Genomic DNA, 72089 nt, shown 5'->3' on the forward strand with positions numbered 1-72089 from the left:
CGGCATCCCTCCCTTTACCAATTTCCCCACACCAGTGTTCCCCATTTCAGCATTCCTCCCCACCTCCCTTAATCAAAACAAAAAAAAAACATCCTCCCTCCCCCATTTCCTCCACCTGACAACTCCCCACTTCATTCCTGTTAACTAGCCAACCAGCTAGCGTGGTGGCCTCCAGACACCTCCATCTACCCCCCTTCCCCAAATTCGCCCTTGACCCCGAAACCCCAACATAAAAGAAAGCACACTCACTCTCTCTGCTCCCATTCTCATTAAATTCACCAATCCATCCATCCTGTGAACCCACATTTAACATCTCCAAAGTTCAATGTCCTCACACCTCCCAATCAGCGGTCTCTCATAAACTCACTCGCCTCCTCCGACGTATCAAAATAAAACTCCTGATTCTGATGCATGACCCACAAACAAGCAGTGTACAGCACCCCAGCTTCATCCCCTCCTTGTAGAGGACGGCCTTGATCTGGCTGTAGCCACCCCGTCACTTGGCCAACTCCACATCCAGCTCCTGGAATATTCTCAGCTTGCTCCCCTCCCAGGTGTACTTCTTTGTCTGCCTCACGCATCTCATGATTTAATCCTTATCAAGAAAATGATGCCTCACCACCACCACCCTTGGTAGATCCCACTTTCGGCCTCCTCCTCAGTGCCCTGTCTGCCCACTCCACCTTGAGGAGCAATCAAAGACTCTTCCCCCATCAGCTTTGCCACATATTTAGCGGCCTCCTTCGAACCCCTCAGGTATCCCCACGATCCGTAGATTCTCCTTCTTGGAGCGATTCTCGAGGTCCTCCTCCTTCTCCCTCAAGCTTTTTTGGCTGTTTGCCACCAGCACCATCTCCACCTCCAGCAAGGCAGCTGGAACCCGTGCTCCCACATCACCTCCTCCACCTTCTGGAGTGCCAGACCCTGCACCTCCAGCCTCTGCTCCACTCTCTCCATAGCCACTCTAAGCGGTTCCACCACCTCAGCCAGATACTCTCTGGTCTCCTTCCTCTGCAGTTGGAACTTCTTTAAAACGTTCATGAGCTGCTCTGTGGACGAGGCAGATGATACTCCCGTGCCTTCCGCCATCTTTTTCTTGTCCTACCTCAAATATTCAGGCAGTCAAGCTGCTGCCTCTTATTTGTTAATTCCTCATCTGGTAAGTCATAAATCAACACCACCGGAGGAGTATTGCAATCCTTCAGTGCTTATGCACCATTTGCCAGCAAACAGCCCTCAAATTAGATGGGGAAGGACCAGAAAATTCCACCTCGAGCGGGAGTCACCAAATGTGTGACCATTCATTCCATGGCCACCACCGGAGGTCCAGTTTAACATTACACTTGAAATCAATACATGCAATAATGGCAAACTCCCTCAGATTGAGGTTGAAACAGGAATCTGCAATGAAGTGTGAGCCTTGATTATGTGCTCAAGTTTTTACCACTTTGTCGTTCAAGAACAAGTTAATAATAATCTTTATTGTCACAAATAGGCTTACATTATTAACACTGCAATGAAGTTACTGTGAAAAGCCGTACTGCCAATTTAGCCAAAGTAACTCTTGTTGCTGGTTAAATCTAACATTCATACAAATTCAAGAAGTGAAACTACAATTGGGAAATGAACACTTGGTCTGAGGGAGAAGATGCATTGATTTATCTGCCTGAGCACCTGTAGGAGACTTGCCGCTAATCTATTTTAATGTTTTTAAATAAGAGAGATGCAAGTGCTCCTCGAAAGGAGTAGTTGAAGAGATTTAAGAACTCTGATTTGTACCATGGTAGCAAATGTTATAATTGTTAGTACTCGGGGATGGAATATTTTTTACTCCTTTTGGCTCCTGCTACTAACAGCAAGGAACCTCAGACAGATAAAATACAAATTTAGTCAAAATCTCCATGATTATCCATGACAAAGTGCTTTAAACTCTGCTTCACATCAGCATCGCCAGCTGAATTAGTTTCAAATGCCATTTCCCACACCAGATATCGTTCTATCCTCAATGAATCAGAGGCTCAAAGGAAAGGATTCTGAAACGTGCTAGTTATGAAAAAGCAATAGTTGCAATTATATATTGATGCTTGTTACAAATGAATGTGTAATTGTGACAAGAGGATTTTATATTTAAATGTGCCATTAATACTTTTTAAATGTAATTAGATAAACTTGAACAGCAGTGAGGAAAAATAGCTGTCAGTATGGAAGATGACTGAGAGCAGAATCTCCAGGCAGAAGACAGAGGCAAGTATCCAATTACTGAACAATGTTTGTAATTGACCAGAACTGGTGATTGAGTTGAGACTTTCAGTAGAACTAGCAAAATGCTACAGCTGTATTAGAAGAGAACCAGAAACCAGGCAAATGTGTAGAAGTCAACTAAGTGACCGGGGATAAAATTATGAAAAGAGAAACAGCCTCAAAGATCTTTTGCATCAATATGGCCAACGGGAGTGGAAAAATATAGGGCCAGGCAGGAAAGAATATGCCCTGATAATAAGTCGTATGCCTAGTCCAAATCTATTACATGCAGGATGTCACCTTCTGTCATACATACAAAGGGTCCATGTGGCAGAGAAACATTAAAATCTTGCATTTATGTGTGGCTTTTAATATAGAAAAATTACCCAAGATGATTCACAGACAAAAGTTATCCCAGAGTTTTAGAATAGGTGACCAAAGGTTTGGTCAAAGTGGTGGGTGTGTGTTCAGTCGTTGGTGACAGGAAGAAAGAGAGTTCAAAGCCTCGAACAGCGCTTTGGTTCAAGGCAGCTGAAGGCATGGCTGCTAGTAATGGAGTGATAAAAATTGTAGATCCACAAAATGCCAGAATTGGAGGAGCAGAGATCTTGGAAGGTTGTGGGGCTGGAAAGGGTTTTTACAAGACATAGGCCATAATAATAATCGCTTATTGTCACAAGTAGGCTTCAATGAAGTTACTGTGAAAAGCCCCTATGGAAGGGTTTGAACACAAACTCCTGGACTGGAAGAAAATATATGCCGACATGCAAAGGAGTGATGATCCCAATTAGTTCAATTTAACAAATAACAATTAGCTTGACAATGCAGGTTTGACACCTACAAATGAAAACCAACAAGTGCCACAAACTGACCAATGTGGTCACTCCGATTCAATTTTCAAACTTACTTTGTTGTGCATTTTCTTAGGAAAACAAAAGTAGTTTTACGGGATTTTATATTTTTATTAGTAAACATTGGAAATAGGGTATAGTTTTTAGGTGGGTTTAATTTGATGTTTCTGTGCCTGAAGGGGTCATAAATTTGGGGTTCATGCTGGGAAAAAGCATTAGCGGGGGTTGGTGAAAATGAAATGAAAATCGCTTATTGTCACGAGTAGGCTTCAATGAAGTTACTGTGAAAAGCCCCTAGTCGCCACATTCCGGCGCCTGTCCGGGGAGGCTGGTACGGGAATCGAACCGTGCTGCTGGCCTGCTTGGTCTGCTTGATAAGCCAGCGATTTAGCCTTGTGAGCTAAACCAGCCCCTGAGCTAAACCAGCCCCTACGAGCTAAACCAGCCCCTGGTTTCAGTTCCAACTGGAATTCTATTGTGATAGAGAGAGCTTTGTTGTGAAGAATAAATATTGTCACTTAGCAACTAGAGGTACTTGTAAGGGAAATGTTTTCCTTTGTTCTTTAGTTTGTAGCTGGAAGTTACAGCAGGTTGCAGATAGACAGCTGGAGAGGGAACAGTTCCCACAGCTCTGCTAAAAGCAGTGGTTTTAGAAAGCTAAAGAGGAACATCTCTCTCTTAGTTTTGCTGTAAGAAAATGGTTATCTAAAGAGCAGCTAGTGAAGAAAACTAGAGAAATGAGAAGTAGTTTTCAGGAGGTCGGAGGCTGAGGGTACAAGAACAGAGGGCTAGTCAGTAAATAGACAGGAGTGAGTGCTGAAATGCTGCCGCCATTGCACCAGTATTCCTCTCACTTATTTTGAGCACACACACAGTGGAGTGTTCGGTGGGACAGAGATGTGATCGAACTTCTATTTTCCTAATTCCTGGGGGGAGGGGGGGGGGGGGGGTGCTAAAGTACATCTTGTCCTGTTCAGTGGGAGACAAAGTCGCTTCAGAAATAAAGTTTTCTATTGAAATAAAAAGTGAAGACAGACAGAGCTCAGAGAAAGGCTGAGATGCCAGAAATACATCTGAAGTAATTTTCAGGATTGAGAGATTGTGGAATGTGAATTGAAAAAAACTGTGGAAATTGGTGGCTGGATCTCAAGTGTGTAAAAGCAGTCAAGACAAAGAAATCATAAAAGGGGCTGGTGTAAAACCTGGAGTAGAGTTAATGGCAAAAGTGGAGCAGAAACTATTCAAAAGGCTCTTTTGCAAAACAGGGAGTGGAGTTTGGATGAAATGCACCAATGGAAAGCATGATTATGAGAGAAAGTTTCAAAGCATGTTTTGGGAGTTGTGTTTGGAATCTCCCCAATGGCAATCATCTGGGGGGTATGCTGAGAAACAAATCCACAAATCTTAACTTAGTTTTCAAAGCAGAGAGTGTATTTGACCACAGCCAATCAGTGTACCTATATAAAATAACTTTGTGTGTCAATGAGACCATTGTAACTTTAAATGTGCTTTGTTATCCATGTTAATCTTAAAATCTGTGTGTAATTGTTAACCTAAGGGAGGGAAGTAAAGGAGTATTGCATTTTAATCTATTTTTCATGTTTAATAAACGTTTAATTAGCAGTCATGTGACTGTTCCTCCACGTTTGATTAAAAAATATATATCAAGAAATGTGATTGAAAGCTTGGTGAAAGAGGAGTATTTTATGAACGAAGCAAAGGACAAGTGGCCAAATGATTTAGTGGAAATTCTGGATCTTAGGCCTAAATGGCTGACGAAAGCTTGGTGATTGCAGGTCGCCAGTGTTGGATGCATGCTGAATTATCTGAGGATTGGAGTGGTGTAGGAAGTTGCATGAATAGTGGGGAGGTAAGACCTTTAAGGGGTTTGAACCCGAACTTGAAAATTTTAAAATAGAGACCTTAGGGAGCTGATGTTATGCAAGTGCAGGAGTGACGTTTGAGCAGGATAGGGTACTGCAGTAGTGGTTTTGATCAGTTGAAATTTATAAAGGGTGGGAAATGAGAGGCCATAATAATATTGTATTAGTCAATGTTGGAGGTAACAAAAGTATGAATGTGGTAGCAAATGTAGGTTGAGGCAAGGAGAGGGAGTTTGATATTATACAGGTGAAAGCTTTCGCCATTATACGTAGTCTGACTTATCCCGATGTGCCGGACACGAAAACTTTCCAAGAAGTAACGGAATTGGTGAAAGAGCACTACGACCCAAAACCACCCCTCGTTTTGCGTAGGTACAGATTCTACACAGCGATGTGGAATGGGCAGCGCCGGTGGTACCAATTTTGAAGCCAGACGGTTCGATACGTCTCTGTGGAGATTTCAAACAGACGGTAAACAAATACGCACTGCTGGACAAATACTCAATCCCGAAAATAGACGACCTATATGCCAAATTGGCAGGTGGGCTTTTGTTCACGAAACTGGACATGAGCCACGCCTACCTGCAGTTAAAACTGGACAAGGACTCCCAGAAGTTCGCTACGATCAACACCCTGAAGGGCCTTTTTCGTTATACTAGGCTACCTTTCGGAGTGTCATCAGCCTGCGCTATATTCCAGCGTACGATGGAAAATATTCTGCAGGGACTACCGCAGGTGGCGATTTATTTGGACGATGTCTTAATCACGGGTAGGACAAACAGGGAACAGTTAAGGAACCTGGAGGAAGTACTCAGGCGTTTCGCAAAGGCAGGCGTACGGCTAAAAAGAGAAAAATTAATTTTTCTGGCCCCACAAGTGACGTACCTGGGATATAAAGTAGACGGGTCTGGCTTACACCCATTAGAAGACAGAGTAAGGGCAATAAAAGAAGCCCCAGCTCCCACCACGGTCCAGGAGTTACGATCATTTCTAGGGTTGGTAACCTATTATGGAAAATTAATTGAAAATAGGGCGTCCATCCTAGAACCCCTCCACCAGCTACTAAAAAAGGGGCAAGAATGGAAATGGTCCGCCCGCCAAAACCGAGCATTTAGGCACATTAAGGAACAGCTATCATCCGAAAGTGTCCTAGAGCATTATGACCCAAGGAAGGAGTTGGTGGTCACTTGTGATGCATCCCCCTACGGGGTAGGAGCCGTCTTAGCCCATAGAGGAAGGAATGGGGAAGAATGGCCAATAGCCTATGCTTCGAGGACCTTGGCGATGGCTGAGAGGAAGTACGCCCAAATCGAGAAGGAAGGACTGGCAGTAAAAAAATTTCACCAGTATCTGTACGGGCGGAAATTCACCATAGTGACGGACCATAAGCCGTTATTAGCGTTATTAAAAGAAGACAAGTCAATACCCCCGATTGCATCAGCTAGAATCCAACGCTGGGTGTTGCTACTGGCAGCGTACAGATACATTCTGGAGCACAGACCGGGAACGTGAGTAGCAAATGCAGATGCTTTGAGCAGACTTCCCCTCCCGGACACTCCGCCGCAAATACCAAAAGTAGAGGAGACAGTAATGACTCTAAATTTTTTGGACACCCTACCAGTAGACGCACAACATATTCGGTTGTGGACGCAAAAAGACCCAGTTTTAGCCAAGGTGAAGCATTTACTGCTAACAGGGGAACTGGAAAGACCAGTGGGCCCCAGATGCACCCATACTGGAGCAGAAGGGACCAAATAACCGTAGAAGACGGTGTCCTATTATGGGGAGCCCGGGTAATAGTCCCAGCTCAGGGCCGTCAGGCAATCTTAACTGAGTTACATCACGGACACCCAGGGGTGTCTAAAATGAAGATAAGACCATAAGGCATAGGAGCGGAAGTAAGGCCATTCGGCCCATCGAGTCCACTCCACCATTCAATCATGGTTGATTTCAACTCGATTTACCCGCTCTCTCCCCATAGCCCTTAATTCCTCGAGAAATCAAGAATTTATCAATTTCTGTCTTAAAGACACTCAACGTCCCGGCCTCCACCGCCCTCTGTGGCAATGAATTCCACAGACCTACCACTCTCTGGCTGAAGAAATTTCTCCTCATCTCTGTTCTAAAGTGACTCCCTTTTATTCTAAGGCTGTGCCCCCGCGTCCTAGTCTCCCCTGCTAATGGAAACAACTTCCCTACGTCCATCCTATCCAAGCCATTCATTATCTTGTAAGTTTCTATTAGATCTCCCCTCAACCTCCTAAACTCCAATGAATATAATCCCACGATCCTCAGACGTTCATCGTATGTTAGGCCTACCATTCCTGGGATCATCCGTGTGAATCTCCGCTGGACCCGCTCCAGTGCCAGTATGTCATTCCTGAGGTGTGGGGCCCAAAATTGCTCACAGTATTCTAAATGGGGCCTAACTAGTGCTTTATAAAGCCTCAGAAGTACATCCCTGCTTTTATATTCCAAGCCTCTTGAGATAAATGACAACATTACATTTGCTTTCTTAATTACGGACTCAACCTGCAAGTTTACCTTTAGAGAATCCTGGACTAGGACTCCCAAGTCCCTTTGCACTTTAGCATTATGAATTTTGTCACCGTTTAGAAAATAGTCCATGCCTCTATTCTTTATTCCAAAGTGCAAGACCTCGCATTTGCCCACGTTGAATTTCATCAGCCACTTCTTGGACCATTCTCCTAAACTGTCTAAATCTTTCTGCAGCCTCCCCACCTCCTCAATACTACCTGCCCCTCCACCTATCTTTGTATCATCGGCAAACTTGGCCAGAATGCCCCCAGTCCCGTCATCTAGATCGTTAATATATAAAGAGAACAGCTGTGGCCCCAACACTGAACACTGCGGGACACCACTTGTCACCGGTTGCCATTCCGAAAAAGAACCTTTTATCCCAACTCTCTGCCTTCTGTCTGACAGCCAATCGTCAATCCATGTTAGTGCCTTGCCTCGAATACCATGGGCCCTTATTTTACTCAGCAGTCTACCGTGAGGCACCTTGTCAAAGGCCTTTTGGAAGTCAAGATAGATAACATCCATTGGCTCTCCTTGGTCTAACCTATTTGTTATCTCTTCAAAGAACTCTAACAGGTTTGTCAGGCACGACCTCCCCTTACTAAATCCATGCTGACTTGTCCTAATCCGACCCTGCACTTCCAAGAATTTAGAAATCTCATCCTTAACGATGGATTCTAGAATTTTGCCAACAACCGAGGTTAGGCTAATTGGCCTATAATTTTCCATCTTTTTTCTTGTTCCCTTCTTGAACAGGGGGGTTACAACAGCGATTTTCCAATCCTCTGGGACTTTCCCTGATTCCAGTGACTTTTGAAAGATCATAACTAACGCCTCCACTATTTCTTCAGCTATCTCCTTTAGAACTCTAGGATGTAGCCCATCTGGGCCCGGAGATTTATCAATTTTCAGACCTTTTAGTTTCTCTAGCACTTTCTCCTTTGTGATGGCAACCATATTCAACTCTGCCCCCTGACTTTCCTGAATTGTTGGGATATTACTCATGTCTTCTACTGTGAAGACTGACGCAAAGTACTTATTAAGTTCCTCAGCTATTTCCTTGTCTCCCATCACTAGATTACCAGCGTCATTTTGGAGCGGCCCAATGTCTACTTTTGCCTCCCGTTTGTTTTTAATGTATTTAAAGAAATTTTTACTATCATTCCTAATGTTACTGGCTAGCCTACCTTCATATTTGATCCTCTCCTTCCTTATTTCTCTCTTTGTTATCCTCTGTTTGTTTTTGTAGCCTTCCCAATCTTCTGACTTCCCACTACTCTTTGCCACATTATAGGCTCTCTTTTTTGCCTTGATGCATTCCCTGACTTCCTTTGTCAGCCATGGCTGCCTAATCCTCCCTCTGATAACCTTTCTTTTCTTTGGATGCTAGCTCGAAGCTACGTTTGGTGGCCAGGCAGACCGTGGACCCGCCTGCATATTGACCAAGCCGGCCCTTTCATGGGCTCAATGTTTTTGGTGATAGTGGACGCTCACTCCAAATGGTTGGACGTCCACCGGGTAAATGCGGCAAGCACCGCATCGACAATTGATAAGCTCAGGGCCTCGTTTGCAACACATGGACACACGGTAGAGTCCCAAACAGGGCCCATATCCTATGAGGTTTCGATAGGAGGTAAGGTGCTGAAGAAACACCGAGACCAAATAAGGGCAGCGGAACCACACCTGGAGGCAGGCGAAGCAGGACCGCCTCAAGCTGGGATAGCCCAGACGGAAAGGATACCCATACCCCAGCCCCGAGCAATTTCTCCAGACCCCGTCATCCAGTCGTCAGAGTCGGAGATGGACATGTTCGACGAGGCCGCAGCGACATCTCTCCCCAAGGACGAGGAAGAACAACTTCCAAGGAGGTCGTCAAGGAAAAGACTGGCACCTATAAGGTACACCCCACCCACTTCGGAGAATGACCCGGCGGACGACACAGAGATGACAGACCCAGACATGAGGAGCAGGAAGAAGCTCAGAGTAATGTCAGCTGGCAGGAATTCCTTGGACCTTGGGAGGGGGGGGGGGGGGGGGGGGCGAGAGGAGGGGTGTAATGAACTCCAATTGGCTTTCTTGGTTGGCCAATTGGAGTATGAGCTGCCTCAATGATAGCTCATTGAGGGGGCCCATATAAGCACCTGTATAGGCTTTGTGAGACAGTCTTAAGTTGACTGGATTGCTAGCAGCACTGTTTGTAGCTGCTCCTGTAATATCGTTATTGTAAATAAATATTGGTGTGGTGACGGAACTCCTGCCTCCCGTGGATTACTACAGTAAGTTTGCTTCCATTAACTTCCACCCAACCTTAACTGCTACTCTTAAGTGTAGAAACAATCCCACTTGCAGCCTCAACCTCATTAACATCTCCTTGTGCTGTCCCCATCAGATTCCGTCTCACCCCTGATTTTCCTGCTTCCAGATAACACTTAACATAACCAATGCCATTCCATCTGTTTCAGTTAGGCCAGTGCTGTACAATTAAAATTGCTGACCGGGGATTGGACTTCCGGTTGCGGCGATGCGGAGCTAAGCCGCACGTTCGGTAGCTCCCGCTATTTTTGGACTTTCGGGCTCTTTTAAGGGCCCGCAGCGGTACTGGTTGGACTTTTCCCTGGTGGGAACACATCCACTGTGCTCATCTGCCGGTGGATGGACTGGACCAGGAGCGGGGCTTTGGAGCAGAGAAAGGTGCGAGGCAGGAAAAACAAGATGGCGGCGGGCGGGGAACCGGCTGCAGTGGGCGCAGGAGCTGCTTCAGAGAGCTGAAAGCTGAGATCCTGGAGCCGTTTAAGGCCTCGCTGGACAAGCTCATGGCGACTCAGGCGGCTCAGAGTGCGGAGATCTGGGAGCTGCAGCAAAAGGCCTCGGTGAGCGAGGATGACCTCCTGGGCCTGGCAGTGAAGGTGGAGTCGCACGAGGCGCTTCACAAGAAATGGCTGGCAAGGATGGAGGAGATGGAGAACCGCTCCCGTCGGAAGAACCTGCGGATTTTGAGCCTCCCGGAAGGGTTGGAAGGTTCGGATTTGGGGGCCTACGTGGTTGTGATGCTGAATTTGTTAATGGGCGCGGGGTCGTTCCAAGGACCCTTGGAGCTGGAGTGGGCCATCGAGTGCTGTTGAGGAAGCCTAGGCCGAATGAGCCGCCTAGGGCGGTGCTGGTCCGTTTTCACCATTTCGTTGACCGTGAGTGTGTGCTGAGATGGGCGAAGAAGGAAAGGAGCAGCAAGTGGGAGAATGCAGAGATCAGGATCTATCAGGACTGGAGTGCGGAGGTGGCGAAGAGAAGGGCTGGTTTCAATCGGGCGAAGGGAGTGCTTCACAGGAAGGGGGTGAAGTTTGGCCTGTTACAGCCGGCTCGCCTCTGGGTCACTTACAAGGACTGCCTGCTCTACTTTGACTCTCCAGAGGAGGCCTGGGCCTTTGTCCAGGCAGAGAAGTTGAACTCGAACTGAGGACTGGGGAATGATGTACATAGTCCGGAGGCTCTGTCCTCCTTGGTATCCTTTCGTTTTTATTGGCTGTCTTAGATGTTGTCTTTTCGCTGTTCTGTTTTTTCGCTTTTTGGGGCTGTTATTTATTTATTGGTGTGCTTTTTAGTTTTTTCACTGGTGGAGGGTTGGGGAGCTGTTCGCGGTCCCGCTGGGTCAGGTGCCCATCTTTTTCCCGTGTGTCGGGTCGGGAGGGCGGGGTTTAGGATGGAAGCGCGGGCTTTCTTCCCGTGCTGGAGGAGGAGGGGACGGGGCCGGCACTGGGAGGGGGATTGGTGGTTGTGTTGCATCGGGGGGGGGGGTCGTCGGGATGGCGGGAGCAGCCGGGGTCAGCAGGAGTCGGCTGACATACGGAAGTACAATGGCAGGTTTTACGCAACTGGAGGGGGGCCCTAGCTTGTGGTGGGGGGGGGGGGGGTACTGGGTTGCTGCTGCAGGGGCCGTAGGGAAACAGCTGGTGAAGGGGGAGGCTGGGGGGGTCTGCCACCATGGGGAACGGGCCTGGGGGGTTCTCTGGGCACGTGGTGAGCCGAGGGAGAGCTATGGCTGACCGGCGCAGAGGGAGGGGGAAGACCCCCCAGATTCGGCTGGTCACATGGAACGTGAGGGGCCTGAATGGACCGGTGAAGCAGTCCCGGGTCTTCGCACACCTGAAGGGGCTGGGAGCGGGTGTAGCTATGCTCCAGGAGACGCACCTTAAGGTGGCGGATCAGGTGATGCTGTGAAGAGGCTGGGTGGGGCAGGTGTTTCACTTGGGGCTTGATGCGAAGAATCGAGGGGTGCCGATCTTAGTTGGCAAGAGCTTGTCGAATGTGGTGGCGGACAGTGCAGGTAGATACGTAATGATGAGTGGTAGACTTCAGGGGGACCGGGTGGTTCTGGTCAATGTGTACGCCCCCAACTGGGATGATGCGGGCTTCATGCGGCGAATGTTGAGCCAGATACTGGACCTGGAGATCTTGGGAGGGGACATTAATACGGTGTTGGATCCGGCTCTGGATCGTTCGAAGTCTAGGATGGGTAAGAGGCCGGCGGTGGCCTCGGTGCTGAGGGGGTTCATGGATCAGATGGGAGGGGTAGACCCTTGGAGATTTTTGAAGCTGGAGAGTAGGGAGTTCTCCTTTTTCTCCCATGTCCACAAGGCTTATTCCCGGATTGACTTTTTTGTTCTCCGCAGGGCGCTAATCCTGAGAGTGGTGGGGGCGGAGTATTCGGCGATAGCCATATCTGACCATGCTCCGCATTTGGTGGACCTGGAGCTGGGGGAGGGGAAGGATCAGCGCCCACTGTGGAGGTTAGATGTGGGGCTTCTGGCAGAGGAGGAAGTATGTGGGCGGGTCTGTAGGGGTATAGAGGGGTATTTGGAAGCCAACGATAACTGGGAGGTGCAAGTTGGGGTGGTTTGGGAAGCGCTGAAGGAAGTGGTTAGAGGGGAGCTGTTATCCATTCGGGCGTACAGGGAGAGGGTTGAGAGGGAGAGGCTGGTGGAAGAAATGGTAAGGGTGGACAGGAGGTACGCGGATGTCCCGGAGGAGGGGCTTTTGAGGGAGCGTCGCAGTCTCCAAGCGGAGTTTGATATACTGACCACCCGGAAGGCGGAGGTGCAGTGGGGGAGGGCGCAGGGGGCGGTATATGAGTATGGGGAGAAGGTGAGTATGGGGAGAAGGTAAGTCAGATGCTGGCCCACCAGCTCCGGAAGCGGGAGGCAGCGAGAGAGATAGGAGGAGTCACAGATGCAGGAGGGAACTTGGTGCGAGGTGGCAGGGACATTAATGGGGTGTTCAGATCCTTTTACGAGGGGCTGTACCGGGCGGTGCCCCCTAGGGAGGTGGGCGGGATGGACCGTTTTCTGGATAGGCTGGAGTTCCCAAGAGTAGAGGATGAGCGGGTGGAGGGTCTGGGGGCCCCAATTGAGTTGGGGGAGCTGATGGAGGCGCTGGGGAGCATGCAGACAGGGAAAGCACCGGGACCTGATGGGTTCCCGGTGGAGTTTTACAAGAAGTTTTCAGATCTGCTGGGCCCGCTGCTTGTGAGGACCCTGAATGGTGAGCAATAATTTCACGGATCCTGAAGCGGGATAAGGACCCCCTCCAGTGTGGGTCTTACAGGCCGATTTCGCTTCTCAACTTGGATGCAAAGTTGTTGGTGAAGGTCCTGTCCAGAAGGGTGGAAGATGTGGGCCCGATGGTTATCCATGAGGACCAAACGGGGTTTGTGAAGGGGAGGCAACTGAATGTCAATGTATGGCGGCTTCTTAATGTTATGACGATGGCGTCGGCAGCTGGGGAGGCGGAAATAGTAGCATCGAACAGGGTGGAGTGGAGCTACCTGTGGGAAGTGCTGAGGAGGTTCGGGTTTGGTGAGGGATTCATCAGTTGGGTGAGGTTGCTGTACAGCTCCCCGGTGGCGAGTGTGGTGGAGAATGGGAGGAGGTCGGAGGACTTTCGGCTTTCCCGGGGGACGAGGCAGGGGTGCCCCTTGGCTCCCCTGCTCTTCGCGTTAGCGATTGAGCCCTTGGCCATGGCGCTGAGGGATTCGAAGAACTGGAGGGGGATTGTGCGGGGGGGGGGGGGGGGGGGGGGGGGGGAGCACCGGTTGTCGTTGTACGCAGATGATTTACTGTTGTACATCGCGAATCCGGCAGGGGTGATGCCAGGGGTGTTGAAGATACTTGGGGAGTTTGGGGACTTTTCGGGCTACAAGCTCAACGTGGAGAAAAGTGAGCTGTTTGTGCTGCACCTGGGGGACCAGGAGAAGGAGATAGGAGAGCTCCCGTTGAAGAGGGCGGAGAGGAGCTTTAGATATCTTGGGATCCAGATAGCTAGGAGCTGGGGGGCCCTGCACAGGATAAACTTTTCGAGGCTGGTGGAACAGATGGACGAGGAGTTCAGGAGGTGGAACGCGCTACCACTCTCTTTGGCGGGTAGGGTCCAGTCGGTTAAGATGACGGTGCTTCTGAGGTTTTTGTTTCTTTTCCAGTGCCTCCCCATATTGATTCTGAAGGCTTTTTTCAAGAGGGTGAACAAGAGTATTCTGGGGTTCGTGTGGGCGCGGTAGACCCCGAGAGTGAGGAGGGTATTCCTGGAGCGAAGAAGGGAGGCAGGCGGTTTGGCGCTGCCCAACCTGTGTGGGTATTACTGGGCTGCGAATGTGGCAATGATTCGCAGGTGGGTGATGGAGGGGGAGGGTGCCGCATGGAAGAGGTTGGAGGTGGCGTCCTGTGTGGGTACGAGTTTGGAGGCATTGGTGACGGCCCCGCTTCCACTCCCCCTGGCAAGATATTCCACGAGTCCGGTAGTGGTGGCGTCCCTCAAAATTTGGGGGCAGTGGAGGCGGCACAGGGGGGAAGTGAAGGCCTCAGTGTGGGCCCCAATACGGGGCAATCACCGGGTTGCACCAGGGAGAATGGATGGTGGGTTTTTTAGTTGGCATAGGGCAGGCATCAGGTGGATGGGGGACTTTTTCCTCGACGGGAAGTTTGCGACTCTACAGAAGTTGGAGGGGAAGTGGGGCCTCCCCCCTGGGAATGCTTTCAGGTATATGCAGATTAGGGCGTTTGTTAAGCAGCAGGTGGCGGAGTTCCCGCTGCTGCCACCTAGGGGGGTGCAGGATAGGGTGCTCTCGGGGACGTGGGTCGGTGAGGGAAGGATCTTGCCGATTTATCAGATGATGCAGGAAGAGGTGGAGGCCTCGGTGGAGGAGCTGAAAGTGAAGTGGGAGGAGGGGCTGGGGAAGAGATTGACGATGGGACGTGGGCGGATGCCCTAGGGAGGGTGAACTCGTCCTCTTCTTGCGCACGGCTCAGCTTAATTCAGCTGAAGGTGCTGCATAGGGCGCACATGACTGGGGCCAGGATGAGCCGGTTCTTTGGGGGGGGGGGGGGGGGACAAGTGTGGGAGGTGTTCGGGAGGCCCGGCGAACCACACCCACATGTTTTGGGCATGTCCGGTGTTGGAGGGGTTTTGGAAGGGGGTGGCAGGGACCTTGTCCAGGGTGGTCGGTTCCAGGGTGGAGCCGGGCTGGGGGCTCGCGATCTTTGGGGTAGCATCGGAGCCGGGAGTGCAGGAGGCGAGAGAGGCCGGTACTCTAGCCTTTGCGTCTCTCGTACCCCGGCGTAGGATTCTCTTACAGAGGAGGGACGCGAAGCCCCCAAGCCCGGAGGCCTGGATCAATGACATGGCCGGGTTCATCAGGCTGGAATAGGTTAAGTTTGCCCTGAGGGGGTCGGTGCAAGGGTTCTTCCGGCGGTGGCAGCCTTTTCTCGATTTCCTGGCGGAGGGGTAGAGAGTGATCAGTCTCAGCAGCAACCGGGGCGGGGGGTGGGTTCGGGGTTTGTTAAGGGGGTTTGTTTTTGCGACGGTGCGTTTGCTATTTTCTTTCTTGTATTGTTATTATTTATTACTTTGTATTGGGGGGGGGGTTCTTTTTCTGTTTAGTTTTACACCTTGTTTACTTTAACTGTTGGGAGAAAATTTGTTGTTGAAAAATTTGAATAAAATTTTTTTTTTTTAAATTGCTGACCGGGCCGGTTTAGCTCAGTGGGTTAGACAACTGGCTTATAATGCAGAACCAGGCCAGCAGCACGGGTTCAATTCCCGTACTGGCTCATTACCCGAACAGGTGCTGGAATGTGGCGACTAGGGGCTTTTCACAGTAACTTCATACGTGCGACAATAAAAGATTATTATTACTAGCCAGGTTTAGGCAATGACAACAATTGTGAACAGTACCACTGAAAAAACAACTTTGTTTCGGAAGTTAAAAGGGGATATAATGCTGTGATAGAAACTGCTGTGAACTAGTCATGGTCTTTTAGACATTCAGACATCTTCTACAAGGACACCAGCAACCAGTTTTGAAGATGCCGGTCATCAACACACAATAGATTGCCCCAAATGGCCTGAGATCATTGGAGGCTGACTGTACAAGAGGAAAAAAGGCTGCCTGAGTAGAGGACCTAGAGAAAACAGCAAATCCAGTCCCTTCTCAGCCCACTTTAGTGCAGCAAAGATTTCCATGCCAGAGTGGCATCACTGAACCACACCAGGCAATGTTTAACACAAATTGACTACCCAGCCACAAACTATCATCTCAGAGGATGGAAGGCTGGCAGTTTGTAATGCTGTCAAGCTTTTATTCTTGAAATAGGTTTGATTTTCATCTGTATACGAGATGGCTAAATTACTTTTTCATAGTCCTTGACTAGTGCAATCTGAACAAGAAATAAATTTCTCAGAAAATGGTGGTCAGCTATATTCAAAATTTGACAGCTCCTTAATAATGCTGCAAACCTCATCATAGATCTGCTCCTGATCTGTCAGGGTGGCGGTCCCTCCAGTTTCTCTGCTTCTTCTGAGTTCAGGTAGGCCTGGAGTAGCACAGAATATCCACCGAAATAGGGTAGCAGGATGGTATAGTGGTTAGCATTGCTGCCTCACAGTGCCAGGGATCAGGGTTCAATTCCAGCCTTGGCTGAATGTCTGTGTGGAGTTTGTATGTTCTCCCTATGTCTGTGATGTTTCTCAGGGTGCTCCAGTTTCCTCCCATGGTCCAAAGATGCGGAGTTACAGGGATAGGGTGAGGGAATGGGCCAGGGTGGGTGCTCTTTCAAAGGGTTGGTTTAGACTCCATGGGCCGAATGGCCTCCTTCTGCACTGGAGGAATTATATGGTTAATACAAATATCTTCCACTATCGCTGATAACATTAATATGTAGAGCTCCATTTGTTTAATGGGTTAGCTCCGCGCCAGTTGCTTTCAATTTTTGGTTACATCATAAGGCAGTCGGACGTAAACGTGAGGTTTCAGGGGACAGGCTGCCTTGACGGCACTTTCATAATCGCTCGAAAGGGCGCAAGCGCGATCAGGACGCTCCCTCGCCCCGCCCTGTCAAAGGCCGCGCACGCGCAGATACCGCCGCTTGTTTCAACGTCCGTGAGGGGCATGCGCGATTGGGGGCGACTCTGCTCCAGGACGCATGCGCGAAAACAGCCGTCGATCACCTCTGAGGCGACCGTGGACTAGCAGCCGTTTGAGTAGTCGAGAAAGAGTCGCTCGCACCGCGATCAGACCCCGAGGGTGGCAGTTTAACTTCGTGTTCGACAACGGTAAGGGATCCGCGGCCTCTTGTCCCGAGGACATGGCTGCGCGAGCTGCCCAAACCGCTTCTGGACGTTAGAGCGAAAGCCGCCACCTCTTAATGGCGGCCGTACTCCCTTCTCTTTCCGCACAAAGGGACCTCTCGATCAACATGGCCGACAACAATAGGGTGGTTCTATGAAAGGAGCTGGGTGGGAAAGGAAAGGATGATCTGGTTCAGGCTGTAGCTAGGAGGGTACTGAGTATGGAGGTGCGGAGAGGCGCTTTCGGGGGGGGGGGGGGGGGGATCGGCTCTCCGAGTTTGTTTGAAGGCTGGAGCGCTTCAAAATGGCGGTGTATATTATCCGGGGGCGGTAGAATAGGCCCTGTTTGTCAGTCACCACCTCCTGGTTTCGTCTTTTCACCTGTACGCGAGATGTAATTATACATCGTAGAAACAAACAGGGAAATTTGGTATCCCGAGCCCCGCACTCAATCGTTTTTCAGCCCATCCGAGGTTCCTCAGTTTATCCTTTTCGCTCTCCGGACAGAGACGGAATTGGCCAATTGCACCGTCGACAATCGGGTAATTATCATTCGATGCGGATCACGGCTGAACTCCCTCCGCTCCCCTCTTCCTTGACCGGTGGCAAGTTTGAAGGTGGGCGGGTGATGTTCACCGAGGGGAGGGGGCGGGGATCGAGCACTTCATTATTTCAGAGACGACCACCCCTCGAAACAGTGTCTCTGCGTCCCGGCGGTTAGTGGTTGACGTCTATCTATGCCTCATTTGAGCAAAATAAAGCGCCTCGTGTTTGGCGCACGACCCGGGCCGGAGAGCGCGCGGTTCGGCCACTCGGTTGGCGCTTTTTTTCCCTCCAGCGGTTAGGTGGATCTACGCACGCGCGGTCGGGCAACTAGGGGCAATACCGAGTTGGACGTGGAGGATTTGCCGGCAGTACGCTTGCGCGGACTCCTAACGCAGGGGGATGGGTAGACCGGAGGGTGATGCGATATGCGCTTGCTCCTTGGGAGACTGCACTCCCGCTCGGTGCCTCCAAATCGCGCGCGCGGCGAAGAGGCTGCGGAAGGCGCGGCGGGTCTTCAGACTTTACAGGCATCCGTCAACCGGGTTATCAAACGAAACGTCCCCTCCACTTCAGGTTGCCTCCGTAACATGACGGACGCCCAGAAGCGATGAGAGGACTCCCAGCCCCCGTGTGGTGGTAACTGGACCACGGCGTCGGGTGGGCGGGCCAAATGAAGTGAACGAGGAGAGAAGAGGCGGCATCTTGTGGAGACGTCCCGAATTCCTCGATTGAAGGCTGTTGTTTTAAAATGGCCGGCGCTCCCTTGGGAACGGGATAGCATCCGCTCAGCGTGTTACTCGGATTTCTTTTGCGTTACTTATCGCAATTATACGTTATTTTCACCGATAGATTTCTCTAATCCAACATTAGTAAATGCAGTTGTGAGTTGCCGTTTCGCGGGAAATTAAATACTCGGCTTTTTCCCAGCGTGCCGATACTTTCGATTGATTTCGTGCGACCGTGCATTTCTATCTCTTGAAATCTTTTTCCGATGTGCATTTCCAATAAAGTATCGATATCCATTTTGTACGCTTTTTCTGTTATACTTTGGAAGTATTCCACATTTGTTTCGGAGCTCAATGAGTTCACGTTTGTTACTAATGCTTGATCGTGTTTCAAGGTGGGAACCACAAACCTACACCAAAAGTTTCAAATTGCATTACACCGTTACTATCCGCAGCTGAAAACCACAAAGGACACATAATTAGCTTCCAAATGCAATATGTTGCATATCTAGGTTACATTTCGATGTCCTAAAGTTAATTGTCAAACCTAATTTTGATCCACTAGATTTTTCAGAAGGTACATACTCAGCACTTCGTTTTGTGCATTCAAAAACCACCCGTGACTCGTTAAACTTTGATAATTTGTGACTGCGTGTAAGTAAATACTATTTGAAAATGTTATTTTGAGGTAGAGCTAAGTTGCCATGCCCCTAGTTATTGCAATGGGGAGTCATTCAAAACTCAATAGCTGGTTATATCTTCTGTTTTTGTCAAAGTTGAGAACCTGGGGTAACTTCTATATCATTTTGCATTCTGCACTGATGGAATGGTTTAATATTTTAACTCAAGCCACTTTTAGTCAGCTGTAAGCAGCCTGTGATGGCTTCTCTTCCTGCTGCTGCCTCTGCAGCACCCAATAATTTTATCCTGGGGTCTGATGCTAATCTTAATGCAGAAGATTTTGAGTTCAGTCCCGCCACTAATTTTAGTTAACTTCTTGCTTTACAGTAATATGTCTTCATTTGCCATGGGTTTTGTGAGATACGAAAACAAAATTCTTAGCAAAGGACAGCTCATTGCTAAGAATTTTAAAGGCTCTTGCAACTTGGGCAACCTGAAGGTACTGTTTAAAATCTCCCATCCCTAGCTCTTAGTTTTTATGTACCTACAATCTGGCTTCAGTCTCCCTGTGGAGGTCAAGTTTAAAAGAAGCTCTCTGGTGAATGCTATGTTTGCCTAACTAAAAATCAATTGATCAGCTTTGGGAAAGGCACAAGGGTTGAAAGCTTCGTCAGCAGAATCTGGAGGTTCATTTTCGCATACACTAAAAATGATCTATAAGATGAGATTTATTAGAATTCCGGGAGTGAGCCACACAGTATTAGCCAATTTCAATACCACCCCTTGAATGTGATCCGTTACATGGTGCATAGCTTTAAATCAGTTTCAAAGTTTTCTACATTCAATCTACCTTCCACTATAATTTCATTAAATGGAACAGTGTTCTTTGGGTGGTGTCGACATCATTGCCAATGTGGGTGAATGCAAGTGATGTTTCCTGGACTATACAAGTGTAAATTTAGACACAGTTGCTTGTTGGATCTGCTTCGAATGTGTTCTGTTCAATTTCAAGTACTGATCCATGGGTATAAATCACTTTGTAAGTAGTGCTGTTGCTCATGTAATACTGAGTTATACTCTTGCCATTTTATTGCATCAATGGCAAAAAATTACAATAATAGCAACTCCTTAGTGTGTTGGAGCATTTTCTGCGTCCTGGATGGAAATTAATGCAACACACGTTTTTCATGTAGGTATAATAGTGAAAACTTAAACCATGTTCTTTATCAAGCCTGGAATGTTAAAAATGGCTTGATGGTTTATTTGGCATCGGCAAACTTGGGCCCTGCTTCACAACTGGGCAATGGTACAAATTATCGCTGCTTAAATTTCGATCTTAATTAATTTGGCTAGTTGACTAATTGCAATGTCCGGTAATGATTTTAGTTTTCTGCATCCCTGTTAATCTGATTTTTCAGAAACCAACGTTAGTTGGATGTACAATTGTTAGCGGAAAAGAGATGATTTCTGTAAAATGCTTAACAACAAACTGGATGGTATAAAATTCTCAGCTGTTTGTCAAGTTACCTCCAGCCCCTTAACATGTAATGCTGGAAACAAATTTGTACTGAACCTGAATATGGTAGCTCTTAAACAATCAGAGTTTCATCTAACTTTTAAAGTTGTCTTGCAGGGCACTTGGTAACAATTTCTCCTGAAACGTCTGAAATCTAATGCAAATGGCAATTTTCTCTCTTTTGTTTCACGTGGTAAAGCACGTAAAGGATTCTAAATGATGTCCCGGAGAAGAAGCAGAAGCCCGTCCCGAGAACGCCGAATGCGTAGTGAACGTGGTGCAAGTACCAAGACTGACAGCGCTGATCCTCGAGATCTCGAGAGGCGCATTTTTGTTGGAAATTTGCCCACCGACTCCATGGTGAGGAAGGATTTGGAGGATATGTTCATTAAATACGGCAAGATAAATGGTTAGTATCTGGAAACATTAGACATTCCAACTGAATCCAGTACTTGATTTTTAATGTCCTACCTGTTACTACTTGAAAGGTATGTTACCACAATTTCAGAATTGAACTACGATACCTCTGCGCTGTTCGATGCCGTTTGCTCCTTTGAAGTTGGCAACAATTTCAGTTGGAAAGCCCCAAGCCTAAAAACTTCTGACCCAATAGTGTGTTCCTGATTGGGTGGAGCAAAATGCTGAAACCATTTGAAGCATTGGTTTGTCAACCTTGCTGACTGCGCATCTCTGAATTTCCATTTAATGTAATGGAAATTCTTAAAACTTGCAAGGGGGAGATTGTTTAAACAGGGTCTGTGGATAAGGTGAGTTTGATTCCGACATCCAGTTCAGTCAGTACCATGATATGCGCAAGTAGACGGTGTGCATAAAAATGTCGGGTTGCCTTCGCCCAGATAAGGTTGACGGTGTTTGGTCCAAGGCATCCAGGAAACATGCAGATTGTTGACCCGCTTCCTGCAATAAAGTCTTACCAACAATGTGCTTACACTCAGCACAGTTAGGAGAAGTATTTTTCTCATCTATAAAAGCCAGAGTATCATAATTGCAACATAAACGTACTGCTGTGAGTAGGTCATATTCTGGCTTATTATCCAGTATGCAAATTTGTATTCTGGTATAACATTAATTCTGTATGTTGCAACAACTTCTTTCCTTTTTATTGAGTTGCAACTTGGAAGCCATTGTTGACATAATTCACTTGAACTTATTAACAGGTGATTGGTTATCCTTGATGTCCATGGCCTTCATCAATGTTTGAACAAATTTGTCAAAAGGTGCAATTCTGCAAGACCTGATGAAGGATGATTTCGCTTATTAAAATTCAATTTTATCATAAGTGAATCTTTCTGATTGGAGGACAATGTTTTTGCTTAAAGGGCAACAACGTTTTAGATTCTTTTTATTTTTTGTGGGTTCTTTAAGTTTGCAGCTTGCAGTGTCTTTTCAACTTTCAAAAAGAACTGTTTATTTGCCTTAAATGTCCTTCAGGAAGATAGTGTGTTCAGGAAACGTTTCACTCGAATTACAGCCAAGTGCTGGTATAGGCGCTAAGCACCAAGTGAAACCAACTCCCCAAGTTAATGCTGCATCTTTTTCAAACACTCATTGCCTCCTTGTAATTGGATGGCATTTTGACCACTGATTCTACTAAATTCACCTGCCCAGTTCACTAAATTCATCTGCTTTTTTCACTAACTCTGCCTGATGGAATGAGCCTTTGTGAAACTAGGTAGGGACAGGTTTTTCATTGTGATTCCCTACCTGCTTGAATACATGTTGAAAACTACAGTGGAGTGGAGCCAACAATCAGATAAGCCATGATCTCATTAAATGGCAGAGCACATTCAAAGGGCTGCAATACCACCTACTCTTAATGTTATATCTATCAACATCTAGGGATTACCATTGACCATAAACTCACCGACTGCAAGAGCAGGTCCGTAGCTCGGAGGTTTGCGGTAATTAAGTCACCTCCTGTCTGTCTGCAATCTACACGGCAGAAATCAGGAATGTGATTGTATGTTCTCCACTTGCCTGAAGTTTGAAACCATCTAGGATGAAGTGGCTTGCGTGACCTCTGCCACTTGCGTTAAACTCAAACGATACATGAGAACACCACTTCCTACAAGTTAACCCTCCAAGCAGCAAAGTTGAAATTCTGAATTTTATTCTCCCTTGTATTTATTTAATTTTCTATTCCTATTCACTTGGTTTATGCAAATTTGGCAGTAAAATGCCATGGGCTACTTTCCCCTTTTGAGGGGGAGAACTGACTGGTGATAATTTTAACCTAAGGATCACCACACTTTTGGCGAGGGGAAAGATGGAGAAGACGAGCCACATTTATTTCTCTATTGATTTCAGCTGCCAAAGACGTGTTGAATGCAGCTTTGCTGTATTTCCCAAAATGTTTTTTTAAAGGGGTTTGCTGGCACAGCAATGACCTAGATGATGGTTGTAATTAGACCATAAGACATAGGAGCAGAATTAGGCCTTTCGGTCCATCAGGTCTGTTGCACATTTCAATCATGGATTTCTTGTGGTTTGCTACTCCGTAATCAGACTTCCTGTTTTTATTAGACTTTTGGTAATTTATATCAACAGTTAGAGCAGAACAAGCAGTGGGCAGCACGGTAGCATTGTGGATAGCACAATCGCTTCATAGCTCCAGGGTCCCAGGTTCGATTCCGGCTTGGGTCACTGTCTGTGCGGAGTCTGCACATCCTCCCAGTGTCTGCGTGGGTTTCCTCCGGGTGCTCCGGTTTCCTCCCACAGTCCAAAGGTGTGCAAGTTAGGTGGATTGGACATGATAAATTGCCCTTAGTGTCCAAAATTGCCCTTAGTGTTGGGTGGGGTTACTGGGTTATGGGGGTAGGGTGGAGGTGTTAACCTTGGGTGGGGTGCTCTTTCCAGGAGCTGGTGCAGACTCGATGGGCCGAATGGCCTCCTTCTGCACTGTAAATTCTATGATCTAAGATAGAAACAACTCATGAGTCAGGACGTTGCAACACCATCCATAGTTTCCGTTAACAGAATGTAGTCCTGACATGTAAAACTTACATTACAAGATGTGTGTGGCTTAACTGTCCAAAAGATCAGGTGGGGTTACGGGATAGGGTGGAGGTATGAACATAGAACATAGAACAGTACATAGAACAGTACAGCACAGAACAGGCCCTTCGGCCCTCAATGTTGTGCCGAGCCATGATCACCCTACTCAAACCCACATATCCACCCTATACCCGTAACCCAACAACCCCCCCTTAACCTTACTTTTATTAGGACACTACGGGCAATTTAGCATGGCCAATCCACCTAACCCGCACATCTTTGGATTGTGGGAGGAAACCGGAGCACCCGGAGGAAACCCACGCACACAGGGGGAGGACGTGCAGACTCCACACAGACAGTGACCCAGCCGGGAATCGAACCTGGGACCCTGGAGCTGTGAAGCATTGATGCTAACCACCATGCTACCCTGCTGCAAATATGGGTTTAAGTAGGGTGCTGTTTTCCAGGGTCGATGCAGACTCGATGGGCCCTGCTTTCTCTCCATAACCCTTGATCCCATTCGCCTCGAGTGCCATATCTAGCCTCCTCTTGAATGTATTCAATGTTTTAGCCTCAACTACTTCCGTGGTAATGAATTCCACAGGCTCACCACTCTTTGGGTGAAGAAATGCCTACCCATCTCTGTCCTAAATGATATACCTTGAAACCCCAGACTGTGACCCACCATCGGGAATGTCCTCCCTGCATCCGCCCTATCTACTCCGGATAGCATTTTATAAGTCTCTGAGATCCCCCTCTCATTCGTCTGAACTTCAGCGAAAACAATCCTAATGTAGTCAATCTCTCGTACGTCAGTCCCGGAATCAGCCTGGTCAACCTTTGGTGCACACCCTCGAGTGCAAGAACATCCTTCCTCAGAAAAGGAGACCAAAACACTAATATTCTAGGTGTGGCCTTACCAAGGCTCTCTCTCCTCCCTCTCTCTTTGTAGCCCCTTGCTTGGTTTTGTCAGCCCATAACCCAGTACAGGTTTCCTCCGCCTGTATCTGATTCTGTATGTTGCCACAGCGATTCCAGAACGTTTATTGGCTGAGTGTTACAAATCAGATTCACCAGTCTCTCCTTTCTTGTCTTTGTGAGGAGAGGTTTGTTTAGACGCTAGTGGTAAATTTTGTTTCTGTCAAGGTGGAGAAGCCCGCATATGCTTCCTTCAGATTCTGCGTGCGAGTGGATTTGAATTGAGGATATCATTCCACACTGAAAAGTGAACCACTAAACTGGAGATGAAACCAGTAATGGCAGAGTTGACTGGTCATGAGCCAGGTGCTGACCTGGATAGAATCATAGCCTCCTTCTGTGCTGTAAATTCTATTTGGCCCTACGAGTCTGCACCGGCCCTTGGGAAGAACACAGAGGAAACACAGAGACACGGGGGAGCATGCAGACTCCGCACAGTGACCCGAGCCAGGAATCAAACCTGGGACCCTGGAGCTGTGAAGCAGCAATGCTAACCTCACTGCTACCGTGCCACCCTATAGGCTTGTTGAGTGAAGGAGGCACCCTGATTTACAATAGTTAATAGGTGAGCAAAAGCATATTGCTCGCTATTGCAGCAGTCCTTCAATTGTTGCTGTTGGTATTTAGAACATGCCACCCAGTTAACCTTGAAGAAATCTGGTCAGAATTCTTGCGATTTGGCTGATTTCCCTGACCTGATGTCATGAATAAAATCCTTTTCTACTGTTGAGAGCATTTTTTTAACACCAGTATGTAAATGAGCTCTCGACCCATAATGTAGACTATATACTTCGATGATTTAATTGGTGCTTTGATTTGTTTCCTTTTTTTTTCAGTGATGCATGTGCAGGCTAATATGTTTACGTTGTCAAGATAAAAATCTCTCGCCTAGGACTTAAAAACATGCATCCTTAATTTACCTGTCTGGCAATACGATGACTTCCTGTCCCACCATTGAAACAAAGCTGAATGATACCTTCAAGATGTGAGTCGCCATCAATATTGGTGTCTCCACCTCAGCACTCCACCTCATGCTATCTCTGACTCGGTATTTTTTTTTTTAAATTTAGAGTACCCAATTAATTTTTTCCAATTAAGGGGCAATTTATCGGGGCCAATCCATCTACCCTGCACATCTTTGGGTTGTGAGGGCGAAACCCCCACAAACACAGGGAGAATGTGCAAACTCCACACAGACAGTGACCCAGAGCCGGGATTGAACCTGGGATCTCGGTGCCGTGAGACAGCAATGCTAACCACTGTGCCACCGTGCTGCCCTCTGACTCCGTATTTAGCTACACGCCCGAATATGTCTTACAAATTTTTGTCTGATCACCCAAGTGAATCACTTGCAGATACAAGTGACTGCTTATACCTAGGATGAGTGTGACAGTGATCCAGTGGTTAGCACTGCTGTCTGACCACAATAGGGACTTGGGTTTGTGGAGTTTGCATGTTCTCCCCATGTCTGCTTGGTTTTCATCCGGGCGGTCCGATTTTCTCCCACAGTCCAAAGATGTGCCGGGTAGGGGAGAAAATTGTCCTGTGGTATCCAGGGATGTAGGTTAGGTCGGGTGACGGAGTGGTGCAGGCCCAATGGGCCAAATGGCCTCCTTCTACAGTAGGCATTCTATGCTCTGCTAATAAGCAAATAAATACACACTAGTCAGTTAGCAGCGCTTGCAAAATTTTGACACAAATGTTTGTCAGTAAGTTTTTACAGACATGTTCTGTTGTTGCACAGTAAGGGAAGGTTTAGGTGGCACGGTAGCACAGTGGTTGGCACTGTTGCTTCACAGCACCAGGCACCCGAGTTAAATTCCGGGCTTGGGTCACTGTCTGCAGAGTCTGCACGTCTCCCCATATCTCCATGGGTTACTTCCAGGAGCTCCGGTTTCCTCCCACAAGTCACAAAAGGCGTGCTGTTTGGTGAATTGGACATTCTAAATTGACCTCTTGAGTACCCGAACAGGCGGCGGAATGTGGCGACTACGGGATTTTCACAGTAACTTCATTGTAGTGTAATGTAAGCCTGCTTGTGACAATAATAAAGATTATTATTATTAAACCAGGAAGGCTAATAATTCCAACCATTTGAAGTGGTATGCATTTCACGACAGACAAGCGCTGGTCCCTCACTCTGCCGTAACTTTGCTTTGCACTATATGTGTACATGATTCCTTGACACAATTCTCACACCAGTTTGTCTCCACCCACTCATCTCTGGAATTAAATATGTACAAACTGAAAAGAATGTCATTCTTTGACAAATTTGCCCACATATCTTAATACAGTCCTCCAGATGATTGTGATTTCAAAATTGTGTCTGCAGATGGAATTGTGTAAACTCATAGAATTGATGAAGCAAAATCACTTAACCAGATTTGAAACAATTTTGAAAATGGTGAGCAGGCAATATCATGTAACTATATTAATTTGCCCTCCTATTTATTGGGGAAATTTAAAGCATATGGAGGTTTTGCCTAATATATATAATATATATATATATATATATATATATATATATATATGTGTGACTTTTATCATTTGAAGCACATCACATTCATCTGGACAGCCTAGTTATCCAATATGAAGAAATTGAGGAATCCAGGGCATGCTCTACACTAATCATTCGGTAGTTTTCAGTATTTAGCAACTTTAACCCCAAAACTGTTAGTTTTCACATGTTTCAACTTAAGATCTGATTTATGATTGCTGCTTCACCAATGAAAATGATAGCAAATGCCATTTTAATTTCAGGAAAAGGTTTTGCTTCATGTTATTGCTTATTTTGCAAATCACTTTTATTTTGTGTTCCCCCGTTCTCATTCTGGTTCTGCCACTGGGAATGCAGGTTGAGTATCTGAAATCCTCGGGCCGATCGCGTTTCGGATTTCAGTTAATGTCATATACAGGACTAGGCATACTTGTGTTACAATAGCCTAGGCTAACTATAGTCTTAAAGTATAAAGATGTATCATTGAATAATAAATGAAGGGCACATGTAATTCCCCACCCATGGCATCACCTACAATTCTGCTTGTGGGAGCAGATTCACAATGTCCATTTGCAGACAAATAACTAGACCTCCTGTGTTCACAATCTTGTGCGGTCAACAAGGTTCGTATTGGATTGGATCGTGTCAGCTCGGGTCGGGAGCTTGTTGCGCTAAAGGCCGATGAGGTTGAAAAAAAGGCGCGGTGTATGGACGTGGCCAATACTTGGAATTTCTAAGAGGTTGCTCGATCTGTACCTGTAGCAATGTCTGCTAGTTGTATATTCTTGATTTTGCATTTCTAAGTATATGGCTAATTCTTAGGCTGCAGAAAACGATAGAGTGACCCCGTTTCTCTGCCCCAGTCCCTGAACTGCAATCCATAGTAGGTAGGGTTAGAGACTGGTTCAAAGCAATTTATTTATTTCCTTTCACTTAGCATCTCCGTGACACCAATCTAACTAATCCTAGGCCGCCTACTCCTAGTTTTCGTGTGTAATCTTTACCGAACTTGACGGCTTCAATAATGGAATAGTGGAAATTGGTGACTTAATAATACCCTGCCGAAACCTTATAGTACATAAAGTGGTGCTGCCGCATTGTGTACAGTTGGATTGAGAGGTTATTGCATTTTTAAAAACATTGTAGCTGGACATCCACGTTCACTGCTGTTGGTTGCTTTTATACGTCTTAATAAATTTGAAGCTCGAATGGACTTGAAAGGTTTTGCTCGACAGATGGAAAGAAGCATAGCTTTTGAATCTGATTATTGCATGTTAACTTTGAAAGTGTCTGGTTTTTCAAAATGGCTAGTCATTGTTAGCTTACACATTTGCTTCTGGAGATTGGCCAATGTTTGAAACCTAGGTTCTATTGATAAAATGGCAATGTCTACTATATAGCAGTGCTTTTCCCATGGAATAAAATTTTGCAGCCATCGTTTTGGTTGCTAAATTACTAACTACTTATGTGACAGTTGCATTAAGCTGATGGACGACTATATTTGACAGTTTATATTGGCAAATGTATGTAAAGTTTTTTTTTATGGCTGAGGTTTAAACAGTTTGTATTGAAGACCTGCTGCTTTTGTGTGTTTGGTTGTACACCGACAAATACAGGTGCTTACATTGCTCCGGTTGAGTTTCGTTTAAATCTCCACTCCTAAATGTTTCTTAATATTCATGCATACATTCCTGGTGTTAGCAAAATGTGGAATAAGACCTGCCATTGATCAAAATAATGTAGCCTGCAATCTAATTTGGAACCGTACTCTGGTCGCTTTCATGATCCATTCAGCAGTCCTCATTGTGGCTATGTATACAAGTAGTTTCATGATGAGTAGAAAGGTCCTGTGTGCAATGGACCATTTGATGAACCAAAGGTTATTAGTAGAACGAGAAGAGATTTGCAAAGTTGGAATGAATTGCGATTTGTTTAAACATACATTTTTCAACTATATAATATATTAAAGATGTTCCATAAATCTGATTTACCATTTCAAATAGCTTTTCTGTGAAGTCAGATTTTTAACTAATATATTCAGAATTTTCAAGAAGTTGCGTGAACGGTCAAGATTTTGCATAAATCCCCAATTCTGTTGCTTTTGATGGCTGGTTTCATAAAGGCTTCCCTCTGGTATTGTCTGCAAGTGGCTGATCTTCACGAAAAGCTGATTGTTCTTATTGAGGTCTCGCTCGCAACCATTTTTTTGGACTTTTCTTCTACACTGGAATTTTGCCTGGCCAAGTGAACAGTTTGAAGAGTTAATGGACTTCAACATCATTTCTATTGACCTTTTGTGAACTAGACATTGCCAGTTTAACTTGCAAGGGTCAAGGGAAATAATTTTGCTCTATTGACTGGAGATTTTTGAACATCTGGAATTTTTCCACCCCACAGGTATGTACATTTTCATTAACAACATTAATTTTGCAGCTTTGTCAATGCACCATGGATTTGGGTTTGTGCAGTTTGGTCGTGTTGCGGATGCTAAAGCTGCCGTACAAGGAGAGAACGAGCGAATGTGTAGAGGGTACAGATTAGGTAAGAACATGAGATGACTGCAAATGTCTTCAAATGTATCCTGTGAATGCATTGGGAGTTACAAGCCTTAAAGAACATTTATAAAGGAGTATATTGCTTAACAGTTGATGCTCAATTTTATTCTGGACCCCTGTGCATTAGTGCATTTGCCCATATTTTCAAATGAATGGATTTGAAAACGCGCATTTTTGTGTCTTAACACTAGTTTTGGCATGTTTGGCATCCAAGTATGTTTCATTGTGGTAATCCAGAGTTTATTCTGAATGTGGTAACATTGCACCACTCAGTCCGTTCGACTAATTATATGTTTGGTACGACTCAAAATTTTGTGTTCTATGGATATCTTACTGTTGATTTTATTCAAATCATGGATGTGAAGATCTACAGTAACTAGTTTATAGTCTGATTTTTAACGTTGGCTGTACTGGAGGATTCTTTCCATTTTTTACATATAACATTTTGATCAAAGATTTGTACTGTTGAGACCTAATTCAGATGGCAGTTTGTGATTGCTTGTCTGAAATTACGATTATGCTTAATGCAGTAAAACATTTAATAAACACTTATGTAATCAGTCTTGTCAGATTTGTTTGCATTCTTAAGTCTATATTTCTGTTTTTGTTTGTACAAATTGGTTGGTTGGTTCTTTTCAGATGTTAATATGGCAGCTGAAAGAAGAAATTCGAGTAAAACTGCACGGAGACAGAGTCCTCCGAGAAGGTAATAAAACTTGTGCATTTTTTTCACGAGGACAAGACAATGATGGATGACGGCCGTCTTTTGTAAAATCAGCATATTAAAGTTCTAAAATTGGCCTGTTTGGCCTTTGACCATGACGTAAGTTATAAATTTGAATGGCAACTTATATGGTTGCCTCTCAGGATTCTGTTCTTGCATAGTGAGTCAGTTGTATGTTGTGAAGTGTCTAATAAATGTAGCTAATGCGTATGTATGTCAACACTGTAATTTAGTTTTTATGCAAAATGAATAAAAACTGGTGTATTTTGAAATTAATTGCAATTTGCAATGAATTTTCCAAGTGTTCTTTGGGACATTGGCCATGTGCCATGGGCCCCAGTGATTCTTATGAGCGTGCTTTTGTTCCACATCACTTTGCATCTCGTTTGCTGTTGCGTCCATTTGTATGTTTAGGCTTATATATTGCTTGTAATTATGTGCTCTGCCTCGTGAGGTAAGTATCGGAGGGGAAATGGGTCAAGGAAGCAGGAAAATTATTTGGAGCTGGCAATGATTACCTATTGCTGAGAGAACCTGTCCTTTCATCTGGTGTATAAGATGACGAGGACTTAAAAGGCTGTATTAAATTAAAGGCTGATGCCATAATGAATAACAAACGTCATCCAGATCAACTGAACCGGAATTCAATCATGCGGACTTTACGTCTATTTAAGAATGCTGAGACCTGTTCTCTACATGAAAATTGTAGAATCACTGGTGTGTTGTCCTGCATGCTCCATTAGCCATAGTATTATATACTCCAGTATCCAAAGTGCTTGACTATACTGGTAACAACATGGCATGTGCAACCTACTGAATGATGATTTCTTGAAAGGAGCAGCTTGTGTAATTCTGCCATTAGATGCCATCATTGAAGTTTCTTGCGACACTTTGTTTTTTGTGGATCTCGACCACATTCTTGGTGAAAATCACTTCTTTAGGTACAAACTCTTCACGTTTCCATTTGTACTGTTAAGATACTAAATGAAAGGTAAGTAACAGCACGAGATTTCACTTGGAAGTGGTTGGAGGTTAGGATCAGAAAGTGACTCCTGAAAGACAACATTTCAGTGACGTCTGGAAAATGGCTGCGACGTAGATAGAAACGGAATCATCGGCGCTGTTGAAAAATGTTGGGTTAACTGGATCTCTGGGGCATATAGAAGACCCTGATTCAGTGGGTTGGTCATCAGGGAGGCTATGGGAAGCGACCAAATGCATTGTCGGTGATGATTAAATAGAAATGGGATGTGGGAGAAATCTAGTGCTCTGATCTAGCCATGAACTAAAAAGACAAGGCGTGAGGTTCTCTTGTTATAAAAACTGGGCATTAGTAGAGATCTGTTACGCAAAACGTGCTGGAGGCCATCGGTTCTTAAAATGCTCAATTCAAATTATTTCTAGTTCATGTCCTGTTTTTTTTCCCCTGGTGTTAAATGAAGCATTTCTAAAACACTAGTTAAGATGCGTCATAATCAAAGAAATGTGCTGTTCAGAATCTGAATTTTCCACCCTATAGTGTTTCCCCTTTCCCTTAGCCAGCTTTGATAGTATTGTTATAAATTGCTTAACATGGGCTCTAGCATCATTCCAGAAATGCTTAGTGGGTTTTCATCAGTGTTGGAAATTTGGAAAGGAACAGGAAAATTGATATTTGCCACTGCATGAAAGAGATGGCTGTAACCTGGTTGAACCTTTCATTTATATTACATAACAAAAGACCACGCTGCTGCTAACTTCAACATATGCCTCCTTGACACCAATTAGTCTTGTAGCATTTTGCAAGCACCAAGAGATGAGTTAAAACAAATGTTGCCATTTATATTTCTTCATATGATCAGATTTGAACAATTTGCTCAGTTTCACATTTCCCTATTTATGAATAAAATAAAATAGGCGGTCGTTCGACCTTGTAGAAATTCTGACTTTGTGCATTCCAAGTTGTGAAAATTGCTTGTTCAGTTACTTGAATATTCCACTGAACTTTCATTAGCTGACTGGCGAGCACATCTAGGTATATTTAACCAATTCCAAAAGCTTCAGTGAGCCCCTCTAATTTGAGCAATATTTTCAGTGTACTCTGCATTTGTAATATTTGCTAGTTTGTCTTTAGACTTCAAAATTAAAACTTGTAGTCAACAGGTATGGGAGGGTGGGTTTAAGATTGTGGCTTAATTGTTAAAAAAATAAACTCATTGATTTGTCTGCTTTTCGTAGAGATCCGTATGCCTTTGGTGATGAGCGTGATGTAAGACGTGAACGTTCTCCACTTAGACCTGCCAGAGATGAACGAGATGCAAGGGACCCTCTGTATGATAGGTACAGGGATGCTAGAGACCCCAGGGACCCAACTTACAGGTAAAATTACTACTCTCGGATGTTTTGCCTGTTTTTCAATAGAATATATGCAATAATTGTAAGACCAAATTACGTAATTTGGCTGTTGGAGGCTGGGTAGCAATAACCGTTATCAGTTTACATTTGCAAGTTTGAAATGTTGATTATTGTATCTCAAGTGTTTCATTTTGTTTTTGACAGAAACTAAAACTGCAACATCCAGTTTGAGATTTTAAATGCCCTTCAGACAACAACTTAGTAACAGACTTTAGGGGCAGGTGAACCGCTTCAGACTATTGAGTCATGTCTACATATCAATGTAGAGAAAATTGCAAAAGGTGTGGGGAGAGGCAGGTAGGGACAGGTTAAATTCTACCCGTGAAATCAGAAAACTCGAGTATTTACCTTTTGTGACTGGATAATTCATCGAATATTTACAGCGCAGAAGGAGGCCATTCAGCCCATCGAGTGCAGTGACCCTATAAAGAGCGCCCTATTCCCATAACCCCAACTAACCCGCACAACTTTGGACTGTGGAAGGAAACCAGAGGAAACTCATGCAGACACTCTGAGAATGTGCAAACTCCACACAGTCACTCAAGGCCAGAATCAAACCCAGTCCCTGGTGCTGAGAGACAGCATTGTGCCAGCCCTAACAGTAACGACAGGTGTTTCAGTTGCTAATATGTTATGTGAAGCTGCCAATCTCTACTGTCCAGTTATATTGTAAAACACATTGCACATTCTGGGCAGAATTTCCAGGTCACTGTATTTACACAGAAAAGAGTAATTAGAACGTACTGAGATTCATGGTAAGTATCTTAAATCTTCAGCTCCTGAATGTATTGGTGCTTCACATCATTTGTGGTATTGCATTGAACATTGCTGAACATAGACCCAGATTTGTGGACTGACACGCATTCAATGATTTTGGAGAGGAAGTCACGGGTGAATATGGGGTGATGGTTGGCAGGTTGAGGGGTTGATTATGATTTCTGAGGTTGCCTGCAGATTTGAAGGTGGACGACGGGTCGGTATTTTAGGGAAGGGTCAAACCTGGTTTCCGAGTAGCTGCATGCACAGGGTCAGCACCATCTCGAGCGAAGGAAAGGTTGAGAAGGTGAGCCTTCACGGATAATATTGCGGTATGGAACATATCAACCATTGGGAGAAATCACTCATGTACTTTAAAAAAATAAATGCTTTTTATGGTCGTGATTTACCGACCGAAATTAAGGATAGTGTAAATTTGATTTGTTCTGCCAAAGTCAAAAGTTGTGACCTTGAGGCATGTGTTAATTCTGTGCCCTACGGCAGTTGTTTAAATATCGGAAGTTCTTGTGTGTTGATCAGCGTTTCTCTCTCAACCAGCACCATCAGGATAACAATGATAATTCCTCTTGGTGCTGTATAGGACTTGCTATACATAAAAGTAAAAGTTTTACAATGTTTTCACGTGACTTGATTTAATTCGAGCAAGCACTACAAGGATCTTCTTGGTGTTCCCTTTTGATTTTTTTCTGTACTCTAATTAAGTTTTAATAGAAATGTGGTATGGTTTTTTAAATTTCGCTCCTAACTGCTTTACCCCGATAAAGTTAGTCTGTTTTCCTGCTCGCAGTTTCTGCGATCCTGGCAACTTTTACTTTTGTCATTTCTCTCCGAGCCGCAACATTTTTTTTCTAGCCCCTGTAACATGACCGATGTGTAATAAAACAAGTTGATACCAAGCCACAGATGGCATTAGGGCAGATGGCCACAAGCTGGGTCAGTGTTTTAAATATCTGAAAGAGAATGAAGAGTGGATTTGGGACTCCAGAGCTTGGAATGGAGCAGCTGAAAGCATAGCTTTCACAGTGGAGTAATTAAAATTGGGGATGCTCAACAGGCCAAAATCAGATCTTGGCGGATTGTGCTGGAGGCCGTTTGAGATAGGAGAAGCAACTTTTAAAAAATATTTTTTTATCCTCTTTCACATTTTCTCCCAGATTTACACCCACAAACCAGAAACAATAATCAGTAACAAATATATCAATCCACATATATCAATAACAACGATCCCATCCTCTCGCCAAACCCCAAACATTAGCCCGCATGTTCACATAAACAAATGACAAAAAGGAATCGGGAAGCACCCATAGTCACCATCAACACCCCCCCCCCCCCCAAACAATGTTTGATGTTATCCAGTTCTTGAAAGTCATGATGAATAATGCCCGTGAATTGTAGAATCCCTCCATCCTTCCCCTCAGTTCAAACTTGACCTTCTCAAGAGTCAAGAATTCAAACACCCAAATATGGCCACCCGAGGGCCCAGGTCCAGTTTCATGTGCACCACTTTAGAAATCACCCTAAAAACCTCATTCCAGTAATTTACCCCCCCCCCCCCCCATGGGCAACGTTCACACACATCATCTACTCCTTCAAAGAATTGGCTCATCCTCACCCTCGTGAGTGTGCTCTGTATACCACCTTCAGCTGTATCAGCCACAACCTCATGCACGAGGTGGAGGTATTCACTCTCCGGACTATCTCACGCCAGAACCCCCCCTCCATATCCTCCCAACTCTTCCTCCCACTTTGCTTTAATCCCTTCCAGTGGTGCCTTCTCTTCCAAAATACCTCCGTCAAGTGTCGGCAGCACCTCCTCCAGCAATGTGGAGGCCGGCTCCACCGGGAAGCTCTGTATGTCCTTTTGGCAAAATCTCGACCCTGCATGTATCGAAACATTTCCCCCTGCTCCAGCCCATTCTTCACTTCCAGCATCTTGAGTCCTGGAAACCGACCCCAAGAAACAAATCTTTTAGTGTCTTAATCCCCTTCTCCTCCCATTTCCGAAAATTTCCATCCCACCTCCCTGGCTCAAATCTGTGGTTTCCCCCGAATCTGCATTTCCCTTGACCCTGCCCCCAAATTCTCAATGAAGCTATTATTACCGGGCTCCCTGAATACTTCACTGGGGCTATCAGGAGCGGTGCTGTTGCTAGTGCTTTCAATCCCGACTCCCTGCACAAACTCTCCTCCATTCTGACCCAGTGGAAAGCAACCCCTCTGACCCAGCTCCGCACCTTCTCCACATTCACCGGCCAGTAGTAACACATCAGGTTCGGGAGACCCAGACCCCCTGCCTGCCTTCCCCTCTGTAGCAGTACCTTTCTAATTCTGGCCACTTCCCTCCCCATATGAACAAAGTAATCCTTCCCTCAAACTCTTTGAAAAAAGCCTTTGGCAGGAAAATCGGCAGGCATTGAAAAATAAACAGAAATCGCGGCAGCACGTTCATTTTTAACTGCCTGTTCCTGACCCGCCAGTGAGAGAGGGAGACCATCCCACCTTGCCAGATTAGCTTTCACTCTCCCCATCAAACTAGAAATGTTGTACCTGCGCAGCCCCCCCTACTTCCAGGCAACCTGAACCCCCAGGTACCTAAAGTGAGCTAGGAGAAGCAGCTTGAAAGTAAAGTGTTGCTTCACCACAAGCCAACATAGGACAGTAACCCCAGGGCTGCTGAGTGAAAGAACTTGAAGTGAGTTAGAACTTGGACAGCAAAATTTTCTATTACCAACTTCGTGCAGAGTAAAGTTGGAGGTTTGTCAGGAGTGTGTTGGCACATGACCTCGAGTGGGGAAGTGTTGAATGATGTTGAAGGTTTAGATTGGTGTCTTGCCTAAAATGGAATGGGAAAATATATGGTAAGATGTGTAGCGCCTCCCTCACAAGATCCTAGTCTTTGAGCCACACATTCAACTCTGATCTTATTTCCCCTGTGCCAACTTGCTTGTGGTTCGGGTAATAATCAGAGTTTATAACCTTGACGGTTCTGCCTTTTAACTTGGCTTCTACCTGCATAATACTCCCACAATAAAACCTTTTTATTTCTTCCGTTGGTAACCAGATGGACCACAGCAACATAATCGTTCTGCTGTCACTCTGTGTTCCTCCCCAGCCCTGAGGAAATGTCCTTGATCCTGACACTGGACAGGCAACAGAACCGTTGGGGCATTCACTGTTATCTGCAAACAACAGCATATATCCCACTAACTACACTGTTCCCTATTGAAACTACATTCCTTTTTACTTCCCACACTTGACTGGCCCAAAGTACCATGGTCAGCTTGCTCATCCTCCCTGCAGGGAGCTCTTACAAGCTGCAGGAACGTTGGACAATTGCAAGCCCTGAGTTTCTCCAGTGCTACTTTCTGGGTTCCCGTACCAATCTCACTTACAGATACGTCCTTCTGTTCCTGACCATGGACGCAGGAGATGTCACTGCCTTCTGGAATGAAGTGTCCAGGTATCTTCTCCCTCTTAATGTGTTGCAGTGTTTGAAGCTCAGACACCAGCTGAACATCGAGCTGCAGACACTTAACTGGATGGTTGCACTGGATCACAGATGGTACCAGTTTCCACATGTAACAGCTGCTGCCCAACCATGTTTATTTAGTTTTAATTAATTAGGTTTCAAGTTTAGGGATATTACTCAATGGTTTTGAATAGTTGGGTCATGGAGCTTTGATTTAATAAACTACTAATTTCTCTGTTTAAACTGCTGCCCAGTTTGGAGAGAGAAAAACCTGAAACCCACCAATCAAATAACTGATCGTCTACATGATGTTGCTAGGCCTCTGGTCTCATCTTTGGCTCCCTGTCTCAGACCAACCACTTTTTTTTGTAAAAGACTGGACAGGAAGCTCTGCCCTCACTGCATCGAGTTTCCATCACTTCTCAATGCTAAGCTGTCTGCCTTGTTAGCCCCCTACAGGGGCTGGTTTAGCTCACAAGGCTAAATTGCTGGCTTTTGAAGCAGGCCAGCAGCACGGTTCGATTCCCGTACCAGCCTCCCCGGACAGGCGCCGGAATGTGGCGACTAGGGGCTTTTCACAGTAACTTAATTGAAGCCTACTCGTGACAAGTGATTTTCATTTCATTCATTTCATTGTTGCACTAAAGCCAAACTGGTACAGCTCGGCCTCACTTAATGTCATTAATTGGTTCCTGGAAAACGTGGCGTTGTTCAAAGCAGTCTGCCTGAGGATCATAACCCCTGCTGCGCTTTTCTACTCCCTGGCTTTCTTTCAACATGGGAGTTTCCTGGGAACATCCCAAGCATAGGGTGACAGTAACATGAAATACTGCAAAATGCGAATGTTGGCTTTTAATGGAATAGTGACTGTGAGGATTCCTGTATTCCTATAGTTGCAGAATGTGATGTGGTATTTGTGAAGTTGGATTCCATTGCATGTCTGAAATTCCATAATTTACTCAATTGTTGGACTTTGAGGTCAACAGTGCGGAGTGTCATTATAATCAATGATGCCCTTATCTGCATTTTATTTAAACGCCTTTATTGGAATTTTCAATTATTTTGCATTCGTATCAAACAAAAGCAGAAAAATAGCTATAGGTATCAATGTACAACAGCACAAAACAATCGTCATTACATAATTGGGAACAAATAAGACCAGATGAATAAGGGGCAAAATCCCCAACATATTCCTGCTGCAGATAAATAATCTGTCTGCACCCAAACAGGATACATGCAACATTATATACCTACATCTCGCCTATAGCTACAAAACAATGCCACCAGAAGTAATCAATACTCCAGTGCTTAGGGGAAATGACTAATTTTTACAGCACAATTTAAATTCTTCTCCAGATCGGACATCCTATACCTTTTGAGGCCTAAATGACAAAGAGGACTGGGCACAACCAAATCTTCATACTCCACCTAGGGCCTCCCGTACAAGATGTAAAAAGAGAATAAGAATCCAAACTTCTATAATCCCATCTCCCAGCCCTAGGACCGTACTGTCCTCAAAAGGACTTCAGGATAAGAACCAAAAAGAATATAAATGGGTCCCAATCATAAATATGTGGGGACTTGCGTCCAAGAGCATACACATTATTTCACTCTCTCAAATACATATACTTGCATCTCTATTCCCCCCCACCCCACCTTGTGTGCTCTTCACGAGAAACAAACATGTTCTTAAATCCTCCTCTTTCTCTCATACACAATCCTATATCTGTCTCACATCTGTAAACACACTCACTCCTACATCTTCCTTTTTCTCATACACACACACACCCTACATCTCTTTCACACACTCCTCTCACGTGCCTCTGTTACTCTGGGTCTCCTTGTGTCCTGGTCTCTCCCAACTCATGGGTGCGACTTGCCCTGCTCCACACCTGGTCAGCTTTGCCTGTGACTTTAAGTTGACTTTGCCATAATTTCCAGCTCGTTCAAACAAAGGGTGCATGGCATGCTTGGCTGGAGGGCAGTTAAGAGTTAACCACATTGCTATGGGTTTGGAGTGATCTGTAGACCAGACCAGATAACGGTAGCAGATTTCATGAACATTTTATGGTTATGGTGTCTTGCTTCAGTCCACTTTTATCTTTTGGATATTGATGCTTCCTTTTTCAGACAACTGACTGAGAATACGGCCTCTTACTAGTGCGGGGAAAAATCGTGCAGCTATATTTTTGTTTAATGGAACAGTGCCTATAAGATGCTTTGACACACTCGGTTTTTCTATAGAGATGAATGCCGAATGTGTAAAAGCATCATTTTGCAATCCTGTTCACATTAAGCAAAGAATTAGGTGTCTACTTTGAGGTTCGACGGTTTTGAGTTAAATTGTAAAAAGTTTCACCATTGGCTTCTTTGTGTGGCTAACCATAACCCTTTGCATTGCAGACGGGAAGAAGTCTACGATAGATATTATCGCTATGATGATGTTTTGCGAAGGAAAGAGGAACCATACATGGACAGATTCCGGGAGCCTTGGGATTCCAGGGCTCCTCGTGAAGTTGATGGTAAGTAATATAATCCCTATAGTGCTGAAGACGATTGTTCGACCCATCAAGTCTGCACTGGCCCACTCACCTGCCCTATCCCCATAGCTGCATCTAACTTGCACTATGATGTGGCAGCGGGCGAGAGATTTGGGGACCTATTCATCCAGGAGGGCTTTCCAACTTGGAGACGTTAGAGGAGAAGTTTAAGCTGCCAGGTGGAAACAGGTTTTGGTATCTTCAGGTGCGGGACTTTGTATGGAGGCAGGTTCCAAGTTCTTCTTGCCTCCCCCTGAGGGGACTATAGGATAAGGTGATGGCAAAAAGAGCTGTTGGAGAGGGAGGGCGGGGTTCGGAGATATACAAGGGGTTTCGGAGATATACAGGGAGTTGGAGTGGGAAGGGGGCCCTATCGGGGAGGTGAAGAGGAAGTGGGAGGAGAGCTGGAAATTGAACTGAGGAAAAAGCCTTGAAGAGTCAATTCATCCTTGTCGTGTGCCGGACTTGGGCTTGATCCAGTTCAAGGTGGTCCACAGGGCCCACATGACGGTAGCCTGGATGAGCAGGTTCTTTGAGGAAGTGGAGGATAGATGTGGGCGGTGTGGAGGTAGCCTGGCGAACTATGTACACATGTTTGGGCCTGTCCAAAATTATGGGGATTCTGGCAGGCATTTGAGAACGTTATGTCAGAAGTCCTGGGAGGGAGGGTAAAGAGTCCAGAATTAGCAATATTTGGGGTATCGGAAGATCCGGGGGGGGGGGGGGGGGGGGCAAAATCAGGAATGTGGGTCAGTGATATGGCAGGGTTACTCAGTCTGGGGGGGGAAAAAATCATGTTCACTTTGAGAGGATCATTCAGGGTTTGCCCGGAAATGGCAGCCATTCATCGATTTCTTCAAGGGAAATTGAACGTCAGCAGTAAGGGGAGGGGGAGGAAATTGGGAGGCATAGCAATGTTGGATAAGGACAGGGAACGTAGTATACCGGTAATTAGGGGATAGGGTGGGAGTAGTAGGGGACTTTATTTACTTTTTTTTAAGGTGTTTTGTGTGTGTTGGCCCACGCGGTCGTTTAAGAAATGTTCATGTGTTAAACTGAAAATTACAAATGCTTCCATGAAATATTTTCTTTTAAAAAAAACTTGCACTATGGTGCAATTTAGCATGGCCAATCGAGTTAACCTTCACACCTTTGGACTGTGGGGGTGAAACCGGCACACCTGGAGGCGTCCCTGGTGCTGTGATGCAGCAGTGCTAACCACTGCCTTTTCGTTTCCGCAATTAATAAGCAGATGTCTTATGTTGAAGAGAAACATGGCAAATGCTTTCAGAGATTCAAGTTTTACATTCTTCTATTTTTATTACCCACATATATGCGTACTTTAAAAAAATAAATTAAGTACCAATTCATTTTTTTTTTCAATTGAGGGGCAATTTAGCGTGGCCAATTCACCTACTCTGCACATTTTTGGGTTGTGGGGGCGAAACCCACGCAAACACGGGGAGTGTGTGCAAATTCCACACGAACAATGACCCAGAGCCGGGACCGAACCTGGGACCTCGGTGCCGTGAGGCAACAGGGCTAATCCATTGTGCCACCATGCTGCCCCATAAATGCGTACTTAAGCAAAGTCCTAGGATATTGCCCTGTAAGATTTTGGGTTGTCAATAACCCAACCTTCATTCCTGTCTGAAGCAGTTCACATGAAAACAATTTTGGGCAGTAATGCTTTATCTATTCCCATAGCCAGTTTAACAATCCTAATAGGCCTTCCTCAGGAAACTATTCAACTATTCTGAAATAGTGTGTTCAGTGGAGCAAGCTGGCTGAGTTTGTGTTCTCGTTTCCCCAGCTTTTGCAGTTGGCATCACGTGGTCATAACATGCTGGTTAGCACTCTTTCTTTTTAAAAGACTTTACTTCTGTCCTTATTTGTTACATGAGTAGCAAACAGTGTGAAAATTCATGGCTGTGATTAGGGTCTGCAGTCACATGTCGGACTTTGTTTGTGATGAGGGGACACATCTGGCGCACTAATTCCATTAGGAAAGGAAATCTGTCCGTACCTGGTCTGGCCTGCAGACTCTGGTTGACTGTAGCAAGTCTCTGTTGTACAAAATAGCTTAGAATCAAATTTTAAACTAGGTGGACCACCCAAAATTGGCCGAGGAACTGGAAACCACAATAGTGCATCCAAGTCTGTTGATCCTGCAAATTTTCCTTTACTAACATGTGGAACCTGTGCCATATTGGGAGAGCTGGTCAAACAACAGCCTGGCATATGATTCTGTGGTATGACTATATTCCAGTCATCACCATCCCATGGTATGCCTGCACCATTGCCGATTGGATAGATATCAAACTGATCTAGCCACTCAACTGGGCATTGACTGTCGGTCAGCAGTAGAATTGTCATTGAGCACAATCTGCAATCTCATGGTCTGGCATATACCTCATTCCTCCTCCCAAGAGGGAGGATCAGCCCTGCTTTGATGGACAATGCAGGAGAGCATTCCAGGAGTGACGCCAGACATGCCTAAAATGGAGTGTAAACCTGATAGGGCTACAATGCAGGACTAGGAATAATAATAGTCCCAGATGACCATAGGCTGCTTTCCTCTTTTAGGGGGAGAGCTGACTAGTGGTGGTTTAACCTGAGGATCACCACATCTCAGACGAGAGGCAAGGTTGAGAAGGTGATCCATGCCAAACAGCAAAAGCAGCATACAATAAATAGAGCTGAGTGATTCCACGATCAGCAGCTGGTTATTTTTCTGATGTTTCCATACTTAGGCTTGTGTTCTTGTCGGTGAATGCTTGCTCGTTTCCCAATGTATATCCACTTTGCTTGACCGCTAGCTAAATTCATAACTTGCTCAAGAATCAAAAATAACCTTCCTCTGCTCTCTGCTGGTTTCATAGAACATAGAAGAGTACAGCACAGAACAGGCCCTTCGGCCCTCGATGTTGTGCCGAGCAATGATCACCCTGCTCAAACCCAACAACCCCCCCCCCTTAACCTTACTTTTTAGGACACTACGGACAATTTAGCATGGCCAATCCACCTAACCCGCACATCTTTGGACTGTGGGAGGAAACCGGAGCACCCGGAGGAAACCCACGCACACACGGGGAGGACGTGCAGACTCCGCACAGACAGTGACCCAGCCGGGAACCGAACCTGGGACCCTGGAGCTGTGAAGCATTTATGCTAACTACCATGCTGCTGTTTCAGTCACCTTTTATTGTACCTGTAGTATTGGATCATTTGCTCTTGAAGGTAAATGTGTTGCATTAAATTCTGGCTCTGATTTCAGCTGCAAAACAATTAAAACAGTAATGCAACCTATTTGGAAGCATATTCCGTTCCTTGTAGAAAGTGGAGTGATGTAGAAAGTATTAGTCCGTGTGATTTTGGGTGGGATGCGAGGTTAGTCAGAGTTCCCAAACCTAGTTGCTTTGCACTGGAAAGCAAAAGTGAACTATAGATAGAAGCCAAATATTAGAAATTTGTAGGGCCTTCGAATCTTGAACCAACAGCATCTGTAAGGTACAGCAGGGTTGTTGGTAGACATGTCTTTGGAGAGAATGAGATCTCAGCAGTGTCATTTCACTTGGCCAAGACAGAATGAGTGGAGTACATCAGGTAAAAAAGTTACTTTACCTGTCTTTTTTCCTCCGAAACCCAAGATCCGATGAGAAGAGAACGCCGAAGAGAAGAACTGTATCGGAAGTATTATGATGAAATCCAGAGACGTTATGATGCTGAAAGACCTGTGGATTGTTCCGTTATTGTAGTCAACAAACAGCAAAAGTGAGTATACAAAAATGCTCCTCTATATTGAACCTCTGGTGTCCCTGGGATGTCCCAAATCACTTAGTAATTATTTTCGAAGTGGGCTTACTGCTGCAGTGTAGAAAACACAACAGCCACTTTTGCACACGCCATGGTGGTGGCCAGTTAATGATTAGAGTGATACCTACTTGACTTCAACTTCTGTAGCATCCCCGTTGGATGCGAGTTCCAGACCCCCATCAATTTATTGGTGAAATGAGTTCTCTTTAATTTTTTTATCCTATTCTTAACATTACAAAGCCAATGCGCGGAGTGGACAGAGCAAACTCTTAATCCATTTCATTGCTTGCTCCAAAAACCAATTCAAATACAAATTGAATGCATTCACGATTTCTACAAGAGAGACCTACAAGGTCCAAGCTGACAAGAAAAGGCATTGTACTTCATCTTGGGCATAATCTGACGCTTGATTTTAGGCCAAATTCCTCTATAATCTACAAATTACTTTGAATCTCTCCTACTATGCTATTGATTCCTATGAGGGAAATAGTGTTCCATCACACTCCTGACCTGTGCCTTGTTAATGGTGGACAGGTTTTTGGGAGTCAGGAGGTGAGTTGCGTGTTATAGGATTCTGAACCTCTGATCTGCAGTTGGAGCCACAGTATATGGCTATTCCAGTTCAGTTTCTGGTCAGTGGTAACCCCCATATGTTGATAATGGGGGATTCAGTGATGGGAATAGCGTATGGTGGCACTGCCTCATAGTGTCGGACCCGGGTTCGTTTCCGATCTCGGGTGACCGTGTGGAGTTTGCACATTCTCCTTGTGTCTTCGTGGATTTCCTCCCACAGTCCAAAGATATGCAGGCTGGGTGGATTAGCCATACTAAATTATCCCTAAGTGTTCAAAGGTTAGTAGGGTTGAGGGGTTAGGGTGGGGGCATGGCAATTAGTGGGTGCTCTTTCGGAGGATCGTTCGAGACCCAATGGGTGAATGGCCTCCTGCACTAGGGATTCTATGATCCTAATGTCATGGGGCAATCATTCGATCCTCTTTTTTTTTTAGATGGTTATTGCCTGGCTCTTGGTGTGGTGCAAATTTCATTTGCCACTTGCAGGCCAAGCCTGGATAGTCACGGTCTTGCTGTATTTGGAGATGGGCTGCTTCTGTATCTGCGAGTCCTAATGTTGCTGAACATTAAGCAATATTCCCATTGACTCCAGTTTTGCTAGTGCTCCTTAATGCCTTAATCTGTCAAATGCTACCTATAGGTCAAGGGCAGTCACACTCATTTCACCTTTTGGAGTTCAGCTCTTTGTCTATGTTTGAACCAAGGCTGTAATAAAGTCAGAAGATGAGTGGCCCTGGTGGAACATAAATTGAGCATCAGTGGGCAGGTTATTGTTAAACAAGTGCTGCTTGATAGCAAATGTCAGTCACTGTCATCTATCCTGATAAATGAGAGTAGACTGATGGGGCAGTAATTGACCCGGTTGGATTCGTCCTGCTTTTTGTGCAGGACCCGGACAGTTTTCCAAATTGCTGGATAATTGCCAACGCTGTAGTTATACCTGGAACATTTTGGCTAGGTGCATGGCTGAAGCAGAGCACAAGTCTTAAGTATTGTTACCAGAATATTGTCAAGTACGATGGCCGTTGCAGTATTTAGTGCCTTTTCAGCTTTTTGTGATCAATTCACTGGATACTGGAATATGTGATGCTGGGGACCTCCAGAGGAGGCCAAGATGCATCATCTACTCTGCGCTTCTGGCTGGAAATAGTTGCAAATGCTTCAGCCTCATCTTTTGCACTGATGTTGGGTTCCTGCACCATGTGGATATTTGTGGATCCAACTCCTCCAGTGAGTTGTTGAATTGACTACCACAATACATGACTGGATGTGGCAGGATGCCGAGCTTAGATCTGAATTGGTTGTAATCAATAGATCTGTCTGTCTGTCTTGCTGCTTCTGCTGTTTGGCATGCACGCCAGTCTTGTGTTGTAGCTTTACCAGGTTGACACCTCGTTTTATGCCTGTTGCAGCTGAAGGCCCACAGCTCCTCATGGTTTCCCAGTCTAAGTTGTTAGATCTTCAGAGTCTACCTCATCGAGCATGGTGGGGGTAGGAAGAATGGGGAAACTGAATTCTCCTTCGAAGGTAAGAGGCTAATAAATGTTGGTACTTGGAGGTCTTTGTACACGGGCAGGTTCAGCAGTTAATTGTTACCCTTCATGGCAAGGTCTGTTGGGAGTGCCTGAATAATTAAGTCTTGCTGCCATTATTTTGAGGTTTAATTGGCCCACTCCTGGAATATTGTAGAGTTCAAGTCTCAGTACCTAATCAAGGACATCCTTGCCTTTTGAGGGAGCTCTACTAAGGTTCACTAGACTGGATCGTGGGACGAGGGGTGGTCCTGACGATGGGGAGAAAAGTGTAGAATGGATATTCTCTGAAACAGAGAATGAGAGGTGAAACACAATAAACTAGATCCTGCAGGCAGGTTGGTTGGAGAGTCCAGAACCAGAGGTCATAGTTTCCAAATTAGTGGTTGGCCATTCAGGACAGAGAAGAAATGTTCGACTTTAATTCTCTATGCTAGAGAGCTGTAAGTACTCGATCGATCAGTGTATTAAGACTGCAATTGATTGGGTACAGGAAGTTGATGAATGTGGACTTGGGGCTTGGAAAATGGAATTAAGGTGAGAAATCACCATGCTCTTATTCAATGGCTTGATGGGTCATTTCATAGAATGTACTGGGCAGAAGGAGGCCATTCGGCGCATCGAGTGCACCGATCCTTGGAAAGAGCAGCCCACTTAAGCCCATGTCTCCACCCTATCCCCATAAACCAGTAACCCCACCTAACCTTTTTGGACACTAAGGGCAATTTATCATGGCCAATCCGCCTAACATGCACATCTTTGGACTGTGGCAGGAAACCTACGCAAACACAGGAAGAATGTTCAGACAGACAGTGACCCAAGCCAGGAATTGAACCTGGGACCCTGGAGCTGTGAAGCAACTGCTAACCACTGTGCTACCACGCTACCCTATGTGGCTTATTTCTTCTATTCTGTATCTGGAAAACATTGCTGTTCAGGTTCCATGTTACTGTTTTTCAGGATAGTTGTGTCTGCTTTCTCATAGTTTATTTTGCTTAGCCTACCAAATCCCAGCTGCTACATATGATCTTGGATGCTGTGACTAATTTCCAAGGCACTGGCAGGAGGACGTGTTCCTTGATCAGTGGATAACGTTACAGCAGTATTGTGGATTTAATTACCTCTGAATCTTTTGCTACTTTGTTTCTGCATATGTTTTTCTATTGTTCCCGTGTTGTGTAATGAGGATATCTGAGCGCATACATTTGGTTTCATTTTTATAATTTGTTCTTCATAGGTATTCATTTATAGGTTGACCTGTTAGATGTTTTTTGTACCTGATTAGGGAATATGCAGAGTCTGTTGGTCGAAAGGTTCGTGACCTTGGTATGGTTGTCGATTTGATATTCCTGAACACTGAAGTGTCGCTTACCCAAGCTCTTGAAGATGTCAGCAGGGGAGGCACAGCATTTGCTATTGTCATTACTCAACAACATGAAATACACAGATCATGTACTGTTAATATCCTGTTTGGAACACCACAGGGTAAGTTTTGCCTTTTTAGTTTTACGCTATTTATTGGCTTTTTGCTTTCTTCTGCACTGCTGCTGCCAGATGACTAAAAAATATTGCATCTATTTAATTCTAAGATGGTTTGCTGGACTTCCTTTTTTTTTGTTTGACTTGCAATTGACTAATTGCAGCGTTGGCTACCCATCATTTCGAGACAGGTGGGTGGACTTGTGACTGAATTGGCCAATTCTCAACCCACGGGCCTTTGGGTACATGGGGCAGGATGTCCACAAGGTAGTGGATCCAGTGCAAGATTTGCTCCCTTTTTTTCCTTCTCTGCTGTCCTCTAGCAGCACTGTGTAAAGAAATAGTGATTTGGGCAGCATGGTAGCACAGTGGTTAGCACAGATGCTTCACAGCTCCAGGGTCCCAGGTTTGATTCCCAGCTTGGGTCACTGTCTGTGTGGAGTCTGCACGTTCTCCCCGTATCTGCCTGGGTTTCATCCGGGTGCTCTGGTTTCCTTCCACAGTCCAAAAATGTGTAGGTTAGGTGGATTGGCTATGCTAAAATTGTCCTTGGTGTCCAAAATAGGTTTGGTGGGGTTACGGTGATAGGGTGGAGGTGTGGGCTTGGGTAGGTTGGAGATGTGGGCTTGGGTAGAGTGCTCTTTCCAAGGGCCGGTGCAGACTCGATGGGCCGAATGGCCTCCACTAAATTCTGTGATTCTATACTATAGCTGTTCAGTAAGGAGCTGGGACTCGATGTGTTACAATGGATAGCTTGTTACCATTCTGAACGATCTCTGTAGTTGACGTGCAATACAAGAGTGGTGATGACAGCTTTGTACACTAGGACTTAATTGACTTGTGGAGGTCTTTATTGTTCAAGCATTTGGTGTCGTAGCTTGTAGATGGCTGAGCTGGTGTGGCTGATGGTGTATTGGATGTCTGAGTGAATGGTGCCCTTTGAGAGAGATGACTGCCACGGCATGGGCAGCGTTCAACATATTGTAGAGTCTCCTTCAACGTATATGGGAGGTGAAATATTTATCCAACCAGGTGTGGGTTGATATGTTTTATTTTAGTAACATTAAAGGATATGTGAGATTTTTTTCTTATGCTGAATTGAAGGGATAAAGGGTGGCTTGCAAATCTGATTTACATTGGGGAGATGGTGGCATAAAGGTAATCTAGAGCATTGGGCACATGTTCTGAGGATATGAGTTCAGAGCCCACCTCGGCAATTAATCTGGAGTATAAAGCTAATCTCAATAATGGTGACCATGACAACTATCGTCTCTTAATTGTTGTAAAAACCTGTCTGGCTCACTAATGTCCTTTTTTAAGAAAGAAAATCTGCCATCCTTTTATCTAGTCAGGCCTCCATGTGGCTCCAGACCACAGCAGTATGATTGACTTTTATCATATATTATCATAGAATTTACAGTGCAGAAGGAGGCCATTTGACCCATCGAGTCTGCACCGGCTCTTGGAAAGAGCACCCTACCCAAGGTCAACACCTCCACCCTATCAGCAAGCGATTGATCTTGGGGCCGAATACCTGTTGGTGTCCCTTCATGTAGCCTTGCTTGACTCAATCTGGATTTTTACGGTGTCAACTCAAAGCAATTACAGTTATATCATCATGAAGCAATTCAGGACTATGATGAGCACAATACACAAAAGTTTCCATGATTTACTGAATCAAATAATTTGGCAATGAAGAGTTCCTGCTGGTGTTCTTGACGCTTTATTTTAATTTGTCTGGAAAAGAAAGCCATGTCAGTGATTCACCTGTCAGTAATCCATAGTCATTTCAAGGATTTCCTCAGTTACAGGAAGATGGCAGTGCAGGATAATGTCAGGATTTTCCTTGCTATGGGCAAAAGAGAAATAAGTTCCACAGCATAATTTATCTAACTTCCTTTAATTACAATTGTTGCATTTCCTTCCAAGACCACCAGATGAGTACATGGAGTCTTGATGTTAGTAAATCCGTACCAGCTATAAAAAGCTCAGCTGGGACAGGAAAGCTTTTCAGCCCTGATGGTGTTTTTCATTTGTTTAATTGCTTGTTCAATTTCTGCCATCAATGGTGGTTCACCCATGGGATTCTACCACAGGGTACGGGGGGATAATCTGGAGACTTATTAACTAGCACTGTGGATTTGCAGTTGCGTTAACCATGTTGATTCCAGTGTTGATAGGTGGAAGTGTTATCCTTTTGAAGTGAGACACCAGTCTGTGAATCATGGGGATTTTGTCCATTTGGCTTTGGTCTACCAACGGCCCTGAGGCTTGAAGAAATCTTTATTATGGTCACCCATTGTTGGGGGTCTCTGGATTTCTCTTCCCACCACATGTCCCTTTTATCTTCCACATTTTTCTTCAAGCATCAGCGTTGAACTATAGGGAATACTGCTTTTTTGACTTGTGGCCTTGATTGATGCATTCAGTTTTGATTCAGATGGTCCATGGAAGGTAACCAAGGCTCAAATCTTGCATTCATCAGTACAGACTGCCTCTTCTTTGACATCTACTGTCAATAGAAGGTTATTTGGGAAATGTGCCATATAAAGCCAGACTGGTCTATTTTTGGGTTGTCTGCCTTTTATGTTGTAGCAACTAGCTGAATGAGTTTTTGCTCCCCATTGCCAGCAAGTGCTCCTTTGAGAGAGGTTGTAAATTAAGGAACCAAAGAAAATTTAACCATGGTGTTGCAAACACTAAAATATAATGGCTTCCCTTGGTGGTGTTCAATGATTACTATCTGGATTAAGAATATGGAATGTTTCAGAAATTGATGGTGATTAAGTGACTATCTCACAAAATGGACACTGTCCATTGAAGCAAATTTTACCATGCTATTGAAACTGGAGTTTCTTTACTGTAGTATAAGCTTAGTATAAGCTTTGATAGGGCAGCATGGTGGCACAGTGGTTAGCATTGCTGCATCACAGCGCTGAGGTCCCAGGTTCGATCTCGGATCTGGATCGCTGTCCGTGTGGAGTTTGCACATTCTCCCTGTGTTTGCGTGGGTTTCGTCCCCACATCCCAAAGATGTGCAGGGTAGGTGGATTGGCCATGCTAAATTGCCCCTTAATTGGAAGAAGTGAATTGGGTTCTCTAAATGTACTTTTTTTTAAAAAAAGAGTTACTATTGATCACTGCTTTATGCAGCTAGGAAAAACTAACCCAATTCCTAATATTGCATTAATAATGTAGCTACGGTCAACAAAAAGGCGTTAAATGTAATTTTTGTCCACATTGATTTCTTTTTTGCATTTCACATCTAGAGCATCGTAACATGCCAATGGCTGATGCAATGATCTTGGTTGCACGTAATTATGAGAGGTACAAGACGGAAACGCGTGACAAAGAGCGAGAAGAGGTTGCAAGAAAGGCGGCTAAAATGGCAGATGAAGTAATCATGCGTGAGCGGGAGCCTACTCAAGGAAATCTGGAAGAACGAGGAAATCCCCCCAGCATCCAGCCACTGTTGAACTTGCTTGCTGATGGAAGATACCTCACCATAGAGGAAATTGACAAGATCATAGAATACCTGAGAGAGAAAAAGGAACGATTTATTAGAGGAGGAGACTCCTTGCATGGTAACATTTATGACTTGTTTATGTAGATTCCATGACTGTCTGTGTAGATATTGATGTTTTAAAATTTTAATTGGAATTGCTATTTTACTTTAACTTCTGTAACAGATTAGAACCACTGTCAGTTGACTTCCCTTGAAGGAAATGTACACTTTGGTTACCACACAAAGACATATGATAAATGTTCCTGGTTGTAAATGGTCTGCTTGGAAGATATATCTGCTTGGTTTCAGGCTAAACTGAAATTGGATCTATTGTTAGTTTAGCTTTACGTTTTTTTCCCGATACATTGCCCTATAATTCCTTTCTAAATTCTAAAAATCCGAATCACCCCTTAACTTACCAAGTTTCAGGGAATACAAGCTTGGTTTACCTCATTTCTTTCTGAATCGCTGGTTGCCTTAACATTCTAGTGCATTTATGCTGCATTCCTTTCAAGGAAAAGGCCCTTGTTATCTAAGTTAATAAATATAGTAGTTAAAAGCCATCACACAAATCAGTGAAACACCGATCATCACTTTCCCCTAGATGGAGTATATAGCCGTTATCCTAGATAGTGGACCTGGAGAAGATGTTTCCACAAGTAGGAGAAATTAGAACCCGAGGATACAGCCTCAGATTGAAAGGATTGTCCTTTAAAACTGAAGCGAGAAGAAATTTCTTCAGCCAGAGGCTGGTGAATCTGTGGAACTCACTGCCACAGAAGGCCTTGGAGGCCAAGTCATTGAACGTCTTTAAGACAGAGATAGGATCTTGATCAGGGGTTATGGAGCGAAGGCAAGAGAATGGGAATGAGAAACCTATCAGCCGTGATCACATCGCGAAGCAGACTGGTTGAACGGAATGGCCTAATTCTGCTCCTATATCTTATGGTCTTATCGCTACCCGTTGCATTATAACCAGGATCTTTGGTCAGACCTCTGATTCAATTAGTAGCATGATCTGACCTTAGTGGTTAATCACTTATGAATGCTGTGGTTTTATGCTGCAGTAAATTGTGATGGTTGTGATAAAGATTTTTTTTTACCAATTTTCTTGACAGGGTCTGTTCACAATCCAGCTGCCCTGCCTAGACCAAACATGGGTTCCGTAGGGATGAACCCACTTGATGCACAGCCGTCTCTACCATCTGCTCCGTCTTTAAAGGGAGGGCCACAAGACACACAAGCAGCACAGCAGCAGGAGCTCCAAGCCAAGATTTTAAGCCTCTTCAACAGTGGAGCATCTGGTGCAAATACAAATACTGTAGGAACACAGGGCCCAGCTTATGGAAGTGCACTGAATACCCAGCCTCAAAACCGAGCTGGCCAGCTTGCTCTGAGTAACTCTTCGTATCTGTCTCAAGCTCAGCAGCGCATGACAGGTCCTAATTCACAACTTCCAGCGTTAATGAGTCAAGCAGTTGCACCAAGAGCTACTGCCATTCGCTCACCTCTGCCTCAATCCCAAGGTCTTTATGGCCAGCAGCAACCTCGAGGTCCAACCCCTAATCAGTCAAGTGCTTTGTCTCAGGCCCAGAGATCTGGTGTTGCAACAGGTATAAACTTTGATAACCCTAGTGTGCAAAAAGCATTGGATACCCTGATTCAAAGTGGTCCATCTTTATCCCACTTGGTGAACCAAGCGTCTACCCAGGTGCCACGCCCTGGGCAGCCAATGAACCCAGCTTCTATGGCATCTTACCAGCGCCACTACTGAGCCTGGTTGCAAGGGGAGGGAGTTGCCCTTATGGAAGAGCAGTCAGCACACCCATCAAAACCCCCTTATGGCTACCTGTTAAGGTTTCATAAACAAATGTAGGTTATTAAATGAGTGCCTCATTGGGGGAAAAAATGGTTACTGTTCAGTTCAGGTGTGTTTAAAAAAAAAAATCAGTTGCTTTTATAGTAACCCCATAATTGAAACATTTTATAAAGGCACTTCTAACTGTATATATAAAAATCTACATTTGTTCATGAACACGGCCATAATAGTAATCACCTAGTTTATGTTGACTTTGATCTTTTAAAATAAACAAAATTGAAATGTTAACCAGATGATTCTGTGTATTGAAGCATGATGCTGCAGTCTGAATCCAGTGTTTTTAAATGGATATTTCTAAAAATGTAACAAATCCAGGATAGCAGACCTTAACTAAAGTAAACAGGTTTTTATATTTTAATGTTTTTGTCACTTTTTTTCCTTTTATAACTAAATCCTAGGCTAGACAGGTTGTCATTGTCATATGGTTCTGTAAAATTGACATTTGTAAGTTTTATGGTTTCCTGTTACATTTGTGATCCCCTTTCCCTTGTGTACATTCTCTTCAGCTGTGAGCAAGTGCTTTACATGCTTAATTTGTAGCCAGTGCCATTTGCAGTTGTGGAATGGTGGCTGTTGTATATTTCTTGGTAGTTCAATGTTTGAGTCACTACTTTCATCTGGTTTGTAAAGAATAAAGGTTTCTCTTCCATTTTTCCCCTTTGGTTGTGTATGTATGTGAATGTATATACTATGGATGGGCAGGAGGTTGCAAAAGTATTGTTAACTCAAAGGTGGATGACAGAAATCCATTGGCAATTTTTTGGGGAACTATTCCAGTCTGACTGAAGCTAACTTTTTTTTTTACCCCACTGCTGAGATCTGCACAAAAGAATTGTGTAACATTGAATTTCAAGAAAACTACAGCAGCAGAAATTAGCGTGGGACAGACTGGAGAATTTCTTTTTAATTCAAAGCTTTTTTTGAAAGGGGGTTTGTTGAAATTGATGGCAGTGGAACTGTGAACTTTCATTGCAATAATGTGATGGTGGTCAAGGGCGTGTGTCTACATGAGTATAAGTTGTAAACAATAAATATACTTAAGGCCAAACATGGAGAAGTTACATTGGGGATCTAGACTGGTATCTACCTGAATCCATTTAAAAAGGAGACAAAGTTTGAGGATGAAATGAAGGTAGTTAAATTGGAAAACTTGAGGATGTCATAGATAGAAGTTATATGGGCATGTCGTACAATCTATTCCTTTTTTTGAAAATTCTACACAAATAGTGGAAGTGAAGCTGAGACTCTCGGGTGTAGTTCAACTTTTTGATAAAATTATCGGTGGAAGTGTCTCTTAAGATTACCTAGATTAAGTTGGCTGAATCAACTTTTATTAAATTCCCTGGCTTTTCTCAATGTTTAGTACCCACCATCATCAGTAATTCCCTGCAGTAATTCAACCCAGAGCAAGAATGTCATGGTGCAGTGAATCACAGATGTAGTCATAATGACCAGAGAGGTCACAATTGCCTGCCATCTTTTAAATGGTGAAGGCCATTAGCTTACAGATAATACTTTAGCTTTGACTGTTGCCCTTTCTTTGTTACCTGCTTATTCTTGCTTCCTCTGTCGTCATGGAACAAATGACAGCCAACTAATTACTGTATTCAAGTTCTGAGTATAGTGTAACTGGAGCACATGAAAAGTCCAAGTGATTGTGTTGTGGTTTCTCTCTCTCTTCCCCCCCCCCCAACTACAATTTTGGTAGAACTTGGTGCAGGGAGCAGTTGGAAATTATGGTTTGAGTTATAGGAATTTTTTTTAACCGTAGTTTATTAATTTTGATAGTGTTAATATGTTCAGTGATAACATTGTGTGTAATCTATGCCTGGATGTTTCTATCCATGATCTAGATGAGAATCGGTCCTTAGCTGTTAAAACAATGGTCTTTTTGCTGTCATGTCGGGGCTGTGGGAAATAAACATGGAGGCCTTAACAGTTCGTGACTATAATTTATACCAACCCTGTTTCTATGTAATTGTACAAGACTGAGACTCTTATGATGCAAAGTTGTCCAGTTTGGTTCATATGGAAACTAAGAAAATCATTTGTGGATAAGTGGGTGTTCTGAGCTGGAAGATTTGGGGATATATGACTGTAGAGAACACCAGTCTCTAGAAAAGGAAAAGTGAGGTAAGACAATGGTGGAAATAATAGTGTCAATTATAGGACAGTTAAGGCACAGTAGTGTCAACTTACCCTTGTGACGATTTTTATGGTTGGACAAGAAGGAATGTCTTTAAGGAAGGGGGGGGGGGGGGCGCGGGGGAGAGAAACAAAATTGCATTGTTGCATTGCCACTTGTAATGATGATCCAAAGAATGGTGATTACCAATGCTTATTTCGGAGATCTGATCGTGTGCATTGTTTGAAGACCAGTCAGTGTAATGACCTATGTCTTCATATGATGACCAAAAGCAATTATATAATTCCACTTAAGCCCCTTGTATCCCATTTCTGGTAAAGCAGTGAGGCAATACACCTGTTTATTCCTTATGGCTCAACAGGGTATTATTTATGTTTCAGACACCCAGAATACTGTGTGGATAGCAGGACATGTGATCATCAGCCAGGCACGTGACAGAGCAGCCACCAAACCGTACGGGATCAATCTTGGCTTTGATATACGTGGTTTTTCAGTTCATTGGCTGAGCACACCTGATCTGAGATGGCACGAGCTCCATGACTTAATAAGGCACCGCCTGGCACAGCACCAGCCCCCAAAGTATCTGCTCATTCATTTGGGAGATAATGACATAGGTTATGTCCAGGCTAGTAACATAATATATATGGCAAAAGAGGTGCTGGGAGCACTGAAAACCCTATTACCAAAGACTACATTGATTTGTTCAGAGTTGCTCCCACGTCCTCATTGGGCTTTTCAGCCTGGTGCTCAACTTGAGAATGACAGGAGAACTATAAATGGGGTAATAAAAAAATACATGGCATTAAAGGGCCAAAGATTCATAGAACACTCTTTTGACATAAAGTGTCAAGCTCTTTATGTTGGTAGAGGAGATTATTTAACTGATGTTGGTGTAGATTTATTCACTAACTCTTTGATGGACAGTCTGAAATATTACATGAGGGAAGATCTGATGTTATGGTAGTTAGATTGTTTCCTGCTTGATTGGCATTCCCTCTCCTGTTGCCTGGTGACCTGAAACCAGTAAGTGGCTGCGACACTACTGGCCTGTCTACAGTTAGGTTGGTTGATCTGTTGGTCAACACAGGGAGGATTTGTCAAACTCCTCTTGGGCAGCTGCTGACACACCAAACAGATCAGTTGCCAAAGTACTGTTGAGTAAATAAAAGTTGAAATGGGATGCTGTGTAATTGCATCCATATGTGTATTTGATTTGTTAGTTTGAGATGGCTTAATTGACTAGTCAAGGGAAATTTTTCATGTCTATTTGAATGGATTTTTGTTCGTAATAAATGCAGGCTGATTGGCCTTTCATCGTTAAGTGGTGTTGTGTTTTTCATTTTAAAATGCAAGATTGAATTCCAAAACAAACAGCTGCTTCAGAAGCGGGTGCCATGCCACTGGCAATGGAGTACAAAGTTTTACGTATGGAAGTGGAAGTTTTTATGCACTAGCTCCTTTTTTTTTAAAGTACTTGATTGTGTGAAGTGCAAAAAATCGGATACAGCACTACAGATGCAAATATTCATGTATTGTGTCTCCTAGCTTGATCAGCAGTAACCTTTTGGTGAGTGGGGCAAAAGGAATAGAAAATTTGTTCTGTGTAGCCATTTTCCGGAGTGTCAAGGGAAGGAAGGATTTGAGTTGAACATGATCAGAAAATATTAAGAAAATAAGCTCTGCAGTGGAGAATGTATAGATGCAAGTATTTTGTTTAAATTTGCACAAAACTGCAGGTTTAATGTGTTGCAAATTGAAAACTGAGAAGTCTGTCATTTGCACTTTAAAAAAAATACAGGACACTATAATAGTAAAAAGCTAATTTTTGAAAGTAAGTAATCCCACCATTACCATCCTAAGAAATATCAATATGCATTCACATAGTACATTGCATTTGCCCAAATCATTATGCAAGTCGCAGTTCCAGGGCCCAAAATGGTGTAATAGTTAATTGTAGGAATACTTTCCCATACAGTGTAACTGGCTTACTTTCTATTTCAATTGTGCATTGTTTTTCAACTTCATTTTTAAGTTATGAACCACATTGAATTGGTGTCCATAGATATAGGTCAATGGTCAAAAGTAATATACCTGGTATTTTTAAAATTCCTTTTTTGCCTGAGCAAACCAGAAAAAAGTAGTCTGGCAGTACAAAAAATGATGATCTCTGATGAGGCCTCGTGGAAGTAGTCATCGCAATTGCATTAAGGAAAGAATTACATCGTATAAGGTTGTAAGACTTGCGGATTACCACCATTTATATCTGAAAACAAGTTTTTGCAGGGCTCAGGACAATGAAGTTTGTCTAGATCGATGTGTGAGTCATGAATGATTTAACTCTGGTTTATGTGTGCTTGCGTATGTAGTGAAATTTCCTATTTGTACCACCAGCAAATGTGATGGACCATGATATTGGCCTGAGACCAGGGGCGCGATTCTCCCAAATGGAGCCCGAGTGCTCGCGCCGTCATGTTTCACAGTGGCGCAAACCGAGCCCGGGTATGACCTATTCTGTCCCCCACAGGGGGCCAACATGGCACTGGAGAGGTTAACGCCGCCGCAGCCTCCCTTCTCAGTGCCAAACTGCACATGCGTGGGGGCCTTCATTGTGTCGGTGTTCAGGTGCCAGCCACGCAGGAAAGTAGGCCCGGGGGTAGAGGCCGGCCTGCCGATTGGTGGGCCCCAATCACGGGCCAGACCCTACTGGAGGCCCCTCCCGGCCCTTCGCGCAGAGTTCCCGCCGGCAGCAACCAGGGGTGAACGGTGCCGGCGGGACTGTCGTATCCAGGCCGGAGAATCAGCGGCCCAGCTGATTCCTGTGGCTGGCGCAAATGCTGCCGATTTTCCGCACCTCGGAGAATCGTGCGCCTCTGTCGTGGCGCGGTTGCGCCGATTCTCTGGCACGGGGCTCATAACTCTCTCCTCCCCTCCTGCCCCCCCCCCCCCCCCCCCCCCCAAGTTATGGGACTGGACAAGTATTTTAGTTTTCAATGAATTAACTTTTTTTTAAAAAGCTAAATTTACAATTTATAACTTTGTTTGTGCCAGTCTTCATAATTTGGTGCTCCATCTGTTGAATTTCATTCGGCACTTAGCTTTAACGTCGTGATGTAGCGAGGCATGTGGAGGGAAACTGGTGTGCTATGGATTAATGAATTACGTTGGGGTATTTGAACTTTGGATCAAATTTAACCGTACTTTTTTCTGGCATAGTTTCGTAGTCACTTACCGAAAACAGCTTGCAATTCCAAATTTTCTTTTAAAGTGAATTACTGCTGTTGTGCCCCAAACCGTTGGCTAGATCCTCTGGGTTACTAGTCCAGTGTCATTACCACTGCACCACTAATTTGCTGGTGAACTCCGATGTCTAGATCAGGCATTGTCAAACTCGGGGGCGCAACCCGCGGGCTGGTAATGGGAGGGTCGCAGAGCCGTCGGTCGCGGCGTTCCCGATTGCGCACAGCAGCCGGCTGTTAATAACACCGGCTGCAATCACCCTTCAATATAACAGCAAACATGTAAAACAAAATGCGGCCGCACTGCGCATGCGCACCAATGATCATGCGCGCAGTGCAGCCACTTTTTTTCTTTAAACCGGTCGCAGCTTTTTTTTTAACAAGTTCGGGGGGGTGGTTTATTCATTTAATTTTTATTTTTTCATTTTATTAGTTTTGTTTTTAATTTTCTTCACGTTCTGGGGAGGTTTTATATGATAAAACTTTACAGGGGAAAAAATGCAAAACTTTGGATAGATGGAGACTCCATCCTTTCCGACACCGGAAGGCTTCACCTTCACCCAACTGGTTGCATTGGAGGAGTGTGTATGAGGGCCAAAGGGACTCAAAACCATTTCCTCCATTTTTGTCAGCAGCAAACCAGGTAAGAAAATGGTGGATCGTGCAGGTTGGCCGGTTGGTAAAATGGGTCCCCAGAATAAAAGTTTGAAGACACTGGTTTAGATGGTTGGTGGTGATTCAGAATAATAGAATGGAGTTGATTCCCATTCCAGCTTTCCCAGGGGGAGGGGTGGGGTGCTACCAAGAAAAGAGCTTGAATGAATCCCCAGATATTGAGCCAAGGATCTGCCTTTGAGCAGATCACATTTGTATCATCTAAATTTTATAATGCTATTTTTGCACTTGAGTCTAGGTCATTCTATTTTTTAAAAGAGTAATGGACCCAAAAGGGAACCTTTGGTTAACTTTGCAAACCTCACTGTCTGCAAAACACCCACCACTACCCTCCTGTTTCTTGTCGCTGTCCATGTCACGTTCCTTTAATTCCATGAGATTTCTTATTCACAAGCCTGTGTGGCACTCTGTTTTGTATCTTTGGACAGTCCACAAATATGTGCACACCTTGATTAATCCCTATACCCGATCAGAATTCAATCAAACCTGAAAAGTTGCTCTGAGTGATTCTGGCTCAAGCCATTTCCAATCAGTTTACTTGGCCTATGATAATAGTTCGCAGTAACATCTTCACTATTATGTAGGGATTGGTTAGCTCAGTTGGCTGGGCAGCTACAAGAAATCATGCATGGTCCACTAACTACTTTAAAATCAATTAACCAGAATGTGCCTCAGACTCACAGCTGAGCTCTATTATTCGCTCTTAAGTGAAAGGCTGGCCAGGCTATGATCAATTAGTGTCAATATCTTCTCAGGGGCCCCTTCTGCAATAGTTGCTCCTGGGGGCTCCCAGGTTGTCGCAGACAATGTGTCCTGATGTTCCTTTAGACAGATCCTACTCGCACAAGGTCATGGAGGTCTACAGCACAAAGTCCTTTTAGCCCATCGTGCCTGCGCTGGTCAAAAGCAACCACCTAGTCTAATCCACTTGGTCCATAGCCTTGTATGCCTTAACATTTAAATGTGCACTTGCAATGGTACGAGGGTCTCTGCCTCCACATCCTTTTCAGGCATCGAGTTCCAGACTCCCACCACCTAGGTGAAGTAGATTTTCCTCATGTGCCCTCTAAACCTTCTGACCCTTACCGTAAATCTATGCTCCCTGATCATTGATCCCTCCACCAAGAAGAAACGTTTTTTCCTGTCCATGCCCCATATAATTTTATACATCTCATCGTATTTCACCTCGCCTCACCAAGTCTCTGCTCCAAGAAAAACCCCAGTCAATCCAATCTCTTCATGGCTAAAACCCCAACCCAGGCAACATCCTGGTAAATTCCTCTGCACCCTTTCTAGTGCAATCACATCCCTCCTATGATGTGGATTCCAGAACTGCACACAATGCTCTACCTGGGGCCTAACTAACATTTTATACAATTCCAACATAACCTCCCTACTCTTCAACGCCATCCCTCAGCTAATAAAATTAAGTGTACTATTATGTTTTCTGAACCACTGTATCCACATGCTCTGCTACCTGAAGGGACTGGTGTAAATGCACACCAAGGGATCCCTCTGATCCTTGGTGCTTCCCAGGGTCCTATCGTTCATCATATATTCACTTGCCTTGTTTGTCATGCCCAAGTGCATCACCTCACACTTATCCAGACTGATTTATATTTGGTACTTACCAACCTGTCTATATCCTATAATGTAAGGCTATCTTCACTAATTGCATCCCACCTATTTTTGTATCTCAATGCAAAATTACTGATCATTTATTTATGGTTAAATAAACCACAAATAGGGGCCTGACTGATCCCTGCGGCACTACTGGAAATGGGCTTCCAGTCAGAAAAACGTATCTCGACCATCACCCTCTCCTTCCTGCCACTAAGCCAATACTGGATCTAATTTGTCAAATTTCCTTGCATCCCATGGCTCTTTACTATCCGTCTCCCATGTAGGACCTTATCAAAAGCCTTGCTGACATCCAAGTAGATTATGTCCAATGCATTGCCCTCAACTATATACCTGGTCACCTCTTCGAAAATTCAATTAAGTTGGTCAGACCTGACCTGTCCTTAACTAAACCATGCTGACTCGTTGATTCATCCCTTCTTCCCCAAATGCAGATTAATTCTGTCTCTTACAATTACTTCCAATAGTTTCCTGGTCAGTAGGGTCAGACTGACTGGCCTGTCCATTCCTCCTTTCTTGAATACTTGTGCCACATTGGCTACCCTCCAATCCTCTGGCACCTCACCTGTGGCCAGAAGAATTGAAAACTATTGCCAACGCCTGTGCTATTTCTTCCTTTGCCTCATGCAAGATCATGGATACATTTAATCTGGCCTTGGAGATTTGTCTACTTTCATGCCTGGTGGACCACTCAGAATCTCTCTGTCTATGTTAATCTCTTAATTTTATCAATCCTTCTCCCTGATCTTTGTTCCCACACTATCCCTCTCATGAGAGAACACCAGCACAAAGTATTCATTTAGAACCCTAGTGTTATAACCCCCACGGAGGTCAAGGAATAAGGATGATCCAATACTCTATGACCTCCATAGAATATGAACTTCCCTGGTAATGGGGTGGGCTTCAACAATTATAAAAACTGACCTGGAGCAGGCCGAGGAGCGAGATCCTTCGGGGAGTGGAGAGTTTGATTGTATTGTTAATAAATCTTGTTCATTGCTTCCTACCTGCTGTTTCATGTGGTACAAATGATAATAGGTAAAGAAAAAAGGGATGAGGTCCTAAAAGCAGAATCCAGAAGCTAGGAAGGAAGTGAAGAAATCAGACCTCAAGGTAGTGATCTAAGGATTACTACTGGTGCCATGTGCTAGTGTTGCTCATTGTGCTTTCCCTTAATTTGCTCTGTTTTAATTACCTTTGCTCAAGAGTCGCCAGGTATCTTTCTGATATCGTCACAAGGTTCAAAGCCGAATACTGATCAATGACTCGATACACCAGTTAGTAAGTTTGAAATCAGTGCACATTTATTTACACACAGTCAATTATTACTCATGCATAAATTCTACTCGCTAAACTACAACTACTACTAAAAGCCTATACTTAGCTTCGAGTGGCCCACTCAGTCAGAGGAACAATGGCCGTTGTCCGGTTCTGATATTGCTGGCTTCGAACTGGTATAGAATAGTAGCTAGGAGTGTCTTAGACTTACTTGGCTGGTGCTTGGCGGGCCTCTCGTCGCTGAGAGCCAAATGCCAAGGTGAAGATGGAGAAGCTAAGAGTTCTCAAGAGCTTCTAAGAGAGCAAACTGACCTTGGGGACTCTCTTCTTCAGCCCCCAGGGGTTTTGCACCCTTCTGGGTGGACCCTGGACTTGGTTCCAATTAATTGGACCATGTCCCAATCGTTCGTATTGATTTTCTCCAATAACGGGGTTGTTCCCTGATCGTTGGGCGGGCCCTATGTAACCGTTGGCCTGCCTTTGTTTTAGCTTCCACTGGCGCCGGGAAGTCTGTCCTAGCACCGAATGTTTCAATGTTTCTTTTTGTCCCTGGAGATAGCTCATTACTATGCTAATGGCTAGTAGTTTCAGTTCTGTCTGGGTTCTGCAAGCCCTAATACACAGGAAACCTTGAACCTGCTTGTTTTCTCTAGTGCTGTCCATTTTTCCCTGCACTCTTTGCGAGTATCCATTTTGGAATCGGGATGTGGCCACCCCAGGTGGCTACACTCCCTCCTTGTGATCCTCAGCGCGAAGCGTGAAGGATCACACTACTGCGATGTCTTCGTTCCCTGACCAAGCAGGCACTCATGATTAGGCTCTATTCTGACCCTAACTATGCAACATAGCTTTAATTAAACAATTTTACATACATACATCATCAGAATCCTATGGGGGTGCTATGTCATTAAGGACATGCATTACAAAATAAAAAACTGGAACCTCTAGCTATTCTCAATAAACTCCTCACTCAAACAATTCAAAAATATACTAACATCTTAACTGTAAAAAAAATAGCAGCATTCAAATTTCTCTGGTTTGGCAGTCAAACACCGAGTTCACATTTCTTTATTCAACAAACGAGCACATACAAACAAAAAAAAACTTTAATCCATGTCAAGGGTTTCGGGGGCCTGGTGGAAACCGAAAATAGGGGATCTAATTCTGTATACTGGGGTGCGGGAGCGGTAGGCTCTTCACCATTTCTTCATTCGGATGGTCTGCACGATACTGCAAAGTATCGCCAGTGCTAAAAGTGCTTCAACGACATACGAGAGGGAATACCAAGTGATAAACTTATCACACCAGGTCGGGGTACACTGTTGACTGTTACTGGGCTCTGTGTACTGTGGGGGAGTGAATCATTGACGGCCTGTGGGGTGAGGTGGGGTGGGGTGGGGGCGAGGGGGTTAGCGTTCGCGCGCAACCAAAGGGATCCTGCTAGTGTCCATATAACAAAGATGGAGGTCGTCTTCATCTCTTCTCTTCCTTCTCTTGTTTTCTTCTGGAATTCTGTGAACACAAGCATTAATATCTGTCATTATCTTGCTTAAGATCTTGTGTGTTTGTCTGTCCTTTATTGCCAATTACCCTTTATGATCCAGCAGAGGGCAGCAGAGCAGAGCTTCTGATTGGCTGTTCCGGGGAGATTTGCATACGTGCAGTGCGGTCAGCGTAAGTTGAAGGTGGTTTGTGAAGGGGCTGTTCTCGAGTGACAGCTTTACCCGAAACACTACTTACGTAGTGTCTCCCACCCATCCTCCTCCTCTAACCAAAAAAAAGCTCTGTCCGTTGGATTGCTAAACTAACAAGTTTTTTATTTTTTTATTTTTCAGTTGTTGGGAAGTTAGTCCAGTGGGAATGGAGGCTAGGGCAGTTGAATGTTCCTCCTGCAGAATGTGGGAGGAAAGGGTCACCTCTAGTATCCCTTCTGACTACATCTGCGGGAAGTGCACCTAACTCCAGCTCCTTGAGAGCCGCATTAGGGACCTGGAGCTGGAGCTGGATGAACTTCGGATCATTCGGGAGGCGGAGGAGGTTATTGAGAGGAGTTATAGGGAGGTAGTCACACCTCAGGTAAAAGAAGAAAGTAGATGGGTTACCGTCAGGGGAGGGAGAGGGAACCGGCAGGCAGTGCAGGGATCCCCTGTGGTCGTTCCCCTCTATAACAAGTATACCGTTTTGGATACTGTTGCGGGGGACGACTTACCAGGGGTAAGCAATAGGGCGCAGGTCTCTGGCACAGAGTCTGTCCCTGTTGCTCAGACGGGAAGGGAGAAGAGGAACAGAGCACTTGTCATTGGGGACTCCATAGTTAGAGGAACAGACAGGAGGTTCTGTGGGAACGAAAGAGACTCACGGTTGGTATGTTGCCTCCCAGGTGCCAGGGTTCGTGATGTCTCTGATCGTGTTTTTGGGATCCTTAAGGGGGAGGGGGAGCAGCCCCAAGTCGTGGTCCACATAGGTACCAACGACATAGGTAGGAAGAGAGATGGGGATTTGAGACAGAAATTCAGGGAGCTAGGGTGGAAGCTGAGAGCTAGAACAAACAGAGTTGTTATCTCTGGGTTGTTACCCGTGCCACGTGCTAGCGAAGTGAGAAATAAGGAGAGAGAGGAGTTGAACACGTGGCTACAGGGATGGTGCAGGAGGGAGGGTTTTGGTTTCCTGGATAATTGGGGCTCATTCTGGGGTAGGTGGGACCTCTACAAACAGGATGGTCTTCACCTGAACCAGAGGGGTACCAATATCCTGGGGGGGGAGATTTGCTAGTGCTCTTCGGGGGGGTTTAAACTAATTCAGCAGGGGGATGGGAACCTAAATTGTAGTCCCAGTGTACAGGATGTTGAGAGTAGTGAGGTCAGGGATAGGGTTAAAAGTTCGAAAGAGGGCACCGGCAAGCAGGACGCTGGTTTGAAGTGTGTCTACTTCAACGCTAGGAGCATCCGGAATAAGGTGGGTGAGCTTGCAGCATGGGTTGGTACCTGGGATCTCGATGTTGTGGCGATTTCGGAGACATGGGTAGAGCAGGGACAGGAATGGTTGTTGCAGGTTCCAGGATTTAGATGTTTCTGGAAGAACAGAGAAGATGGTAAAAGAGGGGGGGGTGTGGCATTGTTAATCAAGGAAAGTATTACGGCGGTAGAAAGGACGCTTGAGGACTCGTCTACTGAGGCAGTATGGGCCGAGGTTAGGAACAGTAGAGGAGAGGTCACCCTGTTGGGAGTTGTCTATAGACCTCCGAATAGTCCCAGAGATGTCGAGGAAAGGATTGCAAAGATGATTCTTGACAGGAGCGAGAGTAACAGGGTAGTTGTTATGGGGGACTTTAACTTTCCAAATATTGACTGGAAATACTATAGTTCGAGTACTATAGATGGGTCAGTTTTTGTGCAGTGTGTGCAGGAGGGTTTTCTGACACAGTATGTAGACAGACCAACAAGGGGCGAGGCCACATTGGATTTGGTACTGGGTAATGAACCCGGCCAGGTGTTAGATTTAGATGTAGGTGAGCACTTTGGTGATAGTGATCACAACTCGGTTATGTTTACTTTAGCAATGGGCAGGGATAGGTATATACCGCAAGGCAAGAATTATAGCTGGGGGAAAGGCAATTATGATGCTATTCGGCAAGATTTAGGAGGTATAGGATGGGGAAGGAAACTGCAGGGGATGGGTACAATCGAAATGTGGAGCTTTTTCAAGGAACAGCTACTGCGTGTCCTTGATAAGTATGTACCTGTCAGGCAGGGAGGAAGTTGTCGAGCAAGGGAGCCGTGGTTTACTAAGGAAGTTGAAGCACTTGTCAAGAGGAAGAAGAAGGCTTATGTTAGGATGAGACATGAAGGCTCAGTTAGGGCACTTGAGAGTTACAAGTTAGCCAGGAAGGACCTAAAGGGAGAGTTAAGAAGAGCGAGGAGAGGACACGAAAAGTCGTTGGCGGATAGGATCAAGGAAAACCCTAAGGCTTTCTATAGGTATATCAGGAACAAAAGAATGACTCGAGTAAGATTAGGGCCAATCAAGGATAGTAGTGGAAAGTTGTGTGTGGAATCAGAGGAGATAGGGGAAGCATTAAATGGATATTTTTCGTCAGTGTTTACACTGGAGAAAGACAATGTTGTCGAGGAGAACACTCAGGTTCAGTCGACCAGGCTAGATGGAATTGAGGTTCAAAAGGAGGAGGTGTTAGCAATTTTAGAAAATGTCAAAATAGATAAGTCCCCTGGGCCAGATGGGATTTATCCTAGGATTCTCTGGGAAGCCAGGGAGGAGATTGCAGAGCCTTTGTCCTTGATATTTATGTCGTCTTTGTCGACAGGAATAGTGCCGGAAGACTGGAGGATAGCAAATGTTGTCCCCTTGTTCAAGAAGGGGAGTAGAGACAACCCTGGTAATTATAGACCTGTGAGCCTTACTTCGGTTGTGGGTAAAATGTTGGAAAAGGTTATAAGAGATAGGGTTTATAATCATCTTGAAAAGAACAAGTTGATTAGCGATACTCAACACGGTTTTGTGAAGGGTAGGTCATGTCTCACAAACCTTATTGAGTTTTTTGAGAAGGTGACCAAACAGGTGGATCAGGGTAAAGCTGTTGATGTGGTGTATATGGATTTCAGTAAGGCGTTTGATAAGGTTCCCCACGGTAGGCTATTGCAGAAAATAAGGAAGTATGGAATTGATGGTGATTTAGCGGTTTGGATCAGTAATTGGATAGCTGAAAGAAGACAGAGGGTGGTGGTTGATGGCAAATGTTCATCCTGGAGTTCAGTTACTAGTGGTGTACCGCAAGGATCTGTTTTGGGGCCACTGCTGTTTGTCATTTTTATAAATGACCTGGAAGAGGGTGTAGAAGGATGGGTTAGTAAATTTGCAGATGACACGAAGGTCGGTGGAGTTGTGGATAGTGCTGAAGGATGTTATAGGATACAGAGGGACATAGATAAGCTGCAGAGCTGGGCTGAGAGGTGGCAGATGGAGTTTAATGCGGAAAAGTGTGAGGTGGTTCACTTTGGAAGGAGTAACAGGAATGCAGAGTACTGGGCTAATGGCAAGAATCTTGGTAGTGTAGATGAACAGAGAGATCTCGGCATCCAGGTACATAAATCCTTGAAAGTTGCCACCCAGGTTAATAGGGCTGTTAAGAAGGCATATGGTGTGCTAGCCTTTATAAGCAGGGGGATTGAGTTTCGGAACCACAGGGTCATGCTGCAGCTGTACATAACTCTGGTGCGGCCACACCTGGAGTACTGCGTGCAGTTCTGGTCACCACATTATAGGAAGGATGTGGAAGCTTTGGAAAGGGTTCAGAGGAGATTTACTAGGATGTTGCCTGGTATGGAGGGAAGGTCTTACGAGGAAAGGCTCAGGGAATTGAGGTTGTTTTCGTTAGAGAGGAGAAGGCTGAGAGGTGACTTAATAGAGACATATAAGATAGTCAGAGGGTTAGATAGGGTGGACAGTGAGAGTCTTTTTCCTCGGATGGTGATGACCAACACGAGGGGACATAGCTTTAAATTGAGGGGTGGTAGATATAGGACAGATGTCAGAGGCAGTTTCTTTACTCAGAGAGTAGTAGGGGTGTGGAACGCCCTGCCTGCAACAGTAGTAGACTCGCCAACTTTAAGGGCATTTAAGTGGTCACTGGATAGACATATGGATGAAAATGGAATAGTGTAGGTCAGATAGGCTTCAGATGGTTTCACAGGTCGGCGCAACATCGAGGGCCGAAGGGCCCGTACTGCGCTGTAGTGTTCTATGTTCTATGATTGGTCACCATCTGTGACTCCCTCATTTTTTTTTAAACCGAATTTCTGGACAAGACATTCTTGAAAAATACTGACACAGTGCGAGCCGTCTGGCAGCCTGTGCGCTTTACCATCCCAATGTTTGAGGATGTAAATGGCATAAGGGAAGCAACCCTTTTGAAACAAAAGAACCAAATTGAGGTGCGTATGGGCCGTGGCGGGTAAGAATTGGATGGAATCCCCGGGTAGGATGGGATGTGCTCTACCCGAGCTTAGCTGACCAGAGAGGGGTCCTCAGGCAGGGCGGGGACCAGTGCCGTTTCTCCACTGCCTGAGTGACTGGCAAGAATGTAGTCGTCGTGGGGGTTGCAGTACTGCCTCTCCTAACTTCAAATTAGAAGAGCAGTTATTGTTTTCGGGCAAGTTCTCAGAAGTTTCGGCTGATAAGCTAGGCTCCACATTCTCAGAGGTTTCTGCGGACAAACTAGGCGTCTGGCCGTGGACAAACTTGTTCCATTAACTGCCAGGGGGCGTTAAAGGAGTGGTGGCGTGGGGCTGTGAAAAACTGTTTAAATTCTGAACATTTAACAAACACACAAACAAACATGCAACGAATATCGTGCAGGTTCCATCAGAAAGGACACCGTATCTCTCTAGCGGTTCCTTTTAAACATCATCTAGACACCTCAGTTTTCAGCTGCGAACAGGGTCGCAAAGGGATTCGCGTGGAGGGAGTCAGACTCAATGTCATCATCTTCTCCCGGCTGCCATACTCTTGACTGTAAAAGTCTTGCCAAAGCTGTGTGGGGTGACTTGGGGTCCATCTCATCATTCCTGATGAGCCTGAATGAATTCTCGCGGTGCCAGATTCGTGTGCCTAGTTGGGAGATACTGGAGTTCAGTCCGTAATCGTCGGGCGGTGGGTGGGGCTTTTATGTATATGATCTCGAAGGGATCACTTGAATTGTTCTCTGAGTCGTTGGGAGTGGGGCCTGTTGCAGGGGGATAGTATCGTGGTGTGCTGTGGCTGTCGTCAGTGCTCTCGCAGTCACTGTCGCTGCTGTCTGGGGGCGGGGAGAGGCAGAGTCGTGTGTCGGGGGCGGAGTCGAAGGTGAGTGTGTATGGGCTGGACTGGCTGGGGGAGGGTTGGAATACATTTTCTGTGGGCTGGGCGAGCTCATCTGCTGCTGCGAGCAGGATGTAGTGTGTGTGGTTGTTCTGCGAGCCATAAGCCTTAAACTGGTTTATGTGAAACCACGCAGACTTTCCATTGGGGTACTTTATCTTGCAGACAGAGGGGCTTACTTTGTCCGAAATGGAGTACGGACCTGAGTACTTAGGTGACAGGAATGTGCTGGGGTTGTAAAGGTAAAGCATCACTTGCTGCCCTACGTCAAACTCAGTGGCATGCACTGTCTTTTCGAAACAAGCCTTGCTTTGTTTCTTTCTTGTGCCCATTCGCACAGCGGCTGCTAGTTGTGCCACCTTCACATTTGCTATCAATTGCTGCACAGCGTTTTCGTGTGTGAGGGCCATCACTGCGGGGCTGGTCAAATCTAATCCTAATAAATATTCTGTTCCTTTCATGGGGCGTCCGGTCATGAGAGTGTGGGGGGTGTATCCTGTGGATGTGGATACCGTGTTTTGTAAAAATATCAATGCAAATGGGAGAACTGAGTCCCAGGTGCTATTGCTCTACTGAACCATTTTCCTAAGGATGGATTTTAGTGTCCTATTCATGCGTTCGACAATACCACTTGACTGGGGGTGGTACGCGATATGAAACTTTTGAGTAATTCCAAAAATTGTGAGGACATTTTTCATAATTCGTCCTGTAAAATGGGAGCCTTGGTCGGACTCTATGCTACGGGGGAGTCCCCATCTTGTAAAGATATGGTGGGTTAGTATTTTGGCTGTGGTCTTTGCTGTATTAGTGCGCGATGGAAATACTACCCATTTTGTGAAGGTGTCGATGACCACCAACACATACTTATATCCGTTTCTGCAAGGGGGTAGGGGTCCAATGAAATCTATCTGGAGATTAGTCCATGGGCCATTAACGGGGCTGGTGTGGCTAAGTTGAGCCTTCTTTGCGTATCTGTCCGGATTGTTCTGGGCACAGATCAAGCAACTCTCAACGTAGTGCGTTACGTCGTCTTTCAAATTTGGCCACCAACAGAGCGGTCTGAGGTGGGCTAAAGTGGGTTCAATTCCCTGATGTCCATGATTGTCATGGAACAAACAAATGAGTTGGTTCCTATCCTGCTCTGGAACCACATAAAGGCTGTCTTTAAGAATCACGCCATCATGTGTGGTCATGGAATTCTTAAATTTGTCATAAGGGGCTCCCTTTAAAACTTCCCTGAGCTTCTTGTCCTGTTTCTGTGCCTGGGCTAAATCCTGTATGTTGGTCTGTGAGACCTGAACTGTGTGTACTGGGGCGCTTTCGGTGGGGTTCCAAAAATAACCATGTCTAGAACCTGCCTTTGCTAGGGCGTCTGCTTTAACATTTCCAGGTGGGGAAGAACGGTGGTGACTGCAAACTTTTACAATGCCGTATTTCCTGTCCTTTGCTTTAAAATATGGCGGAGTAATGGGGCTGATGGTCGGGGTTTTCTGTGTGCGGAAACAAATCCTCTTGTCTCCCACAGGGGTAGGAATCCGGTTAAGCTATTGCAGACATACAGGCTGTCCGAATAGATGTCTGCTGGGGTGAGGAACGAATCGGGGTGGTTTACTATGTACGCTATTGCTGCCAGCTCTGCTGCCTGCGAGCCTAAGTGTCCTGGCAACTTTAGGGAAATCTCTTCTAGGGCGCATCCCTGAGCGTCCTCTACATAAATACCGCATCCTGTTATGCGTTTGCCGTCTAAAACTGTGAAAGAGCCATCCACATAGATTCTCAGGGGTGCGCACATGTCTGTGGGCTGGGGTCTCTGGGGTGAACTACCTATCTTCCTGGGAGGTGTCTTTGGAATGAATGGGTTGTGTTGTGCTGTGTGGAGATAATCTCACATTCATGATGGGTGCCTGGGTACTGTAAATTGACGCAAGGAAAGTGTGTGTGTTTGTTCTTTTAACTGTGATGTCCCGTCCCTGTAAAAGAAGGGTTCAACGGGCTGCTCGTATTTGGCTGACTGTGCCATCTTTAAGTCGGCCGTCTAACAATAGCTGTGTCGGGGTGTGTTCTGTGAGGATGGTGATGGGGTTGAGTCCTGTAATGTATGAAAAGTATTGTACTGCCCAAAAAACTGCGAACAGGTGCCTTTCACAGGCAGAAAACCCTTGCTTGACAGGGTCTAATACTCGGGATGCGTACGCTATGGGACTTAACTGGTCATGCCGTTCCTGGAAGAGCACGGCCGAAAGGGTTCGGTCGGTGCTTGCTACTTCGATAGCGTATGGGAAAAGTGGATCTGGGGCCTGTAGTGCGGGGGCTGTGCTGAGTGCTCTTTTTAAAGCATCCACGGCATCTGTATGCTGTGGAAGCCATTCCCAAGGTGCCTTTTTCTTAAGAAGGTCGGATAGGGGCGCTGCTTTAGTGGTGAAACCGTCGATGTGGTTTCGACAGTAGCCAACCAGTCCTAAAAATGACCGGAGGGCTGAGACATTGTGGGGAAGGGGCAATTTGACGATCGAGTCAATCCTTTTCTGCTCGATCTCGCATTTACCCTACGTGATAACTGATCCCACGTATATCACTTTTCCTGACGGGTTTCCTGACGGATCAAATCGGGGCATTATTAGTGGAGGCTACTGATCACAGTATGCCCTGTTCAAACAAGCTATCTATCACTTTTGAGATTTCTCCCTCTGCTTCCTGGGGAAATCCGTACTGTTTCTGGGGTCAGGACCTGTAATCTGCACAGAGCCAGCCGTTCTGCCACAGTCGTGCTTGCGCTGTGCAAATGCTGCTTTGTGTTCTTGCAGGACTGCCCTAACCTGTTTATCTGAACTAATTGTCCTCGGGTCAAACCAATATTCTCCTACTGAGCTGATCCTATTTGCATATTCTCCTACTGTGAGCGTGGTGGGGGCTCTTGCTGCTTTTGCCATTTTCCAGACACATTTGTTGACTGGATCAAATGAAAGGTTGTGGGAGCTCATGAAGTCGATTCCTAAAAGGTGTTCTGCTCTGTGGGGCAGATCAACTAACACTATGGGGTGCTTTGTGCTTATATTGCCAATTTTTATGGATACAGGGGCGGTGATGTGTCCCTGCTGTAAGTGGCCTGTAAAGCTGCTGAAGGTGATGGTGTCTGTAGTGGGCCATGTGTCTTCTGAAACATTGTGGAGGAATTGAGTGTGGTGCGGGACCCTCCTGTGTCCCAAAGAAATTCAACGGGCTGACCCCATACTTTGGCTGCTACGACCGGTCGGCCAGACTTATCCTAAATGGTGTCGCAGACCCAAGTTGGGGAGCCCGAACACCGTCAGTCTGTGCCGTTCATGTCTCCCTGGTCTGAATTGCCTTGAATAGGCTTTGCCCTATTCCTATTTAGGGTGCCTGTCTGTTGGGCTCTCTGTGGTTTCTGTGGCGCGTTGCACTCTCGTGCAAAGTGTCCTAACTGACCACAGTTGTAACACTCCTGTGATTTGGGCTGGGGTGGGCTGTTTCTACTCTCATTTATCCATGCGGGGTTCTGGTGCGCTTTAACCGTATGCATATCTGCATCTGCCTGCTCTTCCTCGTGTTTCCTAAAATTGGTCTTGTTCTGAACGGATTGCTCCCAAGAGCGGGACAACATTTTCAAAACCCATTTCTCGTTGTGGGCCTCATCGGAGGGGTCATAATTTGCTCAAGCTCTCTGTCCTGCCTCTGTGGCATGAGACATCAAGATTTGAGTCCATTTTGCCATGTTATCTGGGGACAAATGGGCGCGGGCTAATTCTCCAAAAACTGCAGTGAAATGAATCCACAAGCGTCCAGCAAACGCTGTGGGGTGCTCTGTCTTCTTTTGCCTGCATCTATTCAGGCCTTCTACCGGGTCGCCTCTGCTATAGCCGATCACATCAAGGATCGCTGTGTGCATCTCTGCTAGGGTGCCTCCTCCTATATTCTGTGGGTCGGGAAGGGCTGCTTCGACTGAGAGATCG

General features: G+C 45.2%; 1 protein-coding gene across 3 annotated transcripts; it reads left to right on the forward strand.

Moving 5' to 3' along the window:
* The first annotated feature begins 16924 nt into the window (after positions 1–16924).
* Positions 16925–55736, forward strand: LOC119969422 (nuclear receptor coactivator 5-like). 3 transcript variants are annotated; one of them, XM_038803045.1, is made up of 11 exons: positions 16925–17113; positions 20736–20945; positions 29460–29567; positions 30221–30287; positions 32523–32663; positions 39349–39467; positions 43136–43259; positions 46692–46891; positions 50155–50469; positions 51509–52003; positions 54796–55736. In XM_038803045.1, exons 2-11 carry the CDS (start codon positions 20753–20755, stop codon positions 55377–55379), a joined length of 2346 nt encoding a protein of 781 aa, XP_038658973.1. In that variant the 5' UTR covers positions 16925–17113; positions 20736–20752; the 3' UTR covers positions 55380–55736. The 3 variants fall into 3 exon arrangements, with proteins under 3 accessions (XP_038658973.1, XP_038658974.1, XP_038658975.1); XM_038803046.1 differs by lacking the exon at positions 29460–29567; XM_038803047.1 differs by lacking the exons at positions 20736–20945; positions 29460–29567 and having other exon boundaries at positions 16946–17113.
* Positions 55737–72089: the final 16353 nt, after the last annotated feature.

This window comes from Scyliorhinus canicula, chromosome 7 (genome assembly GCF_902713615.1).
Source record: "Scyliorhinus canicula chromosome 7, sScyCan1.1, whole genome shotgun sequence".
Taxonomy (NCBI): Eukaryota; Metazoa; Chordata; class Chondrichthyes; order Carcharhiniformes; family Scyliorhinidae; genus Scyliorhinus; species Scyliorhinus canicula.

Coding starts and splice junctions, on each gene's coding strand:
- LOC119969422 (XM_038803045.1), top strand. CDS start 20,753: ATGATGTCCCGGAGAAGAAGCAGAAGCCCGTCCCGAGAACGCCGAATG. Junction 29,568..30,220: donor GTGTAGAGGGTACAGATTAG/GTAAGAACATGA, acceptor GGTTCTTTTCAG/ATGTTAATATGGCAGCTGAA. Junction 39,468..43,135: donor GGCTCCTCGTGAAGTTGATG/GTAAGTAATATA, acceptor CCGAAACCCAAG/ATCCGATGAGAAGAGAACGC.